We start from the raw sequence: 72089 nt of genomic DNA, 5'->3' as shown, positions 1-72089 counted from the left end.
GAACCGTGCAAAAGGTTCTACAATCAGGTTTTTATTGGCCAACTCTCTTCAAAGATGCAAGGAAGTTTATTTTATCTTGTGATGAATGTCAAAGGGTTGGTAATATCTCCAGACGCAACGAAATGCCTATGCATTATACTCTTGTTATTGAACCATTCGATTGTTGGGGATTTGACTTCATGGGTCCTTTCCCTTCTTCAGAAGGTAACACTCATATACTTGTTGCTGTTGATTATGTTACTAAATGGGTGGAAGCCATACCCACAAAAAGTGCTGATGGTGAGACCTCTTTAAGAATGCTTTTAGATATTATTTTTCCTAGATTTGGAGTTCCTAGATATCTCATGACTGATGGAGGTTCTCATTTTATTCATGGAAGTTTTAGAAAAACTCTTGCTAAATATGGTATTAATCATAGAAGTGCTTCCGCTTATCATCCTCAAACTAGTGGGCAAGTAGAATTATCAAATAGAGAGATTAAATCTATCTTGCAAAAGACTGTTAATAAATCTAGAAAGAATTGGGCTAGTAAATTGAAGGAAGCACTATGGGCTTATAGAACTGCTTATAAAAATCCCACGGGAATGTCACCTTATAAAATGGTTTATGGGAAAGCTTGTCATTTACCTTTAGAACTAGAGCACAAAGCTTATTGGGCTGTAAGAGAACTAAATAAAGATCCTAAACTTGCCGGTAAGAAGAGATTGCTACAATTGAGTTCTCTAGATGAATGGAGAAGTGAAGCTTATGAAAATGCTAAACTCTTTAAAGAGAAAGTTAAGAAATGGCATGATAGAAGAATCATTAAAAGAGAATTTAATGTTGGGGATAAAGTCCTGTTGTATCGGTCTCGTCTCAGATTTTTTGCAGGGAAATTACTTTCAAAATGGGAAGGACCATATGTCATTGTGGAGGTGTATCGTTCAGGGGCAATTAAAATTAGTTCTCTGCAAGGCGATGCCACACAAGTGGTGAATGGACAAAGACTCAAGCATTATATATCTGGAGATTCTTATAATGAAGATGTTGATGTTATTAGAGTGGTGACTCCGGAAGCCTTCATCAAAGGTCAAATTGATAGTTCTGCAGAGTTCGACTTTGAATAGGTAACAATACTGGTAATAAAAAGTCCGCATTTAACTTTCCGAACAATGTTTTTGCTGTTTTTGGAAAATATGAAAAATTACGAGATCGAAACGGAGTGGAGACACACGAGGGCGTGCCCCCATAGGCTGGCGCGGGCCCCAGCCTGGCCGCGCTGCCCTATGAGGAGAGCCCCTCGTTGCTCCTCTCCGACTCTGGTTCGACCTGGTACTTTCCTTCTGTCGTAAAATTTCTTCTATATAATCCCCCGGACCCCTGGAGGTCCGTATATCGTTTTCTCGTCGTGTTTTGTTTCGAGCTGTTTTCTGCCAGGATCTGTTTGATCTAGAGACACCATGTCTTCGTCGGGAACTCCGAAGGACAGCTTCCTTGAGGACGTCGTCAACCCGTACATGAACGAGCTGAAGATGCACCCCAAGGAATTGCTGCTCGTAGATGGAGAGTTGCAGATTGAAGATGTTCGGGGTCCTAAAGGAGAAGGAAGCTTGGAAGACAGGATGGAGAAACTGGAACAAGAGGTCTTCAACTACAAGAAGATGGCTGAGCGTGAAGTGGACATCTTCCACAAGATTGTGTCTGAACTTATTGATGGACACAAGAAGGAGACTGCAAAGCTGTGGGACGACATCCTTTCGCTTCACGACACCACCAACCAACTCCAAGCTCAACTCTATGATGTTCGGAATCAAAACTGTGAGTATGAAAACAAGTTTAAACACATAAGCTATGCTGCTAGTTTCAGGATTCCGGAGACCAAGATGTCGTTTGTTGATGGAGAACCTCTTCCTTGGAAGTCTGATGATGGGAAGGATTCACCACCACCGCCGAAGGAGTAATTCATCATTGGTATTGGCATCCCCTTGGTTTGTTCCAAGCTTGGGGGAGTGCCGCGGTATCACGTCATCACTATCTTTTACTTTTTATTGTCAAGTAGTGTCATATCATGAGTAGGAAAGTTATCATATAAGATGGGTTGCAGTGTGGAAGTATCTCTCCTTTAGTTTATTATCTATGTATCCCTTGGTGTGAGTTATCGTTATGGAATATTAATGAGAAGTCTTATCATTTACATATTGCACATCTTATTTCAGTTTGCAATTTCTACTATATGATTGATCTTGTTGTTAGTATTGGTATCACTTTGGGAGTATTGAGTAAATCTATTTGGTCTTGGCAAACTTAGCATTGGTCAATAGCACCAACAATTTGAGTTTAAGTACAAAAGAGAAATACATGTAGATATGTTGTTTCATTAACTTTCTTTCTTGTTAGCTCTTAGCTTATTATTCTGAAGTTAAAATTGTTTGTGCTTACAAGGAAGATGCATGATTGTTTCTATCACAAGTGTATTTGTTTGTTTCCCTCAGCTCTAATGCTTGCTAATCAACCTTGCTAGCCAAAGACCTGTACTGAGAGGGAATGCTTCTCGTGCATCCAAACCTTAACCCAAACCTATGCCATCAGTGTCCACCATAACTACCTACTATGTGGTATTTCCTGCCATTCTAAGTAAATACTTCATGTGCTGCCTTTAAACAATTCAAAATTTATCATCCCTTATTTGTGTCAATGTTTTATAGCTCATGAGGAAGTATGTGGTGTTTTATCTTTCAATCTTGTTGGGAAACTTTCACCAATGGACTAGTGGCTTCATCCACTTATCCAATAATTTTGCAAAAAGAACTGGCAACGGGGTTCCTAGCCCCAATTAATCAACTTTGATAATTTTACAAATAGGCACTCCTCCATGGTATGAGATTGTTGGAAGGCACCCGAGGATTCGGTTAGCCATGGTTTGAGAAAGCAAAGGTTGGGAGGAGTGTCATCTCTAAATAAAACTAAAATAAATAGACACTCCTTCATGGTATGTGATTGTTGGAAGGCACCCGAGGATTCGGTTAGCTATGGCTTGTGAAAGAAAAGGTTGGAAGGAGTGTCACCCAAAAATAAAAATTTCATGGGAGCCGCTCTTTGAAAGTCTGCCTGGCAAGGGGGTTAGAGTGCCTACTACCATTCGTTGACAACAACAAACACCTCTCAAAACTTTACCTTTATACTCTCTATATGATTTTAAAACTTGAAGAAGCTCTAGCACATGATTTAATCCCTGCTTCCCTCTGCGAAGGGCCTGTCTTTTACTTTATGTTGAGTCAGTAAACCTATTTCCCTCCATCTTAAGCAAGTATTTGAGTTGTTGTGATCAAACTATTCATATTGTGATCTACTTAATCATGCCTTTTATTCTTCCTTGTTTAGTACAAGTTTTATCTGAATGAATATAGCTTTGAAAGTTATCAATGATTATGAGGAGATTATTATTATTGAGTATGCAAGTTGTGCCATATAAGCTTTAACATAAGAGCACTGCTCGATGGATTAGTACAATCTGTTAATTGTTCTCTGACCAAGAACGAAGTTTGCCATCACCAATTATGATTTCTTATGCACCTTTATTTGTGATTACCTTCTACTTGTTTCAAGTTGAATTATATGAGGGAGTTGTTCACTAGAATGTCTTGTGTGAATTAATATGATGCTTCTTGTCCGTATTTGGTTTATCGACTCTTCACTCCATAAACATGTGGTCCTGTTTACCGAGTTCAGTTTCGCTTGGGGACAAGCGAAGTGTAAGCTTGGGGGGAGTTGATACGTCCATTTTGCATCACTATTTTATATCATAATTTTCTGTTATTCATTGATATATTTCATATTTAGAGATGATACTTATGTTATTTCATCTATTTTGCATGTTTCATGATTATTGGAGAATCGCGCACCGGAGTCAGGATTCTGCTGGAAAAAGCACCGTCAGAATGCAATATTTCGGAAGATCAACAATTGACGGAAATTATACAGAAAATCCTATTTTTTCAGAAGACGGAGATAGCCAAAAGGAGGAGCCGAGGAGGGCCGCCATGGCCCCCCCATAGGCCGGCGCGGGCCTAGGCCTGGCCGCGCCGCCTTGTGGGGATGGGGGCCCACAGCCCCCTCTGGCCTCCTCTCCTTCGCGTACTTCTTCGTCTCAAAAACCTAAGCTCCAGGGGATAGTCGCGAAGAGTCACAACCGCCTCTGCGGGGCGGAAAACACCAGAGAGAAAAGAGCTCCCCGGCAGGCTGAAATCTGCCGGGGAAATTCCCTCCCGGAGTGGGAAATCGATGCCATCGTCACCGCCATCGAGCTAGACATCATTGGGATCATCATCACCATCATCTTCATCATCATCACTGCCATCTCCACCGCTGCACCTCGTCACCGCTGTAACAATTAGGGTTGGATCTTGATTGTTTGATAGGGGAAACTCTCCCGGTATTGATTTCTACTTGTTATTGATGCTATTGAGTTAAACCATTGAACCAAGGTTTATGTTCAGATTGTTATTCATCATCATATCACCTCTGATCATGTTCCATATGATGTCTCGTTAGTAGTTCGTTTAGTTATTGAGGACATGGGTGAAGTCTAAATGTTAGTAGTGAATTATGTTGGGTAATATTCAATGTTATGATATTTAAGTTGTGGTGTTATTCTTCTAGTGGTGTCATGTGAACGTCGACTACATGATACTTCACCTTTATGGGCCTAGGGGAATACATCTTGTACTTGTTTGCCAATTGCGGGATTGCCGGAGTGACAGAAACCTAAACCCCCGTTGGTATATCGATGCAGGAGGGATAGCAGGATCTCAGAGTTTAAGGCTGTGGTTAGATTTATCTTAATTACTTTCTTGTAGTTGCGGATGCTTGCAAGGGGTATAATCACAAGTATGTATTAGTCCTAGGAAGGGCGGTGCATTAGCATAGGTTCACCCACACAACACTTATCAAAACAATGAAGATTAATCAGCTATATGAAGCGAAAGCACTAGACTAAATTTCCGTGTGTACTCAAGAACGTTTGGTCATTATAAGTAAACAAACCGGCTTGTCCTTTGTGCTAAAAAGGATTGGGCCACTCGCTGCAATTATTTCTCTCGCGTTTTACTTACTCGTACTTTATTCACTACAAGAAAAGTTGCCATGGCCGACGATGTTGAAGTCGCGCCATGGTTGCTGGTGTACCATGGCCGCGATTTCGGGTCTGTCCGTTGTGCATGTCAAAACGTTTTTTTTCTCGTTTTTGAGGCCACCTAGCCCGACGAAAACGGCCAAAACGTTGCGTATGGTGTCCTGGGACGTGGTGCATCTTGAATTCTCGGGTTCGCCGGCCGAGTCAACGCAAATCCGCACCGCCGAGGGATGTAGGGCCCAGATGGCAGCCTCTCTGGCATTGTTTTTTTTCTCGATCGCGCCATCTCGTTCAACGCTCTCCGATCGAGCCATTTACGATGCAGGATCACGGGTCCCGCATGTCATCCTCTATGAACCAAAATTCTTTCTATTCTTGGATTTTTTTTGACCCCCTGATTTCTGGCTACTTCCTTTTTCTTTTGATCCCTTGCCGCCTTGGAAACGTTGAGACCGTTGCTGCTAATTGGAACCCGCATGTCATCCTCTATGTACTATAAAACTTTCTTTTCTTGGATTTTTTTGGCACCTCGTATTTGGTCACTTGCCTTTTTCTTTCGATCCCCTGCCGCCTCTCAAATGGTGATACCGCTGCTGCTAAATGGGACCCGCATGTCATCCTCTATGTACTATAAAACTTTCTTTTCTTGGAGTTTTTTTGGCACCTCAAATTTGGTCACTTGCCTTTTTCTTTCGATCCCCTGCCGCCTCTTAAACGGTGATACTGCTGCTGCTAAATGGGACCCACATGTCATCCTCTATGTACTATAAAACTTTCTTTTCTTGGATTTTTTTGGCACCTCATATTTGGTCACTTACCTTTTTCTTTCGATCCCCTGCCGCCTCTCAAACGGTGAGACCGCTGCTGCTAAATGGGACCCGCATGTCATCCTCTATGTACTATAAAACTTTCTTTTCTTTGATTTTTTTGGCACCTCATATTTGGCCACTTACCTTTTTCTTTCGATCCCATGCCGCCTCTCAAACGGTGAGACCGTGTTATCACCAGATTTTAACCGGATCAAGAGGTGGGCCGTGATTGAGATGGGCTTGGAGAATATACACGGGAAATATGCATGAATCGGCCTTGTACAAGAGTTTGGGCTAAATTGCCCGTGTATCTGTAAATTATAGTAGGATACGTGTCGGTTAGGAGTAAAAGATAGAGTTTAGCTCGTACACGGTTGGGATTATTCCCGAGTTAGACAGTCTACGGACTATAAATATGTATCTAGGGTTATTGAGAAGGAGGACGAACACGTTCACAACAAACCAATCTAGGCACATCGCCACCCCTTGTTTCGAGGGTTTCTTCCGGGTAAGCGTCATGCTGCCTAGATCGCGTCTTGCGGTCTAGGCAGTATCTGTTTATTCGTTACGTGATGTTGCTCGTGCTGAAGCGTTTTTGATGGCGAGCAACATCTTTACCGTAGATGTTTTAGGGCTGACATGGATGCTTTTCTAATATACTTGCTTAGCTATGCCACCCTTCAACGTCCAGCTGCCTTTACATCTATCTTAGGTGTAAGGGCAGCATCTTGCTTAGTCTTATTTAGTAGATCTGATCTGTTATAGCTGGTTCTTGTTCTCCAAGGATTGGTTTGATATCCGCATGGTTAGGCCTTGCAAACGGGTTGAATGATCCAGTAGCGCGTAAGGTGTAGTTTGCTGCTCTTGGAGGGATTGTTCCGGGGATCGACCTTGTGTTGGTTTTTAGGCCTCTTTAGGACTAGTTTTCTTATTATCTTACGTGTCTGCCAGGCTCAATTACGTGTAGGATGTTCCGGTTATGCGGTGAAAACCATAAGCTGTCGTAGATAGATCCGTCTTGGTATCGATTAAGCAGGATTCCCGTGTTATTGTAAATCTAATATGAACCACGGGACAATCGGCTCTTTGAGCCGATCAACAGAGCAACCTAAGAGCCGATCGGGGCTCATATTTAATGTTTACGTGTTTGCCATGCAGGAAGCTAATCGAAGCAATCCAACACCTTCCTGACCAGGTATAGGTCAGGTGGCACGCCCTCGCATTCAGCCGGGACGTGTGCCGGGGCATTGCGGGTCGTCGACTGAGGGACCAGGGCCAACCGCAGTTCTGGGAGCCTCCCGGCTCTACGGTGTTGCTCGTCGCCAGCTCGTCGGTGGGTTTTGGCAGGCAACACATTCTGGCACGCCCGGTGGGACCATCTTCAGCAACCACGTCAACATCTGCAGTTGAGATGGTAGAAGAACCAGTCACGTACGACGATCTGCCTGAGGAGCATAAGAGGAAGTATGATGAACTCAAGGCTCTCTTCGAAGCCAATCTCATCGGCTCTTTCACGAAGACCCGTTCACATGGCATTAGGTGGAAAGGTTTCTCGGCTGAGGGTGCTCTCGATCAAGTAGACCTGTCTACCCCTTCAGAAGAACGCACCAGGGCTCTGCGCCAGGAAGTCAACTACATGGTGGCTCATTCTGTACACCGCCATTATGAGAGCTTGGCGAATGCTTTCGAGCGCGTTGCGGTTCGCGTGGTTCAGGAGATCATGAAGCATCAGTATTCTCCATCTGGGCCTGCCCTAGGGACTCACCAGGGAGAACTCCCGTTCCAAACCAGACCACCGCTACCATTTGCACTTGCCGCTCCAGAGCCGCCGGGTTCACCGGCATACATCGTCTACAAGATTGGAGGCGATCCTGGCGACTACCAGTTCCTGTACGAGCCACCTAAAGAAACCCCCCATGGATACGTGTGCACGTACGTGCCGGATTCTAACACCTTCGCGTGCACAAACCAGATTTCAGCAGGAGGGGTTTCCGGAGCACTAGCAGTGATTCCTGGAGCGGATGCAGAAAAGCAGGCGTGGCTAGCTAAATATGCCACCGGAACAAGTCAGGACAGCTCAGCTCCTGCAGCTAATACAGTGGAACAGATCAGTATGATCTTGAGAGACCAGTTCGGCATACTGCCAAAGAGGAAAACAATCGGCTATTCCAAGCCGTATCCTAATGACTATGATCTGATTCCACTGCCACCCAAGTATCGGCACCCTGAGTTCTCAAAGTTCAATGGATCAGAAGGATCCAGCTCAATTGAACACGTGAGCCGATATTTGGCACAGTTGGGCATGATTTCAGCATCAGACCCGCTGCGCGTAAGGTTCTTTGCGCAATCTCTCTCAGGACCAGCTTTCGGGTGGTACACCTCATTGCCGCCAGATTCCATCCGGACATGGAAGCAGCTGGAGGAGCAGTTTTACATACAATATCACTCAGAAACTACCGAAGCTGGCATTGCCGATCTGGCCCATGTACGACAAAGGCGTGGAGAGACGGTGTCTGAATATATCCAGCATTTTAGGACTGTCAAGAACCGATGTTATTCGGCTCGTATAACTGAGAAAGAAGCAGTCGAGCTGGCAGTATCAGGCCTCGCAGCACCAATCAAAGATCTGGTTTTCCAGGTGGAGTACAACTCACTGGCGCACATGGCTCAGAAGTTAACAGCATATGAGCAGCGTCACCCGGAGTTGTTCCAAGACAAGTTCAAACGTCCGGTAGGCCTGGTCGAGACAGACGAATTCGGAGACTCTGCAGAAGACCAGGAGGTAGCCGTAGCTGAATCGGCTCGGGGGGCAGCTCCCGTGACCTGTACATGGGTGAAACCACAAGGGCCAGCAAAAGGGTTTGACTTCGATGTCAGCAAAGCTGATCAAATTTTTGACCTTTTGCTTAAAGGAAAACAGCTGAAATTACCCGAAGGCCACAAGATCCCTACGGCGCAAGAGCTAAACGGGAAACCATACTACAAATGGCACCACTCGTTCACCCATGTCACCAACGACTGCAAAGTGTTGCGCCAGCAGATCCAAATGGCGATAGAACAAGGCCGTCTGATCTTTGGACAGTTTGCCATGAAAGTGGACACGCATCAGTTCCCTGGCGTCAACATGGTAGAACTCAGTCGCTCCGCAAGGCGTCGGCTAGATTTCTCGTTCGATGTCAACATGGCAGGGTCCGTATACCGCCATGGCAAAGATAAAGAGGAAAGCAGTCACTCCCGTGGCGAGGATAAGGAGGAGGCCGGTTCAAGCGATCGGCCCCGATACGATGATAAAAGGTACGTCACTGAGGAACAAGTCAGGTGCGTGCGGTATCAGCGGCCACTCTCAGACCATCTCCTTAACAAATACGTGCGTCAGTATGACCGACGTCGGCAGTACGACAGAGATGACCACAGGTATCATCGGTCTGACGTGGACAATGGAAGATATCATCGGTATGATCGAGATGACGAGAGATATGAATGCCGCGCAAAGGATACGTCTCGAGAGCGGAAAGACATGGACAAACACTGGGATTGTTCTTTCTTTAAGCATTGCTGAGATTCAGGGATGAGCCGATTGCCCACAATCGACAACTGCCCGGAGTGCAGACAGAAGAGGAAGGACACAGGCGACGTGTCAGTGTTCAAACGTCTAGGGCCGCTCCCATCTCAGAACAGGCGAGCTGAGCCACCTCAGGAGGAAGATCTTGAGGAATTAGAAGACGAAGAAGAAGACCGATACCATCGGCCAAGGTGGTGCCCGGACGGACTCAGTCATTCCCAGAAGCGTAGGGTCCAGCGGCTACGTAGCTTGAAAGAAGCCGAGGCGCAATACCTGCACACATTGAGGAAGGCGCGGCCCGATCTGGCCGTGAAAATTCAGCAAACCTTGGACGCAGAGGAACAGCCACCAAAGAAGGAATGGCGCCCCAAACAGACAAAAGCCGACGCGAAGGCATCAGCTGGCACGAATATGGTGTTCGTACTTCCCTCGGAGTTCTGCGCTCCAAGAAACAAAGAAGTGCCGATAGCACAGTTCGACTTCGGCCCACGGCTAGTCATCTTTGCAAAGCCACGAGAGAAGAGCTACAAACATCTGAAAGCCCTGTAACTGAAAGGGTATATCAATGGGCAGCCTGTCGGCAGGATGTTGGTTGACACGGGAGCGGCAGTCAATATCATGCCATACTCCATGCTACGGCGTTTGGGACACTCTAACTCGGATCTGATCAAGACCAACGTCACGCTAAGCGACTTCAACGGCCAAGCATCAGAGACTCAAGGCATTCTGAACGTGGACCTAACTGTGGGCCGGAAAACCGTCCCTACATCATTCTTCATCGTCGACAACAAAAGCACCTACGCTGTCCTACTAGGGAGGGATTGGATACACGCCAACTGCTGCATTCCATCCACGATGCACCAATGCCTGATACAATAGGATGGAGATGAAGTGGAAGTCGTCCATGCCGATGATTCGATTGAGATCTCAATAGCTGGCACGAACATCTGGGATGCGGACGGTTAAGGACCGCTCTCTGGAGTCAGTTTGGACGGCTGTGAGCGTATTGAGGTTACAAAAAACGGGGTGAGGCTGGTCTTATCCACTGGCCTGACAGAGTAACCGCAACAAAGTCACTAGACATGTGTGGCAAGGCCGATCCCTGCGATCGGCCCCAAAAAATAAAAATAAGTTGTAAACCTGCGTTGAGCAATTCAATGAAAAAGGCGGCCGATTCAGGCAATCAGCACATATTACCCTCATCATATATTTTGCCTGTGTTCAGCATCGAGCTAGCAGGTGATGGAAAGCTAGGGTATGGGTTTACATCGGCTGATGAGCTAGAAGAGATCGACATTGGTCCTGGGGATAAGCCACGACCAACATTTATCAGCAAGAAGTTGGATCCACATCTGAGGAGTCAAATGATAGCTCTGTTGAAAGAGTACCCAGATTGTTTTGCCTGGGATTACATAGAGATGCCCGGGTTAGACAGGAGCATCATCGAGCATCGGCTCCCTCTTAAGAAAGGATTTCGGCCGTTCCAGCAACGAGCACGACAGATGAAGGCCGAAGTCTTAGAAGAAGTCAAGAAGGAAATCGAGAAAATGTTGGCTGCCGGATTCATCAGGCCGTGCAGGTATGCTGAGTGGATTTCCAGTGTCGTACCTGTGGAGAAAAAGGACGGCCGAATGCACGTCGCCATAGATTTTCGGGATCTCAACAGAGCCACTCCAAAAGATGAGTATCCAATGCCGGTAGCAGAGACGTTGATCAACGCAGCTGCTGGCCACAAGGTGTTGAGTTTCATGGACGGCAATGCCGGCTACAACCAGATTTTCATGGCTCCAGAAGACATAAACAAGACCGCATTCAGAGTACCACGTGCAGTGGGCTTGTTCGAATATGTGGTCATGACATTCGGATTGAAAAACGCCGGCGCAACATATCAACGAGCCATGAATTACATCTTTCACGATCTAATTGGCAAATTGGTGGAGATCTACATCGACGACGTGGTAGTCAAGTCTGTCTCGGTAGAAGGACACTTGGAGGATTTGCGACGCATTTTGGACCGAACTAGGAAATTCGGACTAAGAATGAATCCAAAAAAGTGTGCTTTTGGTGTAACGGCCGGTCAATTCCTGGGTTTCTTGGTTCATGAACGTGGAATTGAGATCGGCCTGAAGAGTCAGGAGGCAGTGCGCACAATGAAGCCGCCTACCACGAAAAAGGAACTGCAATGTCTCATCGGCAAAATCAACTTCGTCAGAAGGTTCATCTCCAACTTGTCAGGACGAATCGAGCCATTCATGGGATTGGTGAAGATTAAAGCCGATGAGGAGTTTCGCTGGGGGGCAGAGCAACAACAAGCATTCGATGAGATTAAAGAGTATCTATCAAAGCCGCCCGTGTTGGTTCCGCCCCAGCAGGACAGACCATTCTATATTTATCTATCAGTAGCTGACACTTCCATCGCCTCGGTGGTGGTGCAAGTCTATGATGGTCTGGAGAGAGTTGCGTTCTACCTCAGCAGAAGGATGTTGGATGCAGAAACCAGACACCCTGAGATTGAGAAGTTGCGTCTCTGCCTATTCTTTACCTGCACCAAGCTTCGTCACATCCTGCTCACCGCGGAAATCATCATCATCTGCAAATCAGATGTAGTCAAACACATGCTGTCGGCTCCTGTGTTGAAAGGCCGACTTGGTAAGTGGATGTTTGCGTTATCGGAATTTGATCTCCGGTATCAGCCGGCGAAGGCAGTCAAGGGACAAGCGTTGGCCGATCTTATTTCTGAGCGAATCAACACGGATATAGCAGCACTGTCGGTGCGTGCATGGGCTATGTTTTTCGATGGATCGGTTTGTGAAGATGGTTGCGGCATCGGAATTCTACTCGTGTCGCCTCGGGGGGCAACATATTCCTTCTCCATCAGGCTACCTACCCCTTGTACCAACAATGTCGCTGAGTATGAAGCAATACATAAGGGTATGGAGTTGCTTATAGAAGCCGGGGCAGAAGTAGTGGAACTTTTTGGAGATTCCAAATTGGTGATTTCCCAACTCACTGAGGAATATAAGTGCGAGAGTGAGTCGCTTTTCCCGTTATGGATGGAATGCCGTGAGCTGATGGCACAGTTTCGGTACATAAACTTTAATTGGATCCCAAGGTTACAAAATACCGAGGCCAACGATCTCGCACAGATGGCATCAGGCTACAAGGACGTAACAGATGGAGCCGATGTGCAAGTACACTTCCTGGAACAGGATGACTGGAGAGCCGATATCTTCCATTACTTGAAAGATTCGGCTCGGGGGGCACCTAAACGGATAAGATACAAGGCCATGAAATATGTCCTTATAGGAGATGACATGTTCTACAGAACATTGGAGGGGCTACTTCTCAAATGCTTGGGACCGGCCGAATCGAATCAGCTCTTACACGAGGTACACGAAGGCGCCTGTGGGACTCACCAATCGGCTCATAAGATGAAGTGGCTGATTAGACGGTCAGGATTTTACTGGCCCACCATGCTCGAGGACTGCTTCAGGTACTATAAGGGGTGCCAAGCGTGTCAGATGTTTGGGAAGATGCAGATGGTACCCGCATCATCAATGAACCCCATCATCAAGCCTTGGCCATTTCGGGGTTAGGGCATGGATATGATCGGTAAAATCCATCCTGCATCAAGCAAAGGCCATAATTGGATCTTGGCCATCACGGATTACTTCAATAAATGGGTGGAGGCCGTCCCTATGAAATCGGTGAAATTGGAAGATGTTATCAATTTCGTGAAAGAACATGTCATTCATAGGTTCGGAGTGCCCCAGACTATCACGACCGATGGAGGTTCGGTCTTCATCTCTAAAGAATTTAGAAAGTTCTGCGAGGATATGGGGATCAAGTTGATCCGATCGTCTCCGTATTATGCTCAAGCAAATGGACAGGCTGAAGCGTCCAATCAGAACCTTATCAAGCTGATCAAGAGGAAAGTCGACGAGCATCCTAGACGTTGGCACGAAGTATTGTCAGAGGCTTTGTGGGCTTATCGTATGTCATGTCACGGAGCAATAAAAACCTCACCATACCATCTAGTCTATGGACAAGAAGCCATACTGCCTTGGGAGATTACGGCTGGCTCGAGGCGTATCACGTTTCAGAATGATTTAACAACTGAAGAATATGCAGCCCTGATGAGCGATAGCATCGAGGATGTAACGGAACTCAGACTTTGGTCGCTTGAGAAGATTAAAGAAAACAAGGCCAAGGTAGCACGTGCATATAATAAGAAGGTGAAACCGAAGGAGTTCCACGTTGGCGATCTGGTATGGGAAGCTGTATTGCCATTGGCGACTAAGGATGCAGAGTATGGTAAATGGTCTCCAAATTGGCACGGACCGTACAAGGTCGACCAAGTCTTGAAGGGTAATGCATACATGCTCGAGCAGCTGGACGGTGTTAAATTCCCAGTAGCTGTCAATGGTCAACATCTCAAGAAATATTTCCCAAGCATGTGGGATGACGGACAGTGAAATATGGAAGCCGATGCACGAAATCGGCCAGTAAATTTTTTTTAGAAATCACAGCCGATGTACTGACATCGACTTTAGAACTAACAAGCCAATGCGAGGCCATCGACTCTAGAGGAACAAACTCAAATGAGCAGTTAACAGATTCTCCCACTGGATTCGTTGAGAGGTTGAATCGGTGCGTTAGGATCTAAGGTTTGCAGAGACGCGAGTTGGATTTGTTCGAACGGCAATCTGGGGGATCTGAGTTCATTCTCTCAGACAAAGGTTGTAGATTACCGTGTTGGTCTGAATCGCGTTTTATGATAAAGGCCGATGCGCTGCCATCGGCTCGTTGCGCGTTGACTTACTTTGACAATCGGCAAAATTGATGTGGAAGCAAAATCGACATAAGAACATTTTCTTCATTAATAGAAGGGATTTCTTACAGAGAAAGAGCCGATTGCTCAAGGGAGGAAGAACAAAAGAGAGGTCTATTGACCAATCTACTGCTACTACTAGTCCTATACTAGTAGATGCTACTCTATGGGTCGTCACTGCCCTCGTCGTCGCCGTCGAAGCTGCTGTCGGCGCTGCTGCCGGCGGGCTCCTCCTCGCTGCTGCGGTAGCCCTTGGCAGGGGCTCCGTACTCCTCGTCATCGTCGTCGTCGTCGTCCGACCCGGCGCGGAAGCGCTTCGCCGGTGGGTAGTCCTCGAGGGAGTCATCATCGTCCTCTTCTTCTTCCTCCTCATCGGAGGAGGTGAAGTCATCCCAGGAGAAGCGGTCGTCCTCGCTCTCCGCCTCCGACTCCCCATCGACGAGGAATTGGAGGTCGTCGTCTCCGTCGGTCAAGGATTTGTCATCCTCAGACCAGACGAAGGAGTCATGGGACTCCTGGTCCCATTCCTCTGGGGCGAGGATGTCGTGCGCCGCCAGCGAGTCCCACTCCGGTGTAGGCTCGCGAGAGGAGGAGGAGGAGGACTGGAAAGAAAGACCCGACGAGGCGGAGGAGGAGGAAGAGGAAGACATGGCTATAGGGGAAGGGTTTTTTTTGCCGATGGCTAGTACTGAGCAAGAGGATGAAGAGGCGAACTGTTCGGCGCGGTTAAATAATGGTGATATAGTGGAGATTTAATGATGCCGCAGTTTCTGAGGAAGTGGTGCCAAAAAACTGTCAAATCGTGCAGAGAAGTTGAGAAGGCAAGGCATCATGATGAAGGATACTGCGACGGTTCTGCTCTGCCACGACATGACCCAACGAAGAAAAATAGAGTGGTTTTGGAATTACCATTGCCAAAACCAGGGGGGCATGTGTTATCACCAGATTTTAACCGGATCAAGAGGTGGGCCGTGATTGAGATGGGCTTGGAGAATATACACGGGAAATATGCATGAATCGGCCTTGTACAAGAGTTTGGGCTAAATTGCCCGTGTATCTGTAAATTATAGTAGGATACGTGTCGGTTAGGAGTAAAAGATAGAGTTTAGCTCGTACACGGTTGGGATTATTCCCGAGTTAGACAGTCTACGGACTATAAATATGTATCTAGGGTTATTGAGAAGGAGGACGAACACGTTCACAACAAACCAATCTAGGCGCATCGCCACCCCTTGTTTCGAGGGTTTCTTCCGGGTAAGCGTCATGCTGCCTAGATCGCGTCTTGCGGTCTAGGTAGTATCTGTTTATTCGTTACGTGATGTTGCTCGTGCTGAAGCATTTTTGATGGCGAGCAACATCTTTACCGTAGATGTTTTAGGGCTGACATGGATGCTTTTCTAATATACTTGCTTAGCTATGCCACCCTTCAACGTCCAGCTGCCTTTACATCTATCTTAGGTGTAAGGGCAGCATCTTGCTTAGTCTTATTTAGTAGATCTGATCTGTTATAGCTGGTTCTTGTTCTCTAAGGATTGGTTTGATATCCGCATGGTTAGGCCTTGCAAACGGGTTGAATGATCCAGTAGCGCGTAAGGTGTAGTTTGCTGCTCTTGGAGGGATTGTTCCGGGGATCGACCTTGTGTTGGTTTTTAGGCCTCTTTAGGACTAGTTTTCTTATTATCTTACGTGTCTGCCAGGCTCAATTACGTGTAGGATGTTCCGGTTATGCGGTGAAAACCATGAGCTGTCGTAGATAGATCCGTCTTGGTATCGATTAAGCAGGATTCGCGTGTTATTGTAAATCTAATATGAACCACGGGACAATCGGCTCTTTGAGCCGATCAACAGAGCAACCTAAGAGCCGATCGGGGCTCGTATTTAATGTTTACGTGTTTGCCATGCAGGAAGCTAATCGAAGCAATCCAACACCTTCCTGACCAGGTATAGGTCAGGTGGCACGCCCTCGCATTCAGCCGGGACGTGTGCCGGGGTATTGCGGGCCGTCGACTGAGGGACCAGGGCCAACCGCAGTTCTGGGAGCCTCCCGGCTCTACGCTGTTGCTCCTCGCCAGCTCGCCGGTGGGTTTTGGCAGGCAACAGACCGCTGCTGCTAAATGGGACCCGCATGTCATCCTCTATGTACTATAAAACTTTCTTTTCTTGAATTATTTTTGGATCCTGATATTTGGTCACTTGCCTTTTTCTTTCAATCCCGTGCAGCCTCTCAAACGGTGATACCGCTGCTGCTAAATGGGACCCGCATGTCATCCTCTATGTACAATCAAGTTTCTTTTCTTGAATTATTTTTGGATCATGATATTTGGTCACTTGCCTTTTTCTTTCGATCTCATGCCACGTTTGAAACGTTTAGGAACCTGCAGGCTCATGGGACCCTCATGTCATCCTCTATGTACTATAAAAGTTCATTTTCTTGGGTTTTTTTCACCCTCTGATTTTTGGCTATTTCCTTTTTCTTTTGATCCCCTGCCGCCTTTGAAACGTTGAAGACTCTGCTGGCTCATAGGTCCCACATGTCAGCCTGTATGAACGATAAAACTTTCCTTTCTTGGAGTTTTTTTACCCCCTAATTTCTGGCTACTTTCTTTTTTTCTTTTGATCTCAAGCCGCATTTGAAACGTTGGGACCGCTGCTGCAAAATGGGACCCGCATGTCATTCTCTATGTACAATAAAGTTTCTTTTCTTGGATTATCTTTGTCTCCTGATATTTTGTCACTTGCCTTTTTCTTTCGATCTCATGCCGCCTTTGAAACGTTGAGTAAGCTGCTGGCTCATGGGTCCCGCATGTCATCCTCTACGAACAATAAAAGTTTCCTTTCTTGGAGTTATTTTTGACCCCTAATTTCTGGCTATTTGCCTTTTTCTTTTGATCTCCTGCCCCCTTTGAAACGATGAGGACGCTTTTGGCAGGTTGGTCCCACATGTCATCCTCTATGAACAATAAAAGTTTCCTTTGATGGATTTATATTGAACCCCTAATTAATTTCTGGATATTTCCTTTTTTCTTTTTCTTTGATCCCCTGCCGCCTTGGAATCGTTGAGGATGCTGCTGCCTCATGGGTCCCGCATGTCATCCTCTCAGAACGGTAAATGTTACTTTTCTTGGATTTTGTTTACCAAATAATTTTTGGCTTATTTTTTCTTTCGATCTCCTACCGCCTTTAAAATGTTGAGGATGTTGCTGGCTCACGGGTCCCACATGTCAGCCTCTATGAACAATAAACGCTGAGGATGCTGCTGCCTCATGGGTCCCGCATGTCATCCTCTCAGAACGAAAATGTTTCTTTTCTTGGATTTTTTACCAACATATTTTGGGTTTATTTTTTCTTTCCATCCCCTGCCGCCTTTAAAATGTTGACGACGCTGCTGGATCATGGGTCCCTGATGTCAGCCTCCCCGTACAAGAAACATGCGATATCTTGATTATTTTGTAGACAATAAACAGTGTATTGCGCTCTGAGCTATTTCAAACGGATAAATTATATCTTTATTTTTACATAAACAAATTTATATGTTGAATCTCCTTGTTTTTTGTTTTTGCGAAGCATATGACTTTCCTGTTTTTTTTAGATAAATCCGAACTTTCCTGTTTTGGAGTGGGCTGAAATTGTATGAGTCAAAAGGCCCAGCAGGATAGTTCGCAGGCCCAGATGTCCAGATGCAGCCCAATTGAAATATTCCTTTTCTTGGATTTTTTTGACACCCTTATTTCTGGCTACTTCATTTTTCTTTTGGTCCTGTGCCGCCTTGGAAACGTTGAGACCGCTGCTGCAAAATGGGACCCGCATGTCATCCTCTATGTACAATAAAATTTCTTTTTTTGGATTATTTTTGGCTCCTGATATTTGGCACTTGCCTTTTTCTTTCCATCTCATGCCACGTTTGAAACATTTTGAGGAACCTGATGGCTCATGGGACCCGCATGTCATCCTCTATGTGCTATAAAAGTTTATTTTCTTGGATTTTTTTTCACCCTCTGATTTTTGGCTCCTGATATTTGGTAACTTGCCTTTTTCTTTCGATCTCATGCCACGTTTGAAACGTTTTGAGGAACCTGCTGGCTCATGGGACCCGCATGTCATCCTCTATGTACTATAAAAGTTCACTTTCTTGGTTTTTTTCCACCCTCTGATTTTTGGCTATTTCCTTTTTCTTTTGATCCCCTGCCGCCTTGCAAACGTTGAGTAAGCTGTTGGCTCATGGGACCCGCATGTCATCCTCTATGTCCATCAACTTTATTTTCTTGGATTTTTTTACCCCCTAATTTCTGGCTACTTTCTTTTTTCTTTTGATCTCAAGCCGCATTTGAAACGTTGGGACCGCTGCTGCAAAATGGGACCCACATGTCATCCTCTATGTACAACAAAAGTTTCTTTTCTTGGATTATGTTTCACCCTCTAATTTTTGGTCACTTGCCTATTTCTTTCGATCTCATGCCGCCTTTGAAAACGTTGAGGAACCTGCTGGCTCATGGGACCCGCATGTCATCCTCTATGTACTATAAAAGTTCATTTTCTTGGTTTTTTTTCACCCTCTGATTTTTGGCTATTTCCTTTTTCTTTTGATCCCCTGCCGCCTTTGAAACGTTGAGGACTCTGCTGGCTCATAGGTCCCACATGTCAGCCTGTATGAACGATAAAACTTTCCTTTCTTGGAGTTTTTTTTACCCCCTAATTTCTGGCTACTTTCTTTTTTCTTTTGATCTCAAGCCGCATTTGAAACGTTGGGACCGCTGCTGCAAAATGGGACCCGCATGTCATTCTCTATGTACAATAAAGTTTCTTTTCTTGGATTATCTTTGTCTCCTGATATTTTGTCACTTGCCTTTTTCTTTCGATCTCATGCCGCCTTTGAAACGTTGAGTAAGCTGCTGGCTCATGGGTCCCGCATGTCATCCTCTACGAACAATAAAAGTTTCATTTCTTGGAGTTATTTTTGACCCCTAATTTCTGGCTATTTGCCTTTTTCTTTTGATCTCCTGCCCCCTTTGAAACGATGAGGACGCTGTTGGCAGGTCAGTCCCACATGTCATCCTCTATGAACAATAAAACTTTCCTTTGATGGATTTTTTTTGAACCCCTAATTAATTTATGGATATTTCCTTTTTTCTTTTGATCCCCTGCCGCCTTGGAATCGTTGAGGATGCTGCTGCCTCATGGGCCCCGCATGTCATCCTCTCAGAACGGTAAATGTTTCTTTTCTTGGATTTTGAATACCAAATGATTTTTGGCTTATTTTTTCATTCGATCTCCTGCCGCCTTTAAAACGTTGAGGACGCTGCTGGCTCACGGGTCCCACATGTCAGCCTCTAACATTAAACACTGAGGATGTTGCTGCCTCATGGGTCCCGCATGTTATCCTCTCAGACCGAAAATGTTTTTTTTCTTGGATTTTGTACCAATAGATTTTTGGTTTATTTTTTCTTTCCATCCCCTGCCGCCTTTAAAACGTTGATGATGCTGCTGGCTCATGGGTCCCCGATGTCAGCCTCCCCGTATAAGAAACATGTGATATCTTGATTATTTTGCAGACAATAAACAGTGTATTTTGCTATGAGATATTGCAAAGGGATAAATTAAATCTTTATTTTTACATAAACAAACTTATATGTTGAATCTCCTTGTTTTTTTTTTTGCGAGCCATAGGACTTTCCTGTTTTTTTAGAAAATTCCGAACTTTCCTGTTTTGGAATGGGCTGAAATTGTACGAATCAAAAGGCGTCCAGCGGGATAGTTTGAAGGCCCAGATGGCCAGAAGCAGCCCAATTGAAATATTCCTTTTCTTCGATTTTTTTGACACCCTTATTTCTAGCTACTTCCTTTTTCTTTTGGTCCTGTGCCGCCTTGGAAACGTTGAGACCGCTGCTGCAAAATGGGTCCTGCATGTCATCCTCTATGTACAATAGAAGTTTATTTTCTTGGATTATTTTTGGCTCCTGATATTTGGCACTTGTCTTTTTCTTTCGATCTAATGCCGACTTTGAAACGTTCAGACCACTGCTGCAAAATGGGACCCGCATGTCATCCTCTATGCACAATAAAGTTTCTTTTCTTGGATTATTTTTGGCTCCTGATATTTGGTCGTTTTCCTTTTCCTTTCGATCTCATGCCGCCTTTGAAACGTTGAGGAAGCTGCTGGCTCATTGGTCCCGCATGTCATCCTCTATGAACAATAAAAGTGTCCTTCATTGGATTTATTTTTTACCCCTAATTTCTGGCTATTTGCCGTTTTCTTTTGATCCCCTGCCCCCTTTGAACGATGAGGACGCTACTGGCAGGTCGGTCCCACATCCTCTATGAACAATAAAAGTTTCCTATGATGGATATATTTTTGACCCCTTTTGATCCCCTGCCGCCTTGGAATCATTGAGGATGCTGCTGCCTCATGGGTCCCGCATGTCAGCCTCTCAAAACGGTAAATGTTTCTTTTCTTGGATTTTTTTACCAACTGATGTTTGGCCTTTGTCTTTCGATCTCCTGCCGCCTTTAACACATTGGGGACGCTGCTGGCTCAGGGGTCCCACATGTCAGCCTCTATGAACAATAAACCTTTACTTTGTTTGATTTATTATTGACCCATAATTTCTTGGTATTTGCCTTTTTCTTTCGATCTCATGCCGCCTCTGAAACGTCAGCCTCTATGAACAATAAAAGTTTCCTTTGTTTGATTTATTTTTTACCCTAATTACTGGCTATTTGCCTTTTTTTATCCCCTGCCGCCTTTGAAACTAAGAGGACGCTGCTGGCCCATGGGTCCCACATCTCAGCCTCTCTGAACGATAAACCTTTCGTTTCTTTTTTTTCGATCCCGTGCCGCCTTGGAAACGGTGAGAACGCTCCTGCAAAACGGGACCCATATGTCATCCTCTATGTACAATAAAAGTTTCTTTCCTTGGATTATTTTTGGCACCTGATATATGGTCACTTGCCTTTTTTCCGATCCCCTGCCGCCTTTGAAACGTTGAGGACGCTACTGGCTCGTGGGTCCCACATGTCAGCCTCTATGAACAATAAACATTTCATTTCTTGGATTTATTTTTGACCGCTGATTTCTGGCAACTTTGCTTGTTCTTTCGATCCCCTGCCGCCTTTTTCAAAGTTGAGGACGCTGCTGCAAAATGTGTCCCACATGTCAGCTTCTCCGTACGATAATTGTTTCATTTCTTGGATTTTTTTTCCACGGCTGGCCGATGGGTCCCCGATGTCAGCCTCTATGTACAAGAAATATGTGATTTCTCGATATGTTTTAACCCGAGATATGTAGGATACTTGCTTTTTTTTTATCCCTTCTGTTTGTCTTTACCTTCAAATGTTGAGGGACGCTACTGGCAAATGGGTCCTGCTCTAGTATTCTCAACTGAAGGAAAAACTGAAATATTGCCTATTCATTTGTTTTTCGTACTCCATGCATCTAATCCATACTAACTGTTGATCCGGGCTTTAGTTCAACTTAATTAGTTCAAATTTGATCTACGAGGAAGTATGTAATATATTTTGGGTTCACAACACTACACTTGTTAACAACAATCTGATGAAGAGGTTTGTCATTTTTTTATGCTACAAATACACTAAGATCTTGCAAACTGATTGAATAAATCTTGGAACTTTAAATAATTTATGAAATTTTTTGGAATCGACTATATGAATATATCAAAATATAGAGCCCATATAGATGCGCATACTGGCTATGCGCATTCAAAAAGAATCATAATCATAATTGATACGAAATAAAAATAACTTTATATGTAGAATCTCGGTTTCTTGAGGGCCAATCATAGGATCTCCGTGTTTAAATTAGGAAGGGCCCCAATGGCATGAGTCGGAGGCCCATTAAATGTTTTTGGATTGTTATCAGCGAAGTAAGCAGGCTGACAGCAATCACCATGTACATGGCCGGCGGCAGCCCAAAAGTACAAACAATTGGCCCATGCAGGGAAGATATTACTTTTTTTATTGGGAAGGTTGTCTGGGCTAACCCAAAAAAAAAGTGGTGCTACATTAGGTAGCACTTGAACCCGGAATGAGACCATGAACAGTACATATGGTACATGCTACAGTACTTAGATCTTAGCTATTTATTTTCAATCCAACGTCCAAATCTACAAGTCAACCAACTGTTCATCTGTGCTTGCTGATGTCAAGGCACTGGATCCTGGACGCTTGAACCCATGATCGTTACTGAGGGTTGCCTATTTGCGCATAATATGTTTTCGAAAAAACATCACGTTTTTTTCTTTACGGAAACAACAGAACATCTCATGTTCATCACAATCCAGCCAACATAAGCACATAATAATTAATAGTACAACTAGAGAGCTGTACACATAAATAAGGTTTGTCAAGCTTCATGCACTAGCCAACGCAACCAAAAGTCCGAACAGATGGAAAGGGCTAGGCAATCCACTTATACATCTCAACGCCCCTCCTCACGTGTGACCGGAAGAAGGGAAGAGGTCAACACAAGGAGACTCAGAGGTATAGCTCAAGAGGCATATACGTGGACTCCGAGGAGGGCAACGGAGGGCAGCACCAATTTTTAGGATAAATTACGAAAGCCAGGTCTCAAACTCGAGACCCTGGGCTCTGATACCATGTCAAGCTTCATGCACTAGCCAACGCAACCAAAAGTCGGAACTAATGGAAAGGGCTAGGCAATCCAGTTATACATATCAACATCCCCCCTCACATGTGACCACAATCCAGTAATGGTACCATCATGTTCACCACAATGCATCATTATACTAGTATTATAGACCAGCTCTCTCTACAGAACATTTGTAAGACAACTTAAATACAGCTGTGATTCATTTTGTTGCCCCAGCGATGGGTGATAACCTGAACACCATATAACCTTCTCACAGCAATTGTAACAAAATATGAGCACATGCAATGATTTGGTGTCAAGCTTCTTGAAGGTCAGGAGGTATCCTACCTTCATGTCATGTGCTTTGACAAACTCTGGCCATCCCGCGTCCATTAAAACATTGCCATCTTGTTGCTTCAGGTCCACAATCCAGGTGCATGCAGTGGACATCTTCAGGTTGATGGACTCTGGACACCCACCGTAAAACCAGGGTAGAACACGAGTGGGGATGGTAATCACCTCTAAATCCGATGTACATAGTACCTTGCAGAAGCTGTCAGCGGTATTCTCCTCATCGATGCGCCTAAACACCTTGCACACTAGGGCTGGCTCTACAGATGTCTCCTTCCATGATAAGCTCTCTCCAAGCTTGAGCTTCTTGTTTGAACACTGCAAAAAAGAGGCCTCAATTAGATAATGCCTCTAGCTTCTGACCGTAATTCCAAGCAAATGCATAATCAAAGGCACCTAGCAAAGTCAGCGGATCATTGTTCTTATCATACACACAGTCTGAACAATAAGCTTCTCAATCTAGCTAGGCTGATATGTACAACCTTGTATCATCAAATTATTCAGCATAGTGTATCATTGTATCGCAGAAGCCAAATCGATATAAATAGTAGCTATGAGAATAGAAATCAAGATAGCATGAGCCATGCATGCTTGCTGGCTCGGTCTAGCATCAGAGTAATGCATCTGCAGTTCATCATCCGCCAGTACAGATCGACCAAGCAAACAAAAAAAAATCAGCGTCGGCCTAAAGAGTCCATAAGCCAGACATGCATGCTCGGTGTCCTCATATGTGATTATCGGCCGTGGATTGACTAATATCATATTTGAACGATTATTATTGCACACATTAGATACAGTCCCAACCTAACTAGCATGCGTGCATGTGTAGCCCGAGTCTTTACCAGAGGATTAATATATACACTGGATGAGAGGAATACTCTATATCAAACAATGCTAAGCAACCGACAATACAGCTTAGATATAATAAAGATGTGACCGGCAACGCTAGTGATTCGGGGGAAACATACCGCCATTGCAGCCATGGACCGAGAGAATCCGGGATAACGCGTCGCCTTAGTGGAGTTTTTAGATGCGACGTCGCCGCATCCGTAGAGGACGGAGTCCAAGCCGCGTAGTCCGAGCGGTGGTGGACGCCGGTGGTGTAGGGAGAGGACTCAGGGGAGATGGACGGCGAGGGATCTGGGGAGATCTGAGCATGAGGGGGTTGTGAGAAACTGAGAATGATACATCAGCAAGGAAATAAATGCGCGTGTCCCCCCGGTCAAAAAAATGAGCGTTTCTTGGAGGAACGAAACCAGGTACGCAGGAATCCACACAGAAAACTTCACACGGCGGGTCACTGGGCTTTATCAGTATATGGTGGGGCCCGGACCTACATACCAGTGAGACAGGTCGTGTGGGTTATGATCCGATCAGTGTGTACACAGAAATTGCATTCAGAGCTCAGGGCCTCAGGCTACGTTGTACTATACAGTATATCCATTTCTTTTGGTAAAATGAAAACGATACTCCATCTGATCCTCATTACTTGATGATAAAATGGATGTCTCTACAACTAATATGTGTCTAGCTACATCTATATGAGAGCGTCTGTGTTTGTACTGTGTATCTCAAAAAAAAAATGGATCGGAGGGAGCATTAAGAGGTGTCAAAAAAAACTGCAAACAAACATGGATGTAAGCAGTTGAGTATTAAACCAGTGCGTAAATTACCTTTATATCTCGACCATGTAACAATGAATATGAGAAGTTTTCGGGGTTTGACCATCTGCACTTATGTTCGTTACAATCAGATCAAAAAAATTGGTCACTTTTACACTTTGTAAAATAAAATGTATTTTCCCTGAGATTTTACAAGCTCGTACAAGATAGCATTGACTACATATGGGATATATCACATTTACACTTAAAAATCTATGAATATTTCAAAATGTTGAGCTCCATGTAGCTAGGTATAATACAAATCATCAGACCGCATATTGAAACTACCGCAGCATATCACAGTAAATTAAAGTAAAATAAAACATGTCTAACATATACTATATTAGCTAATTAACAAAGTCTCATCACAGTGTATCTGATCCCCAAATAAGCTTAATACAAAAACCAAGTTCAGCATGAACATCAGCAAGGCACTACCCCAGGTCCAAAAGCAGCATCTAGTCAATTCAATAAAATATTGATGTGTTTCTGATCCCCTCTTCCTAAAAACACTGCAGATCATGCATGCAACTATGGGTGATCAGCACAAAATATTATCCTCTGGGTGGAGGTGTTACGGTCGTAGATCAACTGATAAAGGAGCGACCCACTGGATCCTCCTTAGTTGATGCCCGATCTTTCATAGCGAGAACCTGGGGTAAAGATTCCTCCCAACAACGTGATGAACGCAGCCTGGAGAAGAGGGAACGAATCCAGCAAGCAACGGATCGATGAACGATACGCCTCAAACCAAGAGCTAGACAATCCTTGATAAACACAAGAACCTTCGCAGCGGATAATATAGATAAACAGCAGCGCCGTACCCCTGGAGGGATGATACACGTGATCACACGCAATAGGGAAACCCTAAACTTTTAGACTAAACTTGAACTGTCCTAAACCCTAGCCGTGCCATCTCCTTATATGAGAGGGAGAGCTGGCCGGCCGGCCCCCTTATTGGGCCTAACCTAGTTCGACTTGGACAGGCCCAAGTCAAACAGACTCTATTAAACCCTAGATGGCCCACAGCATGACCTGGCTACATTATTATCTCCTAATAACAAGATTATAATAAACTACTGGTACAACCTTAGACCCAAATATCATATCAATGGCTGTCCTAGAGTACCAGGCCCGGATATCCATATCATTAGCACTAGCACTAATCATGAGGGGTGCTAACTTGCTTGGGCATCATTGAGACTAACTTTGCTACTCTAGTAATACACTTAACTTAGACCAAAGTTAACTATAAAAGTAACTCTTTAATAAATCAAGTAAAAACTTGTAAGGTAAAAACTTGGGATGGGATCATGGTAAGTAGGGTAAGACTAATGGTGCCTTGCCCCAAAGGGCTTTGCACTTTGCAAGAATATTAGCTTGCCTTGGTAGTGGTCAAAGTTCTCCTCTTCCTCCTCTTGGTAGAATCCTTCCTCTTCCTGGTATTCTCCGGTGCTAGCGTCTAAATTCGAATACGAGGTATAATCACTCAACAAGTTCAAGAGCTATACTAATCACAACATGACTTCACACAAACTATTCTAATCACACACATAACACAATTAGGTGCATTGGTTTTCTTTCTTGAGGAAAAATAATTTCCTCTCATTACATATGCAAATGATAGTTTCCATTTAGTTTTTGAGGAAAATAATTTCCCCTCGTTGAATCTTCTTAAGATTTAACTTCCTCAAACAATCATACATGAAATCATGTTGACCTAAGTCAACCATTCATCATCATCATTTGGGAAAATGATTTAAATGAGGTAGAATACCTCATACTATTTAACAATGCTAATTATGATTTAATATCACCAAGTATTTCATGTGAGAGTATTTAGACCAGGGTCATAACTTCATATGAAAGTACTTGGGACAAGATTTAAATGAAGTAAAACACTTCATATGATTTGCATAATAGTTTTGGACAATATCACTTAACTAAACTAGCCATATAGTACTTTATTTAAACTAGGCCATGATCACCCAAAGTGACCACACCATATTTTTGCAGAAACAATTAGTGTAAGTGAAATGTGAGCTATGAGAGTTGAAAACCACTTTATAGCACTTTTGGTTGATTTTTAAGATTTATTTGAATGTGCAAAAGTCCCTGACTTGTTCTTATTGTCACATTATTTCTACAAAGAATTTCGCAGTGAGACCAGTGTAGTGTTGTAGATCTTTTTAGTAGCTTTCCAACAATATCAAGTTTGCTAAATTTGGCCAAGCCAATTTCAAACTATTCAATTTCAAATACAGTGCCAGTATTGAAATTTAAACAAATTCTGAAAATCAAATTTGATTGAACGGGCCTGGTGGGAAAAATAGTTGGGCCGAAACGGTCCGAACGGCCACAGTCCAGCCCACCACGCGTGGGCTGTCTGACGGTGGCTAACACCCGTCAGTGGCTCATAAATCCTGAATCAGTACGGGCAACGTGGGACGTTGGATTAGAGGGGGATCTAACGGTGCAGGGTCATCGTCGTCGCCGGCGAGAAGCTCGCACTGGCGCGGTGGTAGTAGGGGGTCGGGGAGCTCACCGTGGCTCCAGCGACGGTGGGCAGTATGCTCGGTGAAGGTGTAGTTGACGGCGATCCTCCTGGGACCGGCTGCTCGTCCTGGGGTGGCTCCAATCGCCGGCGAGGTTCCGCGACGACGCACGACAGTTAGGGTGGAATTGGGCGGCGCTACTGGGCAATGTCGAGCGGCGAGTGGCGGAGGAGATCGAGTGAGTGGTGGGGAGTGCAGTGGTGTGGAGAAATCGTCGAGGCGAGGCCTCCTTTTATAGGCGAGGGAGGGTACCGTGGGGCTGCGGCGAGGTCGACATCGACGCGGAGTCTCCGGCGGTCTAGCGAGCTAGGCGAGGGCGGCGTCCTGTGCAGAGCATCCTGGCGGTCCTCTGGGCGGCGACAGCTAGGCTAGGCGGTGCCTAACACGGTCGGGTGGTCGCGAGTTCTGGCACGGCAATGGCGGAATCGTGTCGTCGTCTCCGGTGGCGGCGGTCACGGGTTGGTGTTGCGCGCGTGTCTGGCGGCGTCGTGGTGTCACGGTGATGCTCGACGTGCTCAAAGGGGGTCCAGGGCGTGCTCGAGGTGGTGGCGTGGCGCGTGGCCAGTGTGCACCCACGGCGTGCACGTGCGACGTCCACGGCATGCCGATGCCGTCCCTGGGCGTGCGCGTTCCAGTGGCTGTCGGCATCCTCCTCGACCATGGCATGCATAGGCGTGTGTAGAGAGGTGAGGTGGTGCTCTGGGGCACGGTGGCCGTGGTTGGGGAAGAAGGGAGAGAGGGGGAGCTCGACATGTGGCACATGGCCGGCATGGCCATGTCCATGGCTTGCTAGGGTTACTCCTAGGCTTGCTATGCTGGTTAAGAGAGAGAGAGAGGGGACAAGGGAACAGGGTAGGGTCGAGTGGGGCAGTAGGGTTGGCAGAAACACTATTTGAAATAGTGTTGAAGATTTGCTCCTATTTGAATTTTGCAAACTTTGCCAAATTTGGTTGAGCTCATGTGGTTCCAAAATTTGAAAATGGTTCATTTGGATAAGTTGCAAATGACCAGAGACATTCACAAGTGGTGGTGGAATTTTAGAAATAAAAGAAATGCAAAATGCAAAGTGTGAGATTGTTGACATTGTTAAAAAGTCTCAACTTTGCATGAGCATAGTTTTTGATCCAAGATGATTTTGGTATGGTGGTATTTACAAAAGTTGTTCACCTTGATGTGCTCTTGGATGAGGTGCAAAGAATTTGGAAAGTTTAGTTTGAAAAACTTGAAAGCCAGGGGCTCAAACTAGTGACCAGAATATAAATGGCAGATTTGACCATTATTCTATGTGACCACAATTTGAGTTTGGATTTGATTTGATTTGTGTTTCTTTGATTCGAAAAGTTGTAATAAGTGTTTAGTAACATAAAACCACTAATGGTGAAGGTCAAAATGGTCTAGGGTAAAGATTTGCAAAAATGGCCTAAACCATATGTGAGGGTTTTAGGGTTTTCTTATTTGATTTCTTTCTCTTTTTATTTTATTTGGTTTGTGATCTTCACTTGATCACTTTAGGGTTTTAGGGTTTAGCACATAAACATAATAACAATCATCATGGCATATCACTCAAAATGCACAAGTCCTATGCATGGCACTATATGTAAATAAAAGTTTTTGTTGGTTCTAAATTTTGGATCTCTGGAATTCTTCTTCTTCCTTTTATTGAAATTTGGGATGTTACAGCACCCCATTCATATGTCCAGGAATCATGTATATCATTTTTTAAATCAATGTAAGATGTTGAGGCTTGTAAGGTTCGAATTTCATCTAGAGCTTGTGGTGTCAGAGGCAGATAAAAATTCTGTGATAACTGTGTAGAAGTTAAGAAATCCCTGACTGAAATATCTTCATTCTTGGTGAAAGAGTAAGCTCTCGGGAATTCTTCTGAGTTTATATCTTGTAGCCATTTATCCTTCCAAAAAAGTGTAGTTCTTCCATCATTAATATGACTCATGGAGATTCCTCTAAAAATGGGTGATAGGTTGAAAACAGTACGCCACCAATTTGATCCACATGGGGCTATATTATGAGGTACTTTCCCAGTATAATAAGTATTCCACAATAAATGAACCCAGGGAATATCTTTTTTGTTATAGAATTTATGGAGGTATTTGAGGAGGAGTCCCTCATTCTGTATTTTGAGATTTAGAATACCAAGCCCTCCTTTTTCATTTGGTTTGCAAACCATATCCCAGGCAGCTAGTGAATTACACTTCTCACCATCCTCTGTTTTCTTATTCCAAAGGCAATGACGTCTTATCTTCTCCACATGTTCTAGTATTTTTGGGTTGATTTGGATAGAGCACATGGTAAAATTTGCAATAGATGTCAATAGGGAATTCACCACTGTGACTCTTCCACTGTAATTCATCATTAGAAATGTTGTTGAAACTCTTCTCTCAATTATATCGACCAAAGGCATCAGATCTTGGACAGTTCGTTTAGTGGTGCCTAGAGGTAATGCCAAGTATGTGAAAGGCATTGAGGCAATAGTGCATCCCAGAAGGCCAGGAAATAAATTTGCCTATTGTGTGGAAAGATTGATCGGTATGAGGGAGGACTTATGAAAATTAATGTGTAATCCAGTGGAGGCTGCATATTTCTGCAGATTATCTTTCATAAGCATAACCTGGGTAGTGAATGCTTTCATGATTATAAGTGTGTCATCAGCATATTGAACCACAGGGAAATCCATTTGGTATGTAGTGGAGAAGGGAGCCTGAAGAACACCATCTCTGAAAGATTTATTGATAGCAGATTGTAAAAGATCTGCCGCAAGCACAAAGAGAAGAGGAGATAGAGGATCTCCCTGTCTAACACCACATTTGCAAAAGAATTGTCTCCGAGGTACTCCATTAAGTAGGACAGCAGATTTACCAGAACCAAAAATGGCTTTTATCCAAGTTATCCATTTCTCATCAAAACCCATTTGCTTCATGATCTTTATCATAGCACTGTGAGCAATAGTATCAAAAGCCTTTGCAAAATCTAGTTTAAGTAGAAGAATTTCTTGAATAGATTTTTCACATTGATATAAGAACTCAAAAGCCCAAGCTAGGCAATCCTGGATAGTTCTCCCCTTCAGAAATCCATATTGATTTTTGTGGATAATTCTCAGAACAATCTTCTGCAACCTATTTGCCAGCAGTTTGGTTATAATTTTTAGAACACAGTTCAGCAGAGTAATTGGTCTATAGTCATTAACTCCCTCTGGGTTTGATATTTTGGGGATGAGTGTAATGTATCACATATTGATACTCTCAAGATCCAACTTCCCTTCATAAAAACTAAAGCATAAAGCATATATGTCCTCTTTGATAATATGCCAACATTTTTTCAGGAAAAGTCCATTAAATCCGTCAGGGCCTGGTGCTTTATCCACTGGCATGTGGTTTATAACATCATCTATTTCTTGTGTAGAGAAAGGAGCAGATAATTTTTCAAGGCCAGGAATAGGAGTAATCAATGATGGCAAATCAAATTCCATTTGTGGAGAAGAGCAAGAGCCAAGTCTGTCTTTATAAGTTTGGAAAATGATTTCTTCTTTGTCCATGTGTTCGGTGACAATATTTCCACCAGACAGTAGTAAGGAAGCCACATAATTTCTTCTGTGCCTCTCAGTAGCAATTGCCTGAATTTTTTTGGAATTCTCATCTCCAAACATAGTCCATCTTATGGTGCATCTTTTCTTCCAATATTCATGCTGATATGATAGCAGTCTAGCCAGATGTATTTGAGAATCTGTCGGAAGTTCACTTCAGCTATAGAAAGAGTTCTAAGTTCCTCCAGTTTATCTATTTTCTGCTATTGCTTGATTGCAATTTTCTATACAAATAGAAAGTTTGGATATAGATTTGCTCCAATGTTTGAGGTCATATCTGAGCCTTTTGAATTTGGCATTAAGAGTAGCTGCACTGTTCTTTTTATATACAGGTTTATTCCAGCTGTCAGCAACTATTTGTTGAAATCCTGGGTGAGCCACCCAGAATGATTCAAATCTGAAAAGTTTGCTACCAGGAATTTTTGTTTCAATAGAGATTTGCATGGAGTGTGGTCAGATGTTGGTTTACCCTGGATCATGACAGTGGTAGCAGGATATTATGAAGTCCAATGTGGGGAGGTAAAGAACCAGTCTAATTGCTCAAGGAGAGGGTCATCTTGCATGTTACTCCAAGTATATTTCCTTCCTTTGAGTGGGAGCTCGGTGAGATTTTGTGAACGAATGATATCATTGAAAGTGAGCATGTCATTGACATTTCCTCGAGGTTTATTCCTGTTATTTGGTGATCTAATGAAATTAAAATCTCCAACAATGAGCCAATCTTCATCAGCAGGAATATTTAGATCATAAAGCCACTGAACAAATTTGTCTCTTTGTTCCCCATGACAAGGTCCATAAATGTTAACTAAAGTCCAAGACCTGGAGGATTGTGTAGAAGTAAAATACACCAAAAGTGCATAAGATTCACAATGCATAACAATCCCAGAGAATATAGCACTTTTCCATATGATAATTAAACCCCCAGATGCTCCAACAGAAGGAACATAAACAAACTCATCAAAATAGGGAGGACAACAAGATTTGATAAATTTAGGTCAAAATGCTCCTTTTTTGTTTCTTGCAGACAAATAACATCACAACCACTAAGTTTTATAGCATTCATAAGAGCAAGTTGCTTGGTTTTTGCATTTAGTCCACGAATATTCCAGCAGAGTACAATCCATTTTTTCAGGAAGTTCATAGTTATTACAAAATATGATAATAATAATAAACACTGCCTAGGTAGTGTCACCATTATATGCCACCATTGCAGAATGCTGGTCATCTGCTAGTGTTGGATCAAGCAGCCTCTCTTCATGAAGTTCTGCTGGAGGAACACCACATAGGTTGATTCCAATAGCTTGGAGGACAGGAATAGGAGTAGTAGCCAGCACTGATGGATCATACTGTGTAATAGAATTCTTGGGCAGCTTCTTAGGCTTGTGAATCTTCTGTTGTACAGCTGGAATTTTTCCCTGCTTTACTTTAGATTTAGTAGCTCTTGCTTCAGAAAGATTTTTATGATTGAATCCATCATATTTGTTGCTTCTGGAGCTTCTCCCAACCTGTGAAGTGCACTCAGGTTCAGTCAATAGCTTCCCTTTTCCTTTGTTATCCAGCGGGAGAGGGGCATCAGAACATTCTGCAGAAGAACTAGAATCATCCATAGGATACTCAATCATCATGTGTGTAGCAGAAGAGGTGACAGGAGATTCCTTGCTGAACTGTTTTCTTCCAGCCTGTAACATAAAGAACCCACCCATTAATTCATAGAGCATAACTGAATCCATCTGTATGTTGAAGGATATATGATGTGTGTTGTCCAGTGACACAGAGGGAGCCAAAATAGAGGACATAGCAGACTTAGCCAAGCAGACCTTGGCCCAAGTTTCAGCAGTTAAATCCTCAAAGGATCCAGAGTCAAAACTGAGAAAATTCATCTGTTGTACCTGAGGCATATGCACCATAACAATATCTTGTGAACTGATGCTTGAAGTGGGAGAGTCAACCATATCAGTCCATGCTTGAAGTGGGCTATCAGTCACATTATTGGCAGGAGGAGGTAAGCCAGCTTCAAATGTCACACCTTGCTCTACAAGCATTTCTTGGAAATTGAAAAGAGGTGGTGCTCCTTGTACTTCTTCATGAACAGGTAGGATATCTTCTTGTTCATTCAAATGTTGTTGTACTGCATTATAATTCACTGCAACCGGCTGCATATGATGATGAAAATGCTAATGACCATGATTGTTGCCTCCACCCTGATGTTATTGCTGATTCTGCTGCAACCATAAGGCAAGCTGATGTTGATAGATGTTTTCAGCCGTAGGATCAGGCCCATACAGAGGGTGTGGGTTATTGGATGGAGGGTCTTCAGGTGGAGGGGGAACAACAGCCTCATGAGCATTCCAGTCAGTACTTCTTAACATAATAACAGGCACAGTCCAGCTTCTTCGAGTACCACCAAGCTGATGTATCACTAAGGTTTTTGGTACAAACTTGGGATCAACAATAGCAGCTCTAACAAGAACAAATTTATTATTTCCACGGGGGTTCTGCCAGATTGACAGCAGACCAAAGTCCTCCACCGCACTGCTAATGATTTGTGTTGTTTGATAATTCAGAGGGTAGCCAACATATAAAAACCAAGTTTCTCTACCAAAAGCAGTTAAGCGCATGTTCTTGGCTTCATCATGCTTCACAAAAGTAATAGTTGTTATATCATCCAGTTCAAAGGTAAGGCCAGAAACTGAATCAGCAGTAAGAGTGTCTCTGAAAGTATAAACTCCCAAGCCAAACGGATGATCATCAAAATATCTGACTATGTGACCAGCCTCAACCAGCATATCTCTTGCATCATCACGCATTTGCTCACGGAGGTGAATAGGAATAAATCTATTGGTTTCAGCTATCAAGACTCTGTCATTCTGCAAAGGTGCTATGGCAGGGACGACCAGATCTGTCCTTACCTTACGGTCGGGTGACCCTTGATCAATCATCATTCCCTCAGGAAGAAAGGCCAGCGGATTGACAGGGAAGGTCGCCATGACTTCAGCTTCGTCGATGAGCAGAGGTTGTGATTCGCCAGACGAAGGTAGTGAGAAGAGAGCAGGGCCAGAGAGAGGAGGCGAAACGGAAGTGTGTGCTGTAGCAAAGGGAACCGAATCGTCACCTTCCTTTTTCCGTTTAGGGACTCATACCTTTTTGGTAGTGACATTAACTTGTGTCCTAGAAACTTGGACATTCTTGATACGCCAGGTTTGCTTCTTCGGACAGCAAGAAAAATCATTAGAAAATCCCTTAGAAACCTGAGAGCCCTTCTTCTGCTGTTGCTGTTAGGTATTTTGTTGGGCTTTATCCAGACAATGGGAGCATTTGTCGCCCAGACGCTGGCACATAGAGCAAACCCCCGGACAGTTGGGCTGAAGATGGTCTTTGAGCCCACAAATAAAACATCTGCTAATAAATTCAAACGAAATTGCTTTGGGCGGTACAAAAGGTAAATTAAGCATGTCCATGATTTCCTCTTCACAATAACCCGCCTGCCGTTGATCCTCCATAATTTCAAGGGTTTGAATAGGTAACTGAGCACATAAAATCCGAGCGCAATTAAAGCCAATAAAGGTCTTCTTCAAAATGCAATTATTTTCCTTGCTTAGATCAATACGGCTAGGAAAACTTCCAAAACTTATCAGATTCAAGTTCAACTTTGCTGATGAAGAAGTAGCAGATGAACTTGGAATTGTAGAACTTAGAGGTGTAATAGTATTGGGCTTAGCCACAAAATTATTGAAACCGAACTTTGCAAGCTCCGTGGCAGAGGAATGAGGATCACGTGCAGCACTAGAGGCTAGAACATGCAAAGATGGTTTGAAACGAGTGGGACTACGTTGTGCCACCTCCAAGTTATGAGAGTTGGAAAACCATGAATTCCCATTATCGAAATGAATACCAGAGGTATCTCCCCTATATAGAGAGAAATGGCAAATGAAATCCAGCCACACACGATCTTTCAAGCCATAGATGAAGTGTCCAACCTTATTAGAGAAAACTGAAAATATGAATCGTCGATCACTCAATTTGTAAACCATTAGGTTAGATCCAACACCTCCAATACAGCATTGCAAAGCAAGACCAACTGATTCTTCGGACAAGGGGAAAGAGGCCGAAGAGAAATATACCACCAAGAAGAGTTCTTTCGCCAGGGGAGAGGGGGAAAAATGGTGAGAAGATGGCGCTCTCCACCTCTCTCCTCCCTCCCCCACCTAGCCATGGCGATCTTCATCTGTAGATCATGGATGCTCTTCTTCATTGGGATTTCTCTCCCGGCCAGGCGGTGGCCGACCAGGTGCGTCGATGTTTTGGTTGTCCCGGGCTAACTTTACATGACCGCGTTCATGAGATTTGCTCCCCGCTCGACATGCAAATTGTATTGCATAAGTGGCTTTGCGGGTGTCTTTCTCTCCCATCATAGTGAAGATTCAATTTACTCTTTCTATTGCCAACACTAGTATCACCGTTGTGGTTCATGTTCTTAGGTAGATTGGATCTTACTCGAAAACCCTAAACCACATAAAATATGCAAACATATTAGAGGCGTCTAACTTGTTTTTGCAGGGTTTGGTGATGTGATATGGCCATGATGTGATGATGAATATGTATGAGATGATCATTATTGTATTGTGGCAACCGGCAGGAGCCTTATGGTTGTCTTTATATTTCATGTTGTAGTATTATTTCAAAGTAGTTGTAATAGTTGCTACACACGGTGAACAACCATGAAGACGGCGCCATGAACCTTGACGCTACACCGACGATGATGGAGATCATGCCCGTTGATGATGGAGATCATGTCCGTGCTTTGGAGATGAAGATCAAAGGCGCAAAGACTAAAGGGGTCATATCATATCACATTATGAATTGCATGTGATGTTAATCTTTTAAGCATCTTACTAGCAAAAGTGCCTGTGCGTTGCACCGGGAAAGACCGAAGATTGCTACATTTGATTTTTACTAAATAATTTTTAGATATGAAGAATTTAATTAATGGAAATTCCAATTTTCTTGACATGACTGATATACCGAAAAAATTTCTTCATCAAGTCAAAAAATAAAATATTTCTTCATTTTCTCGTTTTGGATACTAAGGCAGAAAAGACTAAAAAAAGATAGATGTCGGTAATATTTTTTCATGGTTTATTTATATTCGTATTTTTTAAATAAAATCATACCATGTCGTGGCTTAGTTATCATTTTCTAAGGATTCATCAATTGTGTGACCAACAAATCAACTACAACTGAACAATGTTGTGACTCTTGTTGAACACTTAACCAAACAATCGTGTGTCCGGTCCCAACCTGAGCAAGCTACACCCAAACCTGCCTTGGATCTAGCGAGCATTTTGAACTGTTGCAAGGCAAAGTGTGAGCCTCCCTTTGTTGGAACAAAAAAATTTTAGGGGTGTCTAATTTGCCATCGTACCCAACGACGTCCCATATATCCCTGGACATCTCTATTTGTTCGATTTTTCAAAATAAAATAGTACAACGAAATCCTCTATTAAATGCAAAATTAAATATTGCAGTGCTTCAAATACTCCCTCCGTCTATAAAAAAATGTTGGATATTTGTCTAAATTTCGATGTATCTATTCAATAAAGAGCGACATCCTTTTATAGACATATGTAGTACATATTTTAAATTTGAATTCAAGTTTGTATGTACTTATGTGTACATCAATGCAAAAGATACACAAGTTTTCCTATTTATATGCACAGCACATACATGTCCGTCTGCTATCCACTTAGTTTGGTCTAGCACGTCAACACTAACTAAATACACTGGTTTCTATGTTCCATTCACATTAGCTAGTTCTGCCCCATTTTGATCTGAATCTATTTGCATTAGCACTGAACTCAGATTGTGGCATAGGACTGAACTCGGCCTGTGCTAGCTGCCTAGCTAATCGAAGCAGAGCTCATCGCTGTTTGACAGCTCAACGCTGAACCGGCGCGAGAGCACGGTTCAGATAGATAGGAGCAGCCATGCGTGAGAGCAGCAGCCTGGAGTGGCCAACGCAGCTCCACATGGCTGAATGAACTTGCACCGGCCGCCGCTGCCCAGAGACTGCTTTTACCAACATGTTCTGCCGCAATATTCATAGACTTGTTGGAAGTTACAAATTGGGAGGCACGATAGTTGGTTGCCTCACACGCATCGCCGGACGACCGAGGAAGATAATCGCCTCTAGATGGGTCCGAGTCCAGAGATTAATTAGGCATTTTCTGTTGGTTTTGTCCACATGAACAGGCTCTCTGATTCTCTGGCGTATGTACATAGGTGATGCCTACTCGATTAGAAAAATCGCCAGAACAACAAGATGGGGCGGAATCGAGTCGGCTCCACCCCATTCTCCTTCGGCCGCAACACGCGCCACACAAAGTGCGTCGCCCTCGCGCCTCCCTCCAGCCGCGGACCATCTCCATGGGTGCCTCCTTCGTTCCCCTCGCGCGCCCGTCCAGTGAGCCAGCTGCGCCGCCATCACCGGCCTCCGCCCCTGCCTACGCGCGCCCTCGATGCGAGGGAGCTCGCCCTCCTTGTTGGAAACTGCTCCACCTCGTGCGCCCATCCGCCTCCAGGCCGGCCGCCGCCTGAAACTCATCCCCTTGATTCACTACTTGTTCGGTCTGCGGCGGGAGCCGCGCGGGTCGAGCAGTTCGGCGCGCCTGCAGATGAGGAGGAGCAGAGGCAGATAATTCTTTTTTGTCGAAGTAGGTTGGGTGAGAGAAACGTTCCAGGAGGGGAGGCAGGGTAGCGGCCTAGCGGGGGAGAAGGATGACGGTGGCGCCGGCAGTGAGGGATCGAAGAGAGATCTGGGCTCTGGTCGGATCTGGATCGTCACGGTGGGGAGGATGCAAAATAGACTGAAGCGGTACGGGGGCAATCTGTTGTATTATGCGATTTAGTGGGAGGGTAAAACGGACCAAAAAAGATGTTGGACCAACGACCGAGGGAGAAACCCTTCTCCCTTTATTATTAGGTATAGATTTTGCTTAGATCGCGACGGTAGCATTATAAGATGATCCCTCACATTAATATCAAGATAATAAAGTGTGTTGGAGATATGCCCAAGAGGCAATAATAAAATGGTTATTATAATATATCTTTGTGTTTATGATAATGTTTACATACCATGCTATAATTGTATTAACCGAAACATTGATACATGTGTGTTATGTGATCAACAAAGAGTCCCTAGTATGCCTCTTAACTAGCTTGTTGATTAATGGATGATTAGTTTCATAATCATGAACATTGGATGTTATTAATAACAAGGTTATATCATTATATGAATGATGTAATGGACACACCCAATTAAGCGTAGCATAAGATCACGTCATTAAGTTATTTGCTATAAGCTTTCGATACATAGTTACCTACTCCTTATGACCATGAGATCATGTAAATCACTTATACCGGAAAGGTACTTTGATTACATCAAACACCACTGCGTAAATGGGTGGTTATAAAGGTGGGATTAAGTATCCGGAAAGTATGAGTTGAGGCATATGGATCAACAGTGGGATTTGTCCATCCCGATGACGGATAGATATACTCTGGGCCCTCTCGGTGGAATGTCGTCTAATGTCTTGCAAGCATATGAATAAGTTCATAAGAGACCACATACCACGGTACGAGTAAAGAGTACTTGTCAGGAGACGAGGTTGAACAAGGTATAGAGTGATACCGATGATCAAACCTCGGACAAGTAAAATATCGCGTGAAAAAGGGAATTGGTATCGTATGTGAATGGTTCATTCGATCACTAAAGTCATCGTTGAATATGTGGGAGCCATTATGGATCTCCAGATCCCGCTATTTGTTATTGGTCGGAGTGAGTACTCAACCATGTCCGCATAGTTCGCGAACCGTAGGGTGACACACTTAAAGTTGGATGTTGAAATGGTAGAACTTGAATATGGAATGGAGTTCGAATATTTGTTCGGAGTCCCGGATGAGATCCCGGACATCACGAGGAGTTCCGGAATGGTCCGGAGAATAAGATTCATATATAGGATGTCATTTTATGTGAATTAAAATGACGCGGAAGGTTCTATGGAAGGTTCTAGAAGGTTCTAGAAAAGTCCGGAAGAAACCACCAAGGAAGGTGGAGTCCACATGGGACTCCACCTCCATGGCCGGCCAACCCTAGTGTGGGTGGAGTCCCAAGTGGACTCCCACTTAGGGGGCCGGCCACCCCCCCATATGGGAGGTGGAACTCCCACCTCTAGTGGGAGTCCTAGCTTGGGTAGGTTTCCCCACCATATGGAAGGTTTTTGGTTCGGGTCTTATTCGAAGACTTGGAGACCAACACTTGGGGTTCCACCTATATAATGAGGGGCCAAGGGGAGGGGGCCGGCCACCCCAAGACCACAAGGTGGCCGCACCCCTTAGTGGCCGGCGCCCCCCTCTCCCAAACCCTAGCGGCCCTCTCTCCTCCACCACATCCCGCACGCTTAGCGAAGCTCCGCCGGATTTCTCCACCACCACCGACACCACGCCGTCGTGCTGCCGGATTCAAGAGGAGCTACTACTTCCGCTGCCCGCTGGAACGGGAGGTGGACGTCGTCTTCATCAACAACCAAACGTGTGACCGAGTACGGAGGTGCTGCCCGTTCGCCTCCCGAACCGCGACTAAAGCGCCCTGGGCCCAGGCTTTTGGTCGCGGTTCGCCTCCCGAACCGCGACTAAAGGTCCCATTAGTCGCGGTTCCTACACCTTCGCGACTTATGGGGCTGGACGGAAGCCTGTTTTTCCACCAGTGTGATGTCCGTTCGTGGCGCCGTGATCAAGATCTTCTACGCGCTTTTGCAAGCGGCAAGTGAACGTCTACCGCAGCAACAAGAGCCTCATCTTGTAGGCTTTGGAATCTCTTCAAGGGTGAGACTCGATAATCCCCTCGTTGCTACCGTCTTCTAGATTGCATCTTGGCTTGGATTCCGTGTTCGCGGTAGGAATTTTTTTTTGTTTTCTATGCAACGTTATCTTACAGTGGTATCAGAGCCGTGTCTATGCATAGATGGTTGCACGAGTAGAACACAATGGTTTGTGGGCGTTGATGCTTATGTTGTCTTTAGTTTGAGTACTTTGCATCTTTGTGGCATAGTGGGATGAAGCGGCTCGGGCTAACTTTACATGACCGCGTTCATGAGATTTGCTCCACGCTCGACATGCAACTTGTATTGCATAAGTGGCTTTGCGGGTGTCTGTCTCTCCTACTATAGTGAAGATTCAATTTACTCTTCTATTGACAACACTAGTATCACCGTTGTGGTTCATGTTCGTAGGTAGATTAGATCTCTATCGAAAACCCTAAACCACGTAAAATATGCAAACCAAATTAGAGACGTCTAACTTGTTTTTGCAGGGTTTGGTGATGTGATATGGCCATAATGTGATGATGAATATGTATGAGATGATCATTATTGTATTGTGGCAACCGGCAGGAGCCTTATGTTTGTCTTTAAATTTCATGTTGAGTAGTATTTCAAAGTAGTTGTAATAGTTACTACATGAGGTGAACAATCATGAAGATGACGCCATTGACCTTGACGCTACGCCGATGATGATGGAGATCATGCCCGAAGATGATGGAGATCATGTCCGTGCTTTGGAGATGAAGATCAAAGGCGCAAAGACAAAAGGGCCATATCATATCACATATGAATTGCATGTGATGTTAATCCTTTATGCATCTTATTTTGCTTAGATCGCGACGGTAGCATTATAAGATGATCCCTCACATTAATATCAAGATAATAAAGTGTTCTCCCCTTGTATGCACCGTTGCCAAGGTTCGTCGTTTCAAAGCATCTCGTGATGATCGGATGTGATAGATTCAACGTTCACATACAACGGGTGTAAGCCATGTTGCACACGCGGAATACTTGGGTTTGCTTGACGAGCCTAGCATGTACAGACATGGCCTCGGGACAACGGAAACCGAAAGGTTGAACACACATCATATGGATGATATGATCAACATGTTGATGTTCACCATTGAAGCTACATCATCTCACGTGATGATCGGTTTTGGTGTAGTGAATTTGGATCGTGTACCACTTAACAACTATGAAGGATGTTCTAGTAAGTGGGAGTTCATTAGTAATTAGATTAAAACATGAACTAATTATCATAAACATAGTCTGAGTAGTATTTTGAATTAATTTTGTAGTATTGGCATCCGTTTACTACTATGCGCTAGTCTTGTAATTGAGATAGAAATACTATTAAAATCTGACAAGAAACTTTACGGATTGGTACTGTATTGTTAAAGAATCAATAATTGATTAAGTCCTATTGCAAACTTTTAGTAAACCTCACATTGTTGATTCAAAGAGCTATGTTTTCAATTAGTACCTAAAGTTATCTTGTCTCCGTAAAACTTGAAGTTCAAATCTGTTTGAAAAGTAAGGAGCTGAAAATTTAGTTTTCAGAAATAATCAAGGTATGAGATATATGTGATATCTAAGACCTTATTGCAAGATGATAGAATATAATTTGGTGAGACTACATAAACTCATAAGTTTTATGGGAATGTACGAAGGTTGAAGACGCAAGGCATCCCAATCCTCCAACTATTGGAGCACTAACAATATTCGCATATCCATGAAGTTATCGTCCTTAGTATGCACCGTTGCTAAGACTCGTCGTTTCGAAGCATCACGTGATGATCGGGTGTTATAGATTCTACGTGTGCATACAACGGGTGCAAGCCAGTTTTGCACATGCGAATACTAAGGTTATACTTTACAAGCCTAGCATGAACAGACATGGTCTCGGAAAGTGTCAACACCCGAATTTTTAAGTCCAGATGCCTATTATGCCGTACATCGCAATCCCAGGAATAATGTTTTTGCGAGACATAATAGTAAGTAGCATAGAGTCATCATTTATTACAACACATATTGTCTTACAACCATAGATCACATGATCCAATATTACACAAATATATTGTTTAGCAACACACACAGTAGCGGAAGCGAAGTAGTAGGGGACTATCTATTCCACAGGCAACGCTTGACGTTAGAAGACGATCCTAGTTATCGTAGACGTCCTGCTGTCCGTCATCCTGATACTGGTGTTCTCCTTCAAAGTCTGGCATTTGAATAGCCAGGGCAAAGCCATGAGTACTTTCAAGTACTCGCAAACTAACTCTGAAGTAATTACTTATTAAGTGTAGTAAGGGGGTGCTAAGCTCTAGGTTTATTTGCATAAAGCCAAGTTTTAGTTTGATAAACATTTAGTAAAGCCTTAACATGTGCTAGACTAACTCAAGTGGGAACATTAGTGTCATTCCCACCACTCATATTGATTCATCTCAAAATCACCTTTCAATTCATCATTCCTTTTTAGGATCAAATTTATGATAACGGAGATAGTATGGCCTTTCCAATCGTCCGTAACCGTGGACACGGCTATTCGAATAGGTTTAACACTCTGCAGAGGTTGTACTCTTGTGCCACAACTTTTGATTTCATCCGTCGAGGATAACCCCGAAACATCGTAACTCTGTACGCGGATCATCAACCATAACCTTTCACTTATATATACTAGTATAGGCACCTCTCCCCATGAGCTTGGCCTCCCGGTGAAAACCAACTGTAAACCCGGGAACTGCACAGGGCTTGGGTCGTACATTCACCTCATATTCACATCATTTCTCATATACGGAGGCAGCCTCGGCGTAACCCCTATGATGTTTGTTTAGAGGGAACCCATACTAAAATACACAAGCTTTTAGTTAAGCCCTACCCATAATCAGGTATTGTGGGGGTACTTGTATAATTGGAAGGGTATCGCATTCAAACCCAATTATCAGTTTTATCAAAAATCACCATCTTGTCTGGTCAAATTCACCTTCACTTACATTCTCCCAAAGTCATTTCACTTCACCATGTTCCCATCTAAAGTAGTCAATTTTAATTGATTAGCACTAGCAACTATTTCATGGGGGGTGCTATCTAACCTTGAATTGTGCTAAGCTAGCCTCCAAATAATGTTCTACTTTAGACCAAGTGAATCATAAATCAAAAGTACTTTGAAAGTAAATAAGCAAAAATAATTGCAAGGTAAAAACATGGGATAGGTGAGATACATAAAAATAAAAGGGTGATGGTGCTTTGCCCTTGTAGAGCTTAGCATCATGGTGGTTAGCAAGGGTTAGCTTTCCTTGAGCTGAGTAGTTATCGAAGTTCTCTTCTTCTTCCTGAGAGTAGGCCTCCTCCTCTTGGTATTCCTCGGTACTAGCATCTATATACGAATACGAGGTATAAATACTAAACCAAGCTCACATACTAAACTAAAAACACTCAAAATAGTCCACACACTAATCCTATCATCAATCAAACATGGCATGGTGGATTATTTGATGAATTCTTATCTAGGAGAAAAAATAATTTCCTCTCATTATTCCTATTTCTTAAATTTTGTATGTAGCTCCTTAGAGAAATTAATTTCTTCTCAGTACCTCATATTAAGATTTAATCTCTTCATATAATAATCAGGTATGAAATATAGGTTGACCCAAAGTCAACATTTCATATCTATTATATGTGAGTATAATTTAATTGAAGTGCTACACTTCACATAGTTTAATACTAACATTTAAATGAATTAAAATCTCTAAGTAATACTTAGCAAGGGTTCATTTGCCTAAGTCTTTCCCCCTGGTTATATTACTTAGGATCAAGATTTAAATGAGAGAGTAGCTCTCATACTATTTGTTAAATTTGAATTTCAAGTTTAATTGCTCTTGAATTGACTACATAGCCATTTAATTTGATCTAGTCCATGATCATACAAATAACATATCTATATTATTGCATAATCAATTAGAGGACATCATTTGTGATTTATTAGAGTTGGAATCAATTCAAAATCTATTATGGTTGAATTTTAAATAAAGTCTGAATGTACAAAGGTCCCTGTCTTGTCTTTTTTATCAATTTAAATCTACTACGAATTTGGAGGTGGGACCAGTGGCATTTGTTAGATAAATTCATGGGCTTTCCAAAGATATAAAGTTTGCTAAATTTGGTTTGGCAGATTTCAAACTATTCAAATTTTACTAAACCATCTGCAGAACAATTTGAATTAAGATTAAAGCCAAATTTGAATCGTGGGCTTAGGCGGGAAACACTACTGGGCCGAAACAGGAATTAAATTCACTGCGCAGCCCAACAAGTCACGGGTGCGAGTGGGCTGCCCTGACGAGGTGGGGTCCACCTGTCGGCGACGTTTTAACCAGCGAAACGGTACGTAGCATCTAAGCCGTAGGATTAGAAGGGAGATCGACGGTGTGTGAGTGTCGTCGTCTCCGGCGAGAGGCGAGCTCACTGGCGGCGAGCCTAGGGGGTCGGGGAGCCTACCAGGCCGTTGCAGGTGTCTGGCAGTATGCGCGGAGAAGTGGTTGTCGACGAGGAACAGCCTGGTGCAGCAGCGACGCTCGGGGAGGCTCCAGGCGAAGCAGGGCTTCCGCGAGCTCCGGCGGACTTGAGCTCGCAATTCGAGCAGCTCCGGAGGCGACTGGTGAAATTGATGGGTGGAGGTGGCTCAGTGAGGAGAGGGGAGTGGATTGTGTGCAGAAGGGAGGAGCCGGCTGAGAAGGAACGGCCATGGCGCGGCTCCTGTGGCGAGCGAAAGGGCAAGGCGAGGACTGCTACGGCTAGCTGGTGTACTGGAGATGCTCAACCTGTATCGAGGCAGAGAAAAGGGAGATGGGAGAGCTCGGGCGCGTCCAATGTCTGTGGCGCGGCGTGCGGCAGTAAAGTGAGGAGGACGACGGCGACGGAGCAGGGGCAGGCCTGGGAGGTTGTCTGGCGTGTAGAGGGCGGGAAGGCGATGCTAGACGCAGGCGTAGCTTGGCCAGAGGAGGACGGAGGTGCTCGAGCGCGTGGTGTCCTGGCGATGCCAGAGCGCGGTCACCGCGCGTGCTGGCACGTTCTGGCCGACTTTGGGCGCGCGCGTTCTGGCCAATGCCAAGGCTTGGCGATGCTGGGCTGCGTACGGTGAGATGCCTGGTGATGCCAAGATGCTCTGGGACAAGGAGAAGAGTTGAGAGGAGGGCTGGAGAGAGTTGGGCCAAAGGTGGCCGGGTGTGCATGACATGGTGGTTTTCTCCATGCTTTTCCACTTTACCAAGCCATAGCATGTACCAAGCTTGATGCAGGGGAGCCAGGGGTAGCTAATGATCACCAGAGAAAGTTGGTTTAGGCTTAGAACCATTGGATAATAGAGTGTAACACTAAAGTGAAACATAGCCTGCCAAGTGTTTGATGAAATGGCCGCAAGAAACTTTTGTTTGAATTTTGGTTTTCTTTTTGGTGGATCTCATTCATATAATTAATGTGTTGGATTGGTGGTGGTTTTGCTCAATTTGGAGTTGTTTTGCAAAATTTCAAAATTGAGGTCATCTTGTTTTCCTTCTCAGATTTCATTTTGGCAATTAATTTCTGGTCAACCTAGTCAACTCTAGCAATGGTGGTCAACATGAAAAGTACTCACCTTGACATGGTCTTGGATGACATGGCTTTGGTTGACCAAGTTTAGTTTAGGTTTCAAGAGATAAGGTGGTGCAAAGTAGGGAAGAAAATAAATGTGTGACATATGACCATTATCATATGTGTTTGAATTTTGAATTTTCCTTTGATTTGAATCTGGTTTATTTTATGCATTTGTGTTTGTTTTTGTTATATATGAGTTTTAGAAACCATAGGGCAAGCAAAGGTGGTCTCATATGAAGATTTGCAAATTTGTTCATATGTGTATGAGAGAGATTTTGGAATTATTTTCCAATTCTTTTGTTTTTCTCACTTTAGGGTTTTGTGATCTTAACCTAGGGTTTATTAGCAAGTGATTCACATAACAACACTCATTATGGCATTTGCACAAAAAGATAATCACTCAAATGCATGAAACTATATGTGGCACTATATGCATAGAAAAAGTTTTTGTTAATTGCAAAATTTGAGTTTGGGAAATTTTCTTTCTTGATTTCTATTATTGAAACTTGGGATGTTACAGAAATTCGTCATGATATGATGGATAAAATTATGAGTGAAATTGTTCATCATATTACAAAGTTACTAATAGTGAAATCTGAAACACTTGTCATATGATGATCAACTTAAAAGTAAGAACCTCAAGGTTATTGGTATTTGACCAACAAACCTAGAGGTTAATGATGTTTAAGTGTTTTTCTGAAAAATGAGGAAAGCTAAAAGAGAAACTACAAAAGATATTTTGGCAGAAAGAAAAGAAAAGACTAGAAAGTCTAGCTCAGGTGTATATAAGTGATATACATGTTATGGTTGTATTCCTAGTTAAGTCACACTATAAAATTCTTGGGTATTAGTACTATATTGGTTGGTATGAAGTGTCATACGAAACAACGCAATACAAGAATACAATGGCCTAAGTGATTGACAAGGAATATGATAGGAATGCACGTCTGGAACAAAAATAAAGTGTTATCATGTTCATCGTTGGCATTCTATCTAGCCCTTATAATTTATAATAAAGAACTTAATAATTGTTATTTTGCTCTGGTCAAATGAAAACAATGAGTTGTTCAAATTATGACATTACTCCATGCACGATGGATAAGTTATTATAAATCTTAATGGTGAAACACACACACATAATAATGACGCTAAAATGCCATAAGGCAAATGATTTGAATTCCACTTATTTGTGGAACCGCCATTTAGGTTATGTTGGAAAGGAACCCACAAAGAAACTCCATGCAAATGGATTATTGGAGTCATTTGATTTTTGAATCATTTGGCGCTTGCAAATCTTTTCTAAAAGAGAATGACTAAAATACCGTTCATAGGCCAAGAGTTGAACGGGCAACTAACTTAGTGAAAACATACATGATGATGTATGTGGTTCACTGGACATAGTTGTGTGCGGGAGATTCTTCTACTTCATGAAAACTTCAAACAATGAATTGAGTATATATATGTGGATATATTCGATAAGGAAGAAGTTTGAAACATTTGAATAGATTCAAATAAATTTCAGCATGAAGTGGAAATCATCGTAATAGAAAAGTCAAATATCTATGATTGGATCATAGTGGAAATATTTGAATTACTAGTTTTAGCGAACATCTAAGAGAGTTATGAAATTGTTCTACAACTCATGTTTCTTGGAGTATCACAGTGATGATGAAGTATCCGAGAGATGTATCCAAACCTTATTGGGTCAATGATGAGATAAAATATTAATGCCATTATATTTTTTGTGGATTATGCTTTAGAGACTACCGCTTTTACACTAAATAGAGCATCATCATGATCCGTTGAAATGACACCATACAGGTTATGGCATGGGTATAAACCCTAATAGTCCTTTCTTTAAATTTTGGTCTAAACCAAAATCGGATGAATGTCTTTGTTGGTTATCCCAAAGAATTAATTGGGAATTCTTTCCACTATGAAGTAAACAACAAAAATGTTTGTTAATGTTACTTACTTATTTCCAAGAAATTGTTTTCTAGCGAAGTATTTGAGTGGGAGAATAATAGAAATTGATAAGGTTTATGAACCTGAGCATAATGATCAGAGTAGCGCAGCATCGGAAAATTAGTTCCGGAAGCGGTCACAACGATCATGGCTCCCATGACTACAAAGTGTTTTAGCCATGGAGATCGAAATACATATTGAACCTTGTAGGTATGGTTTACTTTGTGATCAAATAAATGATTTGTGGACAAAGGATTGATTTTGAACAATGATAAACCAACTACAAACAAAGAAGTTATGATGGGCCCTGACTCCGTTAAAATGGCTATGCGCCATGAAATCCAAGATAGATGAATACTTTTTGAAAGTAAATGGATCTATAAAATTGATGGACTTGGATGAAATATCCTTGAAGAAGCTTGACCTGTCGAAAAGTTGATTACGACAAAGTTCAAAGAGTTGACTACGATAAGATTAGATCTTCCGTAGCAATGCTTATAGTCTATGTGGATTATTCTAGTAATCACTACATATTTCTTTTATGAGATATGTTAGTAGGATGGCAAAATACATTACTTATCAGAAGTATGTATTAAAGGTGTATACAAGATACAACCAAGAGTTTTGCTGGTCCATGGAATACTAGATAGGTATACAAACTTCAATTGGATGAAGTGAGTATCACGGAGTTGGAATTTTCACCAGATGAAATAGTCAAAGAGTTTTGATTTCATCAGAGACGATGAAGAGGCTTGCATTTGCAAGAAATTAAGTGGGAGCGCTGAGACATATTTATAATACTTTATGTAGACGACATATAGTTGGTTATAAGTAATGTAATTATATACTTGATTAAAAGGTTTCATTTAACTTTAATGAAAGGATATGGACAGAAACAAATTTTGTGTCAATATCTATAAAGATAGATTGAAACACATAATAAGTTTAAGTCAAAGTACATAGAATAGATATTGAAATAGTTCAATATAGAAATATTAAGAAAATATTCTTGTCATGTTAAGTTTTAACAAGACTTGAGTGTATCTGACACTCAATGCGTAAAAACACATGAGTGATTATAGATCACGAATAATATGTACAGAATCAGATGTCCTGTGCTATAAAGTGTTATGAGCATATACCAGAATGATTCATATGATGATCATTGGACGAAAGTAATAATATACTTGAGTACTTTAGAAGAACTAAGGATATATATATAGTTTTGTATGGGGTAATGACAAACAAATCGCTGTAAAGTGTTGCACCAATATTAGTTTGATCACATATAAAAATAAAATTCAAATCTCAAATTAGGCTAAGTGTTGTTTAAAAGGTAGCACAATGAGATAGAAGTTGTCTATGCTAGATTTAGAAGAGTTCTAAATATTTTGACGGATTCTACAAAAGAAGGCAGAGTATGTCATTGTTTTGACAATGACATAGGATGTTAAGTCAAGAGGTTCTTTGAGAACTTGGTGTAGTTCCAACAGAGTCAGAACTTTGAAGCTATATTGTGTGTGACAATATTAGTGACATATTTTAGACCGCAGAATTAAGGTTCCACCAGAAGACCAAACATATTTAATGTCGACTCATTTAGAAATGAGTGATGCGTTGAGACGCAAATGAATTACAAAATACATACGTTTCTGAGCATGTCAGATCCGTTGACTAAAGCTCTCCCTAGGGCAAAGCATGACCAACACCAGAGTGCCATGGGTGTTAGGTAACTTACAATGTAATCTAGATTATTGACTCTAGTGCAAGTGGGAGACTGTTGGAGATATGCCCAAGAGGCAATAATAAAATGGTTATTATAATATATCTTTGTGTTTATGATAATGTTTACATACCATGCTATAATTGTATTAACCGAAACATTGATACATGTGTGTTATGTGAACAACAAAGAGTCCCTAGTATGCCTCTTAACTAGCTTGTTGATTAATGGATGATTAGTTTCATAATCATGAACATTGGATGTTATTAATAACAAGGTTATATCATTATATGAATGATGTAATGGACACACCCAATTAAGCGTAGCATAAGATCACGTCATTAAGTTATTTGCTATAAGCTTTCGATACATAGTTACCTAGTCCTTATGACCATGAGATCATGTAAATCACTTATACCGGAAAGGTACTTTGATTACATCAAACACCACTGCCTAAATGGGTGGTTATAAAGGTGGGATTAAGTATCCGGAAAGTATGAGTTGAGGCATATGGATCAACAGTGGGATTTGTCCATCCCGATGACGGATAGATATACTCTGGACCCTCTCGGTGGAATGTCTTCTAATGTCTTGCAAGCATATGAATAAGTTCATAAGAGACCACATACCACGGTACGAGTAAAGAGTACTTGTCAGGAGACGAGGTTGAACAAGGTATAGAGTGATACCGATGATCAAACCTCGGACAAGTAAAATACCGCGTGACAAAGGGAATTGGTATCGTATGTGAATGGTTCATTCGATCACGAAAGTCATCGTTGAATATGTGGGAGCCATTATGGATCTCAAGATCCCGCTATTGGTTATTGGTCGGAGTGAGTACTCAACCATGTCCGCATAGTTCGCGAACCGTAGGGTGACACACTTAAAGTTGGATGTTGAAATGGTAGAACTTGAATATGGAATGGAGTTCGAATATTTGTTCGGAGTCCCGGATGAGATCCCGGACATCACGAGGAGTTCCGGAATGGTCCGGAGAATAAGATTCATATATAGGATGTCATTTTATGTGAATTAAAATGACGCGGAAGGTTGTATGGAAGGTTCTAGAAGGTTCTAGAAAAGTCCGGAAGAAACCACCAAGGAAGGTGGAGTCCACATGGGACTCCACCTCCATGGCCGGCCAACCCTAGTGGGGGTGGAGTCCCAAGTGGACTCCCCCTTAGGGGGCCGGCCACCCCCCCATATGGGAGGTGGAACTCCCACCTCTAGTGGGAGTCCTAGCTTGGGTAGGTTTCCCCACCATATGGAAGGTTTTTGGTTCGGGTCTTATTCGAAGACTTGGAGACCAACACTTGGGGTTCCACCTATATAATGAGGGGCCAAGGGGAGGGGGCCGGCCACCCCAAGACCACAAGGTGGCCGCACCCCTTAGTGGCCGGCGCCCCCCTCTCCCAAACCCTAGCGGCCCTCTCTCCTCCACCACATCCCGCACGCTTAGCGAAGCTCCGCCGGATTTCTCCACCACCACCGACACCACGCCGTCGTGCTGCCGGATTCAAGAGGAGCTACTAATTCCGCTGCCCGCTGGAACGGGAGGTGGACGTCGTCTTCATCAACAACCGAATGTGTGACCGAGTACGGAGGTGCTGCCCGTTCGTGGCGCCGTGATCAAGATCTTCTACGCGCTTTTGCAAGCGGCAAGTGAACGTCTACCGCAGCAACAAGAGCCTCATATTGTAGGCTTTGGAATCTCTTCAAGGGTGAGACTCGATAATCCCCTCGTTGCTACCGTCTTCTAGATTGCATCTTGGCTTGGATTTCGTGTTCGCTGTAGGAAATTTTTTTGTTTTCTATGCAACGTTATCTTACAAAGTGTTCTCCCCTCGTATGCACCATTGCTACAGTTCGTCGTTTCGAAGCATCTCGTGATGATCGGATGTGATAGACTCTATGTTCACATACAACGGGTGTAAGCCATGTTGCACACGCAGAATACTTGGGTTTGTTTGACGAGCCTAGCATGTACAGACATGGCCTCAGGACAACGGAAACCGAAAGGTTGAACACGAGTCATATGGATGATATGATCAACATGTTGATGTTCACCATTGAAGCTACATCATCTCACGTGATGATCGGTTTTGGTGTAGTGGATGTGGATCGTGTACCACTTAACAACTATGAGGGATGTTGTATTAAGTGGGAGTTCATTAGTAATTAGATTAAAACATGAACTAATTATCATGAACATAGTCTGAATATTATTTTGAATTAAATTTGTAGAATTGGCATCCGTTTTCTACCATGCGCTAGCCTTGTAATTGAGATAGAAATACTGTTAAGTCTGACAAGAAACTTTACGGACTGGTACCGTATTGTTAAAGAATCAAGAAATGATTAAGTCCTATTGCAAACCTTTAGTAAACCTAACATTGCTGATTCAAAGAACAATGGTTTCAATTATTACTTAGAATCATCTTGTGTCCGTGAAACTTGAAGTTCAAATCTGTTTGAAAAGTAAGGAGCTGAAAATTTTGTTTTCAGAAATAAGCAAGGTATGAGATATATGTGATATCTAAGACCTTGTTGCAAGGTGATAGAATATAATTTGGTGAGACTACATAAACTCATAAGTTTTATGGGAATGTATGAAGTTTGAAGACGCCAGGCGTCCCAATCCTCCAACTATTGGGGCACTAACGATATTCGCATATCCATGAATTGATCGTCCTTAGTATGCACCATTGCTAAGACTCGTCGTTTCGAAGCATCTCGTGATGATCGGGTGTTATAGATTCTACGTGTGCATACAACGGGTGCAAGCCAGATTTGCACATGCGAATACTAAGGTTAAACTTTACGAGCCTAGCATGTACAAACATGGTCTCAGAAAGTCGTCATGATATGATGGATAAAATTATGAGTGAAATTCTTCATCATATTAAAAAGTTACTAATAGTAAAATCTGGAACACTTGTCATATGATGATCAACTTCAAAGTAAGAACCTCAAGGTTATTGGTATTTGACCAATGGATTTAGAAGTTATTAAATGTGAAGTGTTTTCTAAGAATGAGGAAAACTAAAAGAGAAACTACAAAAGATATTTTGGCAGAAAGAAAGAAAAGACTAGAAAGGCTAGCTCACGCGTATATAAATGATATACATATTATGAATGTATTCCTAGTTTGATCACACAATGAAATTCTTGGGTATCTGTACCATATTGGTTGGTATGAAGTGTCATACAAAACAACGCAATACAAGAATACAATGGCCTAAGTGACCGACAAGGAATATGATAGGAATGCACGTCTGGAAAAAAAATAAAGTGTTATTATGTTCGTCGTTGGCATTCTATATAGCCCTTAGAATTTATAATAAAGAACTTAATAATTTTTATTTTGCTCTGGTCAAATGAAAACAATGAGTTGTTCAAATTATGACATTACTCCATGTACGATGGATAAGTTATTATAAATCTTAATGGTGAAACACACATACATAACACTGACGCTAAAATGCCATAAGGCAAATGATTTGAATTCCACTTATTTGTGGAACCGCCATTTAGGTCATGTTAGAAAGGAACGCATGAAGGAACTCCATGCAAATGGATTTTTGGAGTCATTTGATTTTTGAATCGTTTGGCGCTTGCAAATCTTTTCTAAAGAGAATGACTAAAATACCGTTCATAGGCCAAGAGTTGAACGGGCAACTAACTTAGTGAAAACATACATGATGATGTATGTGGTTCACTGGGCATAGTTGTGCGCGGGAGATTCTTCTACTTCATGAAAACTTCCAACAATGAATTGAGTATATATATGTGGATATATTCGATAAGGAAGAAGTTTGAAACATTTGAATGGATTCAAATAAATTTCAGCATGAAGTGGAAATCATCGTAATAGAAAAGTCAAATATCTATGATTGGATCATGGTGGAAATATTTGAATTACAAGTTTTAGCGAACATCTAAGAGAGTTATGAAATTGTTCTACAACTCACGTTTCCTGGAGTATCATAGTGATGATGGAGTATCCAAGAGACGTATCCAAAGCTTGTTGGGTTAATGATGAGATAAAATAAAATGACGCCATTATATTTTTGTGGATTATGCTTTAGTGACTACCGCTTTTACACTAAATAGAGCATCATCATGATCCGTTGAAATGACACCATACGAGTTATGGCATGGGTACGAACCCTAATAGTCATTTCTTAAATTTTGGTATGCATAGCATATGTAAATAAGTTTACAACCAAAATCGGATGAATGTCTTTGTTGTTATCCTAGAATTGGGAATTCTTCCCACTATGAAGTAAAAGACAAAAGTGTTTGTTAATGTTACTTGCTTATTTCCAAGAAATTGTTTTCTAGCGAAGTATTTGAGTGGGAGGACAATAGTACTTGATAAGGTTTATGAACCTCAGCATAATGATCGGAGTAGCGCAGCATCGAAAATGGTTCCGGAAGCGGCCACGAAGATCATAGCTCCCATGTCTACAAAATGTTATAGTCATGGAGATCAAAGTATCTATTGAACCTTGTAGATATGGTTTACTTTGTGATCAAATAAATGATTTGTGGACAAAGGATTGGTTATGAACAATGATAAACCAACTACAAACAACGAAGTTATGATGGGCCCTGACTCCGTTAAAATGGCTATGCGCCATGAAATCCAAGATAGATGACTACTTTTTGAAAGTAAATGGATCTATAAAATTGATGGACTTGGATGAAATATCCTTGAAGAAGCTCGACTTGTCGAAAAGTTGTTTACAACAAAGTTCAAAGAGTTGACTATGATAAGATTAGATCTTCCGTAGCAATGCTTATAGTCTATGTGGATTATTCTAGTAATCACTACATATTTCATTTATGAGATAGCTAGCAGGATGGCAAAATACATTACTTAACAGAAGTGTGTATTAAAGGTGTATACAAGATACAACCAATTGTTTTGCTAGTCCGTGGAATACTAGATCGGTATACGAACTTCAATTGGATGAAGTGAGTATCACGGAGTTGGAATCTTCGCCGGATGAAATAATCAAAGAGTTTTTTATTTCATCAGAAATGATGAAGATGCTTGCATTTGCAAGAAATTAAGTGGGAGCGCTGAGACATATTTATAATACTTTATGTAGATGACATATAGTTGATTATAAATAATGTAATTATAAAATTGATTAAAAAGGTTTCATTGAGAATTAACTTCAATGAAAGGATATGGAATGAAACATATTTAGTGTCAAGATCTATGAAGATAGATTGAAACACATAATAAGTTTAAGTCGAACTACATAGAATGGATATTGAAGTAGTTCAGTATAGAAATATTAAGAAAATGTTCTTGCCATGTGAAGGTTTAACAAGACTTGAGTGTATCTGACACTCAATGAGTAAAAACACATGAGTGATTATAGATCACGAATAATATGTACATAATCAGATGTCCTGTGCTCTAAAGTATTATGAGCATATACCAGAATGATTCATGTGATGATCATTGGACGACAGTAAGAATATCCTTGAGTACTTTAGAAGAACCAAGGATATATATATATATATATATATATATATATATATATATATATCTATATATATAGTTTTGTATGGAGAAATGACAAACAAATCGCTGTAAGGTGTTGCACCGATATTACGTTTGTCACATATAAAAATAAAATTTCAATCTCAAATTAGGCTAAGTGTTGTTTAGAAGGTAGCACAATAACCTAGAAGTTGTCTATGCTAGATTTAGATAAGTTCTATATATTGTGACGGATTCTACAAACGAAGGCAGAGTATGTCATTGTTTTGACAATGACTGGGGATGTTTAAGTCGAAGAGTTCTTCGAGAACTTGGTGTAGTTCCGATAGTGTCAGAACTTTGAAGCTATATTGTGTATGACAATATTAGTGACATATTTCATACCGCGGAATTAAGGTTCCACCAGAAGACTGAACATACACTACTAGGAAAAGGCCCATTGCCAGCGCACCTAAAACGCCCATTGCCGGCGCACCACGAGCCCGCCGGTGCGAACGCGCCGGTGATAAATGGACACTGCCGGCGCACCAGATAGTGCGCCGGCGATATGTCAGCTACTGCCGGCGCACCACCCAAGCTTCGCCGGCAAAAATATATTCCACCGGCGCACAATCAGGTGCGCCGGCAGTAGTGCTTCCAGCACTGGCGCATGCCACGTGCGCCGGCAGTATGTCATTTAGGTGCGCCGGCAATTAATTCGAAAATTCTTTTTTCCAGCTTTTTTCCAGCATATTACAATACATATTTGACAGCAGTATATATTTACAACGCAGTTCATATTTATACAGTATTACATGCAATATGAGAAGCACATAGAGAGCCAAGTTTCATTTCGGTATCAGTACACAAATACGCAAGTCTCGTTTCGGAATGTGTTGATTCATACAACACATGTGCATATGCAACACCGAACGACGAAGTTTCACAAAGTTAGAAGTCTTGGTACATAGTCGTCACAAGTATCGTCATACACCTCACAATGTAGGTCCTAACCTAAACTAGAATCACATAGAACATGACCAACATGGTCATGACCATCATCACGAAGGCCATGGTCTTCATCCGGTTCCTCCTCATGTCCCTCATCTCTCCCGCTAGATAACGGGCGTATCTTCCTTCCGCCTCCACCCTAGTGGGGTATCCCTTGTAGTTGTTGCCGCTGAAACGGTGCACCTGTCTCCGACAGTCCTCCCAGTCATCGTAGACCCCAGGAACCCTCCCCTTGTACACGACATATGTCGTCGGCATCTCCATTCACAAGACAAGTAAAACGTTAGTACCAATGCAATGAACAAGTGCCAACTCAAATAAGAGACAAGTAGTATGAACTAAATAGCATGTGCCTCATACTTTGTTGGTCGAAATAAATAATAACATACAGGGATGGGGTCAGTGAGGCTAGGTAGGATGCACAATAGATTGATATTTGTGGCCATCACACCAAGCCTCACTGGCCCCACCCCGGAGTGTACAAGTGACCAAACATTTTAATCATCGGCCAATGCAATTAAGAAGTGCGAACTCAAATAGAAGACAAGTAGTACGAATTAAATAGCGTGCCTCATACTTTGTCGATCGAAACAAATATTAACATCCAGGGATGGAGTCAGTGAGGCTAGGTAGGATGCACAATAGATTGATACTTGTGGCCGTCGCACCAAGGCTCACTGGCTCCACCCCCGAGTGTACGATTGACCGAACATTCTAATCATCGGCGAACTCCAAATACGAGGCAAGTAGTGGTCGAGTAAATGCAAATAATTATTAAGCTATGTACGCCATAATCTTGAAATATATAGCAAAGTAAATGAAACTACAGACACATGTTCACATGCACATTCATACAACTAAATAAAAGCAACTAGTCGATTCTATGGGAATATATAGCAATTATTACAGTACGGAAGTTCAAGGACATATCGTTCAAGCTTTAGCAAGTGTTCCCGTCGTAGGATCAGGTTGTACGCCTAGGGGGGAATGGACGGCAGCCCTCAAGCGAGTTGAACGGCCTCTCATCACGCGACATCTCCAAGCGGAGGTCTATCTCGTCATTAGGTGGTAGACCATAGCCGTAGAAGAACTCGCCAGACCTATTGTTGACATCCTGCAGGATTATCGTGCAAATGAACTGCTGGATGCGACCCCAGTTCTTTCTAATCTCTCTATCAGGGACATCCGCCATGTTTGCAAACCTGTTTCTGAGATTCTCTAGCAGCAACATGTCATCTGCGTACTTTATGTACTCCTGCATCTGAAGGATGGTGTACCACGCGTCCATCCCATTGTCGGGCGTCGACTGCCTGAGGCAGGGGAAGTTGGTTGTGTGGGTTAAGACCAAGCCTCCTCGGGATTTCCTCTCTACTTTGAGGGGGCCTGCCTTGTTGGCGAAGCCGGTGAGAGCATCATTGAGAAGGGCCCTGATGTGGGAGTAGTCTTTCTTGCGGTCCCTACCCGAGTCGAGATAGACTGCATGCGAGTGTTGCGGGTGCACGACGATGAGGGCGCAGAACTTGTCTCTGCGGAAAACACACGGATTAACCTTTGGAAATGCAAATGGAGATATAGGATAGAATGGTGATGGGGGACTAGCGAGTGATTACTTACTCGGGGATGTAAGGGATGAGAATGGCGCCCTTCTTAATGTTCGCCAGCATGAAATCCTCGACCTGCTGGGTGGCAATCGCGCGATCCCCAGGGTTGCAGATGATGCTCTCCCGCATATAGAAGGGGTCCATTATCGCGATGGTCGGCGTCCCCTCCTTAACAATCTGGGAAGACAAGCTAAGAGCAACTAGGCGAACCACACTAAAGTGGAGCGCTTGCATGCGATAGATGCTGAAGATGTCGTTGAACCGGATGAAGCACAAGTCCGCGGGGTACTTCTCGACGAAGTTCATGCCAGTTGGCACCTTCGCCACGAAGAGAGGGTAACCAGGATCTTTTGATTTGAGAAGAAGGTTCTCCACATGCAAGACAGTCTCATGCAAGCTCCTCATATCCGGGGTGAGTTTCTTCACGACATGCTCCGGCAGCATCGGTTGACCCAAGTGATGCAGAGGTCGCCAATTGTTTGGCAACTTGTCAAGGAGTGGGACCTTGTCCTTGGATTTGGCCGCCGCCTTGTCTTGGGCGTCCTTCTTATTTTGCCTCTTCCTCTTCTTGGGTTGTACTGATGGACCCTCCATCGCCGTAGTGGCCGTAGCACGGAGTGTGTTTGGGCTCAACATATTTTTGACGGCGGCGGTGGCGACCTCCTCAGGATTTTCCTCCTCAGCCGTTTCTTGAGAATCGAACAGCTTCTTGGAGCACACATATTTCAAGCCCGGCGCATCCTCATGGACAACTTGTGAAGACGTAGGAATATCCCATTGGAAGTTGTCATGTTCGTATTCCTCGGCCTCTGGCGCAGCTGGCTGTTGTGGTGGGGCGCTGACCTCTGGCGCAGCTGGCCGTTCTGGTGGGGCGATGACCACGGGCGCCGCTGGCTGTCGTGGAGGGACGCTGACATGTGGCGCCGCAAGGTGCTTGTCTTTGCTTGCCGTCGACCCCGAGTAGGTGTTGATCCGAATTAGGGTCTTCGGCCATAGCAGTACCCAACCCTTCAGTGAGGCCAGATTCAACGGGCTATCGTCATCGGCACCATGCGGTTGATTAGGAGGAAACAAATCCTCATAGCCCGGTAACGCCCGATCCACTTCAACCCGGTAAACGTCATCCGCCATATCTCGTGTGTGCCACTTCTTATCCAGGGGCCGAATGATGGACCCCCGCGCGACGTCTTTGAGTTCGTCGTTTACTCTCATCAAAAAGGTGCATGGCGTCGAGAGCGCCTGCGAGAACATGTGTATGGCGTTAGAGAGAGGGCAAGGATGACGAAACTAATATATTAACTTGATGTACACATTAGTTAATTACCGTGAGGGCGTTGAGCTCGGCTAATGTCGACGGGCCAGCACATGCGGCGGCGGGCGTGCAAGTGACGGAGGGGCTGCTACCCGGCATGGATGGTGAATCCCTAGCACCAGCGACATTGCCGGCGGCCGGAGGAGTCTCCATTATAACATTGTCATTGCCGGCGGACGGCGGCACCATCAAGTTGCTGCCGTTGAAGCTAACCACTTGCATTTTCGGGGGGGGGGGGCCTTGTTTGCCACCCTCATACCACGCTTGTAGAGCGTTGAAATCTGCTTGGACTCCAGCGGCGACTTCAGCTTTGACTTCAGGTACGAGTGTAGCTTTGAGTTGCGGTACCAGTTGCGGTACCAAACCAGCTTGGACTTGGGCTAGGATTGACTCCCTCATTTCCTCCGCCTCCCGCTGCTTCCTCTCATTACGCGCATTTTTATCAGCCGCAGACGACAAGCCATAGTGACCATGCTTGTAGCCTGTACCGGCGCCAGCCACACGGCCTCTATGCGGCCTTCTCGTCGGTGAATGCTCATTAACGATGTTTAGCGCCCGTACGAGAGGCTTGTCCTAGGCTACCCTGCCCGTCGACGCCTGGGACGAGGAGCCTTCGTCACCTTGGGAGCCTTGAGAAAGTCTTTGTCTTTCTTCTTCCTGCGGAAGAAACGCGAACCATTTAGAAATGTTGCTACTATTATATGAACGATACTTGATCTAATAAAACCGGTAAATTGCTTACCAGTTTTTTCTCCAACGCCAGGACCTTCTGGTCGTTCGTGAACCAAATTATGTCGGTTATGACCTTCGGGTCCGTGACAAGTTCCCCGGTTAGTTTCTTCTTATGGTACCGGGACCTGATGAATCTTCTTTCAAGCGGGTCCTTGTACTTGAGCCAGGGGTTCTCAATGCCGGCATTTACATACGCCTCGTCCTCCTTCGCCCAATAGGGCTCCTTTCCCTCGTACCCACGGCTCCCAAGGTTGTGGTTGCCGATGTTAAGCTTCCGCATTTCCTTCCCCCACAACTTGCGATTCTTGGTTGCTTGTAGCTCTTCATTGGCCACAAAAGCATCAAAGTCCGCCTGGGTGACATGCGGAAAGGCGGAGTGGACCTCTTCGAAACCTTTGCCCTCAGCAATCAGCTTCCGCACCATGTACTTATAGCTGCTGAGGTGTTTGGTGAACTTCAGGAGGGCTTGTGAGTTCACAATGTTGTTGGTTTGATGACTGGAGGCGTAGTCGCCTAGGAACTTGTATCGTGCGTGCAACCTCGCAATGAGCTGGGCTCGCAAAGGCGCTTTGCTCTCAGCTCGGAGGTCCGTCTCGTTGAGATTGACGACCTCTCGGAGGATACATGCCAGTTGGTTGCCGTACCCCTTGGCAACATCCTTAGGCTCCACCGGCAAACCACTGGCGGGGTCCACCTCTTTGACTGTGTCTCTGCCGGTGCCGACCGTGTTTTGGCGCCTTGCCTTCCGCGGCCTCTTGGCTCCACTTGTCCTGGTGCCACTACTCCCGGCGGCGCCGCTAGGATCGTCGCCGCTTGTCTCGCCGCCACCCCCGGCGGCGCCGGTTGCCTCATCGCCGCTAGGCTCGTAGGTACTACCCCCGGCGGCGCCGCTTGCCTCGTTGCCGCTCGGCTCGTTGGCACTACCCCCAGCGGCATCCTTCATCTCATGGTCCTCGTCGCCGCCAACACCAGCGGCCTCGGCATCCTCCTCCGTCCTAAAGAAGTGCCTATTGTAGTGCTCCTCTAACTCTTCTTGAGACGACATGGTGGCTTGCACTAATAGAAGATGAAAAAGAGTTAGAATTCACGGAAAAATTCGGCATGACCTTTACTAAAAATTGGTCATGCCGAGTGCTAGAATTGTCGGAACGGAAATGAATCGACATTCCGGCACTCAATAGCAACTCAATCCCTGTACAACAATGCAAGCATCTTGACAACACATGTAAATATTTACAGACATGTAAATGTGTAACAGACATCAACTAAGCAATATTTACTAAATCTGAACATGTATACAGTATCTTCATTTTCATTTCTTTTCCAACCAGCAGCAAGAGAGCAGCAGCTTCATTTTCATTTTTACAGAATTTACAGATTATATATCTTGGCATTTACATAATTTGTACAGAATTTACAGAATTGGAACTGCCGAGCAGTTTGAATAATGCCTGAGCTCCTGCCTCTTTCGATGTCATCCAAATGTTAGCAGATTATACAACTCTGGCAGAACCACAGCCTTTATTTTCTTTTATTAGCAAAACCTAAATGAGCTAAATGAACCAGAGAACAAATTGATGTGCACACTGTCTTGTGCCGACTGTACAAAATTCTTTTATTTTCTCAAGAACAGTTGGAGTAGCAGATAACAGAATTCCTTATTTTCTCAAGAACAGTTGCAGATAGCAGATACCAGTTGCACACCCTTATACAAGCACATCCCACAAAGCAGCATGTTTTCGTCGAATGAGACAGTTTGGGACTACAATTACTTGGGCACTGATTCTATACCAATTAAAATCACAAGTTACAAGCAATGTGAGGAAGATAAATGATCTCATGTGACAAGAGTTGTAGGGTAGAGGGTTTTCCTGCTCTTTCATTTATTATAAGCAGCAACAACAACAAATAAATTGCTAACAATTATTAAAGGCATCTCTCTGCAAAACCAAGCACTAATGGAGCAGGGTGTGTATGAAGCTTAGTGGAAAGAACTTGCTTCTGCCATGAGAAATGAGTAAGGTCCAATGATTTAGTTAGCCACAACTAACAGAAATGAGTGCAGCAACTTCATTTTCCAATGCAAATGCATAGCAGCAGCATAACAGCAAATTCCACAGCAGCTTTAAATGAACCAAAGAATGAACATAGCAGCATACTAGCATCTTATTGATGAACATAGCAACATAACAACAAATTCCACAACAACATTTCATTCTGTTTTCATTTTCATTTTCATTTTGTTTTAAATTAAGTAAACCTACTGCTAGTGAACACTTGACAACATCCATTGATATAGCACATTTTTCATTAAGCATTATTAAACCAGAGAATAAATGTGAGGCATGCCTAACCCTAACACTTGCTACTGGTGGCATTTGATGCTTAATTAGTTTTTATGTATTCAAAAATAAGAAGCAAATACCTATGAATTTTTGCATATCAACCAATGAATTTTATATAGAAACCAGGGAAATAAACCTACTGCTGCTTCTTTACTTAATTAGCAACTTTTGCTAAAATGAGAGAATCTACATTTGAGATCAACAGTTGAGATCAACATTTGTTCTACATTCTAGATGAAAATCAGAGCCAACAAATTTCACCATGGTTTTCAAATGTGACAGTAGCATGAGCATGAGCATGAGGTTTTTTCACAGTAGCATTTCACCATAACCATCACCCTCCAACACATAACATTCCAATTCTCCAGCTAAATGAACCATTTTAGCAAACCAGAGAGAAAAACCTAAATGAACTAAACCAATTTAGCTAGCAAAACCATTTTCATTTTCATTTAATGAAGAACTAACATACTGTCTAGTGTCTAGTTTTTATTTTCAGTAGCATTTCAGTAGCATTTGCATTAGGCATTTTCAGTAGCATCCTACATCTCAATTTTTTCTTACTGCAACCAGAGAGCATAAACTATAAACCCTAAATCGACCAGAGCACATCAAGAACTATAAACTACTACAAGAACTAAGGATTTTTGGAGGCAAGAACTTCAATTTTTTCTTACTGCCACCATAGCACATCAAGCATTCTTGCAAGAACTACTGCAAGCACTAAGGATTCGAATGCACATCAAGCATTCTTGCAAGAACTACTGCAAGAATTCGGAGGCAGAGAGAGGGAAGGAAGAGGGGGATGGAGAGGGGAAGGGGGTTCTTACCAACGGTGATGGTGGCGTGCTGCTCCTCTCCGTGATGGTGGCCGGCGCGCAACGCCCTCCTCCTCCTCTCGGCGACGGTGGCGATGGCGGTCGGCGCGTGAAGCCCTCGATCCCCCTCCTCTCCGCGGCCACACCCTGCTCCTACTTGCACGGAGGCTCCGGCGTGCAGCGAGGTATCTTGGTCCAGGGCTTCCGTGTGGTGGCGCTCGAGATCGATGGTGGCGGCGACGCTCGAGATCGACGGTGGCGGCGCGGTTCGTCTAGATCGACTGGGAATGGGGAGGGAGAAGAGAGGATCGCGCAGCGGTTAACTCCCAGGTATAGCTGGGCTCACCTTATTGCCGGCGCACCACATGTTTGGTTCGCCGGGGACAACTATACCCCCGGCGAACCAAACATGTGGTGCGCCGGCAATAAGGTGAGCCCAGCTATACCTGGGACTTGTCCCCCAACCTGGCTGGCCATTTCTTTTTATTCTTTTCTTTATTTCTTTTCACTTTCTTTTTATTCTTTTATTTTTATTCTTTTCTTTATTTCTTTTCACTTTCTTTTATGTTTCTTTTCTTTTCCCACAAATCCTATACTATTTTATTTCCTTCTCTTTTCAAGATAATAACCAAGCAATATGAGTTATGCATTACAAAAAATATGAGTTATATACATGCATGCATAAAATATTGACCAACACAATATTAATTAGTCATACATAAAATATTGGCCATGACAATATGAGTAGTTATGAATTACACAAAATATGAGTTATACATTGCAAATAAAGTTTTACATCATCGATTGAGAAGAGTGTTTCGCTTTCTTCTTGCTTTTCTTGCTCGTCGTTGAATAATTTAGCCCCGTGTCGTGACTTCTTCTTTTGAAGGGTCGACCTGACCTCGGTAGCGTGGTCCTGCTTCTTCTTGTGGTGTATGTTGTGTCTTCGTCCTCGGATTCTTCCATCATTGGGTCTCCGACTTGTCCTTCGAAGTCTTCCTCGTTGGCGACTCCATCCATTCCGACGATGGTCCTCTTGCCTCTCCTCACGATAACACGGCTAGGCCTGGATGGGTCGGTTATGAAGAAGCATTGGTGCACGTGTTCGCCGGCACCCATGGCTCATTCTCGCGGTGGCGTTCGTGGACTTTGATTTGTTGGCTTCGGGTAGAAACATGGTGGTGAAATACCGGTCTTCTTTTCTGACGCTCTTAGCCCATCTGATACGGAACATCGGCACTTTCTCCCCAGCATAGCTAAGCTCCCAGATTTCCTCGATTCTTCCGTAGTATCTAGTCTTTACGTCACCCGTCCAGGAATCCATCGTTACCCCTGAGTTCTGGTAAACACTGTTCTTGTCTTTTTCTTCCGTGTAGAATGTGTACCCGTTGATATCGTACGCTTGGTAATTCATGATGTTGGGCGCGGGGCCATGTGACAAGGCCAATACTAGTTTATCCTTGTCAGAATCCATTGGTGGGGGATTAGCATCAATGTGGTCTTTGAACCAGCGCGAAAGAGGAGTTGTGCTCTCTGTATATTTCTGCTTCCGTCATCATCGGCTTGCCACTGTTCTCTATCATGGTTTTGTGCTCTTTCAACCAAGGATCGATCAAGTCAATGTGTTGTAGCGCTACTAAGTTGGCCCTGTCAAAGTCGGAACTCCGACCAGACATGTGCACGTGCAGTTCCTTCCTTCCATTTTTGTGGCCTACTCCCTCGAACCTGCAGAGGTGCTTGTTTTGAGGCAAACCAACAGGGTCCTCGATGTCTAGATAATTCGTGCAGAAAGAGATGCACTCTTCGGTGAGCCAGCCCTGTACGATGCTTCCATCCGGATGTGACCTGTTACGAACGTATCCTTTAATGACCCCATTCATTCTTTCAAACGGCATCATGTTGTGTAAGAATGCCGGCCCTAGACTGACGATATCATCCATGATATGGACCAACAGATGGACCATCACATCAAAGAATGCAGGCGGGAAGTACATCTCCATCTCACATAGGATCACCACGATCTCTTCCTGGAGCCTTGCGAGTTTCTTCACGCTTATCGACTTCCGAGTTATGACGTCGAAGAAGTTACAGAGCCCAGTCAGCGTTGCACGGACATGGTCATCCATTATACCTCGGATTGCAACCGGAAGAATCTGCGTCATCATCACGTGACAGTCATGAGACTTCATGCCGCTGAAGTTTCGTTTCTTGGGGTCCATGTATCTGCTTATTAGCCCGGAGTAACCGAAGGGCACTCTGACTCCTACAAGGCAATTGAAAAATTGATCGACCTCGGCCGGACTAAAAGTGAAGCAGGAGGGGGGACAGTAATAGTCTGGCTGCTTAATCCTTTTGCGCTTCTGACCGCCGTCCGCCTCCTCCTCCGACTGTCCCTCTTGGGCCGGCGGGATCTGAAGCTCTTCCCTGATGCCCAAAACTTCAGGTCCTGTCTTGCTTTCGGCCCATCTTTGGTCCTGTCCGGCATGTTGAGAAGAGTGCCAAGCAAGCTCTCGCACACGTTCTTTGTAATATGCATGACATCAAGGCAGTGAGGTGTATCGAGAATTTTCCAGTACGGCAAGTCCCAAAACACGGACCTCCTTTTCCATACACCAATGAGCGGCGTCGTTTCCTTTTTCTTCTTCTTCTCTCCAGGCTTTTGACGAATCTTTCCCGGCGCAGGGCACTCCTTCCAACCTTTCATTAATGTATCGATCTCTTCGCCGCTCTTCTTACGTGGAGGTCCTCGGGGTTCATTTGTACCATCGAACAGATCTCCACGCTTTCTCCACGGGTCAGTTTTCTGTAGCCACCTTCGATGCCCCATGTAAACTGTTTTCGAAGAGCCGGGATCCTTACCAAGCTGCAAAAACATCGTCTCTTCCATGCACCTGACACATGCCTTGTGTCCATGGCACACCTGGCACGAAATGTAACCGTATCCGAGGTAGTCCTGCACCGTCGTGATCAACGCGGCTCTCAAAGGGAAATATTCTTCCGCGACGGCGTCCCATGTATCTACCCCTTCCTCCGCCCACAACGTTTCAAGCTCCTCCTTTAATAGTTCGAGATACATGTTGATATCGTTTCCTGGCTGTGTCGGCCCTTGAATTAGCATACTCATCTGTATGTACTTCCTCTTCATGCACAGCCTGTGGCGGGAGGTTGTAGATCCATACAAACACGGGCCATGTGCTATGTGTGCTGCTCGGTTTCCGAACGGATTGAATCCGTCCGTGCTCGCACCCAACCTGATGTTTCGGGATCTGCCCCAAAACTTCCGAATTCATTGTCTAATGCTTTCCACCGGCTTGCATCCGAAGGGTGCGTCGGCCTTGGGTGCTCAATCCGCTCTTTATCATTCAACACCGCCTCCTTTCTTTCTGCGTGCCGCCGCATGAGCTTTGCTTCCTTGCGGTCCGCGTAGAACCGTTGAAGCCGGGGGCGAGCGGGAAGTACCACACAACTTTCCGAGGAGCTTTCTTCTTCCCTTTCTTGTACCGTTCAGCTTCACACACAGGACATTTGGTCTTGTCCATGTGCTCCTTGCGATACATGATACAGTCGTTGATGCAGGCGTGATACTTTTCGTGGGGTAAGTCGAGAGGGCACGTGATTCTCTTGGCCTCGGCTAGACTACCAGGACACGTGTTCCCGGCAGGAAGGAGATCTTTCACGTATTCCAGGATGTCGTCGACGCTTGTGTCCGTCCATCCGTGTTTCGCCTTCATCTGCAGCACATCGAGAGCTACTCTCAAGCGAGACTCCCCCAACCCGCGACCTGAGTCGTACAACGGAGTATTCGAGTCTATCTCGAGTTGCTCAAGCTTTGATTTCCGCTTGGCGCCTTTCGTCTTTTCGAGAAGCAGATCTTGAAGATGAGGGTCCCGCACGACTGAAGCTAGCGGCACCTCTTCGTCGTCGTCAAGTTTATTGTCGTCGTCAAGGTTATCGTCCTGTGCGACAAACTCTTCATCGTCATCAATATCATGATGCCCTCCTTCTTGCCGGCCATTTTTACCACTTGCCGCCGTCGCCCCATTGACCTCCGCGCCATCATCACTCATCCATTGAGTATTTCCATGCATGAAACCATTAGTGAGCAGGTGCCCCTGCAATTTGCCTGAATACGGGTCAAACCATTTCCCTCGTTTGCATCTCCGGCACGGACACAATACCTCCGTGCGGTTATTTTCATACATGTCGATGATCGCGTGTTTCAGATATCTCATCACGATGCTTTCACTCATCTCGATAACCATTATCGCCTGCATGGTAAGATTACATAATTCATTTGAACCATGCATCCGTCGGTAGTTTTCACGGAAAATTTCGGCATGACCTTCCTACACGGTAGGACATAGGAGCGCCAGAAATGTGCCGAAACGGAAACTTGAAGAATCAACATTTCGGCGCAACGTTGGCAACTCATTTTCAACGCCAACACACACACAAGCACAAGCACAACATATATATATGCCACACACGAGAGCTTTTCTTCAAATGTCCAACATACATCGATTTCATTCCTTAATTTGTTCATTAATCACCTATTTGTTTGATATATTCGTCGATAAGATCGAGACGACGCGCCGCGACAATGGCGTATGGAAGCCGACTTTCTAGATCTAGATCTAGATTGAGCGGTCAATGTGGGATAGTAGATCTAGATCTACATAGGGGGATGTGGGAGATGCATGTAGGAAGGGAAGATTTGCTCAAAAAATATGATTTTGTTTGGTCAAATTTGTGAAATTGGGGATAGAAATGGGCAAAAATGAGCTGGGTTGGGAGAAGGCTCGGGTTTGTGTGGAGGAGTGGAGTGGTAGTAGTGGGGGGAGTGGTTGTTGAGCAGAAATAACTGCCCAGGTTACTGCCGGCGCACCCCTGGGCTAGTGCGCCGGCAGCACATACCCTTTCGGCTATATCACCCCCGGGCCAGGCCCAAGAATCATTGCCGGCGCACCGGCCCAGGGGTGCACCGGCAATAGCAAATTTTCCACCGGCGCACCACTGGGCCGGTGCGCCGGCAATGATTCTTGGGCCTGGCCCGAATCGGCCGGGGCCATGCCAGGAAATAGCGCCGGCGAGTCTTTCCCCGAGGTGCGCCGGCAGTAGTCCTTCATCGCCGGCGCGGCTGAAAAGTGGTGCGCCGGCAATCCTTTCCACCGGCGCATGTCCAAGGTGGTGCGCCGGCACCACTTGCCTCCACCTATAGGCTTTTCCCTAGTAGTGATATATGAATAATGCTGACTCATTTGGAAAATGGGCGATGCGTTGAGACGCAAATGAATTGCAAAATACATACGTTTTTGAGCGTGTCAGATCTGTTGACCAAAACCTCTCCCGTGAGCAAAACATGATAAAGCACCAGAAGGCCAAGGTGTTATATCTTTACAAATGTAAACTAGATTATTGACTCTAGTGCAAGTGGGAGACTGTTGGAGATATGCCCAAGAGGCAATAATAAAATGGTTATTATATATCTTTATGTTTATGATAAATGTTTGCATACCATGCTATAATTGTATTAACCGAAACATTGATACATGTGTGTTATGTAAACAACAAGGAGTCCCTAGTAAGCCTCTTGTATAACTAGCTTGTTGATTAATAGATGATCATAGTTTCATGTTCATGAACATTGGATGTTATTAATAACAAGGTTATGTCATTGATGAATGATGTAACAGACACACCCAATTAAGCGTAGCATAAGATCACGTCATTAAGTTCATTTGCTATAAGCTTTCGATACATAGTTACCAAGTCCTTTGACCATGAGATCATATAAATCACTTATGCCGGAAGGTTACTTTGATTACATCAAACGCCACTGCGTAAATGTGTGGTTATAAAGGTGGGATTAGGTATTCGGAAAGTATGAGTTGAGGCATATGGATCAACAGTGGGATTTGTCCATCCTGATGACGGATAGATATACTCTGGGCCCTCTCGGTGGAATGTCGTCTAATTAGCTTACAAGCATATGAATGGTTCATAAGAGACCACATACCACGGTACGAGTAAAGAGTACTTGTCAGGAGACGAGGTTGAACGAGGTTTAGAGATACCGATGATCAAACCTCGGACAAGTAAAATATCGCGTGACAAAGGGAATCGGTATTGTATGTAAATGGTTCAATCGATCACTAAGTCATCGTTGAATATGTGGGAGCCATTATGGATCTCCAGATCGCACTATTGGTTATTGGTCGGAGAGAGGTCTCAACCATGTCTGCATAGTTCGCGAACCGTAGGGTGACACACTTAAGGTTTGATGTCGTTTAAAGTAGATATGGAATATGGAATGGAGTTCGAAGTTTTGTTCGGAGTCTCGGATTGGATCCAGGACATCACGAGGAGTTCCAGAATGGTCCGGAGAATAAGATTCATGTATAGGAAGTCATTTTCCAAGTTTGAAAATGATCCGGTGCATTTATGGAAGGTTCTAGAAGGTTCTAGAACAGTCCGGAAGAAATCACCATGGAAGGTGGAGTTCCAGGTGGACTCCACCTGGCATGGCCGGCCAACCCTAAGGGGGAGGAGTCCTAGGTGGACTCTACCATGGGGGCCGGCCAACCACACCCCCTAAGGAAAGGTGTGAGTCCCACCTTGAGTAGGACTCCCATCTTGAGTAGGTTTCGTGCTTATGGCAAGTTTTGGTTTCGGGTCTTATTCGAAAACTTGTAGTCTAACTCTTGGGGGTTTCCACCTATAAAAAGAGGAGCAAGGGGAGGGGGCCGGCCACTCAAGCCTCCACCTTGGCCGCACCCCTTGAGGCCGGCGCCCAAGCCCCTCTCTCCCCAAACCCTAGCCTCTCCTCCTCCACATAATACTCCTGCAGTGCATAGGCGAAGCCCTGCCGGAGTTCTCCATCACCACCACCACCACGCCGTCGTGCTGCCGGGATTCCAAGGAGGATCTATTACTTCCGCTGCCCGCTGGAACGGGGAGAAGGACGTCGTCTTCATCAACACCGAACGTGTGACTGAGTACGGAGGTGCTGCCCGATTGTGGCACCATCAAGATCTTCTACGCGCTTTTGAAAGCGCCAAGTGATCATCTTCAAGGGTTAGTCTCGTGATCCCCTCGTTGCTACCATCTTCTAGATTGCATCTTGGCTTGGTTTTCGTTCTTGCGGTAGGAATTTTTTTGTTTTCTATGCTACGAATCCCATCACGTCCCATGGCAGAGCATGTTGCAAGTCGCTCTAGCGGTATATCCTCCAGACGGCGATCCTTTCCATAAGATCTGATCCGTTCTGCTGCCATTCTGAGGCACTCTCTCTAGTTCTTCCTAAATCCGGGTACATTGCATCCACTTATATATAGACCGTATGTCTTGTTCACGAGCTGCTGGCCGACCTATACTACACTAATATTACATTTGTTCGGCAGTCAGCGTTTGGCCGCAGAGCAAAGGAAAGCGGCCTAAGCGGCCTTCCGTGTGTCACGGAGAGCCTTAGGGTCTGTTTGTTTGGGCTGCAGCTTTTGAGAAGCAGCTGTAGCTGGTGAGCTGTGAAAAAGCAGCTGTGAGAAGCAGCTGTTGGAAACGAGATTTGATGTTTGGTAGGAGTGTTTTTTATGACTGCTGTTGTTGGTTTTAGGAGTGAAATGTCTAAAATGCCCTGAGTGCTGAAGATGTTGAATATATGCAGATTTTAAATACGTTTTGAGTCAGAATATTTTAGAGTGTTTGTTTAGAATTTAATATAGCTTTTGGCTTCTAAGTCAAAGTTTTTACGGCTTCCGTAAAAAGTGTAAACAATATTAGAAGACATCAAAAATATTAATAGGTAATTATTAACTGCTTGATCAGCTTAACTTAAGGAACTAATCGGTCGATTGTCAATAAGGGGGGCTGCGGAATATTTACTAAAAAAGCGTATATGAGATAGAAACCTGATGTTGCGCATGCAAGCTGCAATTGGGCAAATAATTTTATTCAACTATTAGAATCAAAACATAACCAAGGTAACATATGCATTGCAGATTATGATTTTGGTGATAATTCTGGACTGGATGCGGGAAGAGCGCAATTTATAGATTAGAAATAGCATCCCAAGTTCACGGCAGTTCATTACTCCATATTACATAACCAGATCCACGAAATAAATCATAGTTCTCTCACAACCAAAATAAAATATTACATAACCAGATCCACAAATAGGATTGTCAAATCCTTCTCGTCTTCATCGACATGTATTACGAAAATTGGCAGTGCAGAACACCATACAGAACTGAAACTAGCAGCAACCATATACAGTACGCGAGAGGAAAATAAAATTGCATGAACACCGTGCTCTGTACCAACCGACGGAGATGAAGAGAAGCTCCAGGCCCCGCGACGCCTCGAACAACTTCTGTCGCCGGCGGCCGCACCTGCCTGCTCGGCGTCCTCCTCCTAGGCCGCGCCTCCCTGCTCGTCCTCCTACGCTCGGAGGAGGCGGTCGACCTGACCCTCGGCCGCCAGGCTGACCATAGGGCCGCGCAGGGAACGACGGCGGCTGACCATAGGCAGGGAACGGCGACCACGCGGGGGACGATGGCGGGGGCGGGGCGGGGATGGCGACGGCCTTGAGGAGGACGGGAATGGAGCGGGGGCGTACTACTAGGACGGCGGCGGAGGATACTGGCGACGCCGCCGTCCGGGAACGGCGGCGGCGGCCGGAGCAGGGAAACCCTAACCCTATCCTTCCATTGGATAGGACGGGGAGAAGGGGAAAATGGGCATGGGGCTGTCGGGCTGGGAACAATTGCAAGGGGCGGGCTACGCTTATATGCGAGGGCAGTTTTCTCGTAGTTAGCAGCAAGTGTTAGGGGTATTTTAGTCCACCGCTGCTCAGGAAGCGGGGGAAGCTCGGGAAGCAGGTCTCGCCCTGCTTCACGGTTGCTAGTTCATTTCAGTGCTTCAATGAAGCGCTTTTCTATTTGTTAGTGTTTGTTTGGGCTGCTGCTTTTGGACCTCAAAAGTTCTAAAAGCAGAAGCAGAAGCCCAAACAAACAGAACCTTAATAGGCCCGATCTGTGATAGTGTGGATCTGATTCATCTGAAAATATTAAAAGCACTCTAGCTAGAAGAGTCAGATGAAAATATTGTATTGTTGAATATTCCAAATAGTTGGACGATTCAGATCCCGTGAACTCGTAATTGAGAAGTATTAGTTTTTTTTCAGGGTACAGCGAGGAAGGTGTCACGGGGAGCAGCATTGGGTCATCTACTTTGGCCCACACGTTAGTTTATAAAAAAAAGCACGCTTGTCCTAGTTGATAATGTTCTAAATTAGCTTAATCTCAGAAGTTTGAGTCCTACGTCTTTGGCAGCCACAGTGTATTTTAAATAGAGGTGCCAAATAACAAATGTAGCTTTTGTGACCGTCCCTACGATGTGGCTGTGGAGATAGTGCATGGAACCGGAGCAACTACGTCCTACCAATGCTAAATTGCACAATGTAATAGTTCTTTTTCTTAGCATAGCCCCTGACTCCTTTTCC

Source organism: Lolium perenne, chromosome 3, assembly GCF_019359855.2.
Source record: "Lolium perenne isolate Kyuss_39 chromosome 3, Kyuss_2.0, whole genome shotgun sequence".
Classification (NCBI taxonomy): domain Eukaryota; kingdom Viridiplantae; phylum Streptophyta; class Magnoliopsida; order Poales; family Poaceae; genus Lolium; species Lolium perenne.
This window is presented reverse-complemented; position numbering follows the sequence as displayed.